Below are 58,874 nucleotides of genomic sequence, written 5' to 3' on the forward strand. Positions count from 1 at the left end.
CCTGGCAAACCCAATCTTCAAAGGACCCAAATACAGGCCAGTAAAGGTGGTCTCCTCAAATCTGTTTACCACCCCAAACTTCAACACAATAATGTATCATTTTTACTTTATTCCTTCCCCGCCTAAAAGGGGAATCCTCCCAATTTTTAATCATTAATCCCGGGGTAACCTAACATCAGACGTTACCCCGCCCATGGGACCAGAAGGCTTACTCTTCTTCTGTCCCATCTTCTGGAGCGCCTTCACACACACACACAAATCGCTTCCCCCTTTTCGTGGCCCAGTCCCTCGCGGGATGTGGGAACCGCACTACTGAGGGGTCCACACTTGCTTCGTCCGCAATTGGACGTCTCACAGCGACACGCTCCAGGATACCCAACCCCAACCGAACGGATCACCGGCCTATACTTACTCACTCCTGAGTCTTCGTTCGGTCTTCGTGCACAAAGATTACTAGGGGTTGCCGGCTTTATTTGCTTGCTGCCGAATTTAGGGTTCGTCGGTGAAGGATTTGAATGAAAGCAGTCCTAGCGAAGGCCGCTGAAATCAGTGGGGCGCCCCCTCCGAAGGTCTTTCAATCAGATTGCCTTCATCCGAGTCACGGCACCAAATTTGTTACAAGTTGCCCCCTTAATTAATTTTCAGAGAGCATTGCATTAATAATAGAAAGGAATTTATTGAGTAAGCAACAGCAAGCAAAACAGCGCTGGGCGGCCGGGGAGTCTCGGCTCCACCAACGGCACCCACCTCACCACCGCCAGGGTCCCTTTTTATATCTTGGTAATTCTGGGATTACGCAGCACATCCTGGTATATTCTGCGACTGCGCGCACTGTTGCTAGGGGGTCGTCTCTGTCCCTCTGGTGGTCGTGAAGATGAAGGCCGTAGTCTTCCTCAGCGTTGTGGTTCAACTTCTTTTTTTATTTGGTCATGTTGGCCCAGCGTGAGACAGGAATGCAGGATGTTGATACACTAGTTTAGCAACTTATCGGGAGATGGTTACATGAACTTTGCAGCAGTGTCTTTGAACAAAAGAGGCAACTGAGATGCAGAAGGAGAGAAGGGGAGGGGGTTCTCTTTTTTGTTACATTAAGCAAAAGAATTTTCATAGTGTCTAGCCAAGTATTATACATCTTACTTCAGCAGGGAGCTTTTGCAACTCCTGCTCCTCAAACGGAACTCCTTGTTTTATAATACAAAAGACAATGAACAAACATTTATTGTGTATTACAATTCCCAGCCTGTACTGGTGCTGCGGGTTATTCCTCCCTAGGAAGGAGACAGGACCCTGCACTTGCCCTTGTTGAACTTCATGGGGTTTCTCTCAGCCTATCTCTCCAGCCTGTCAGGGTCCCTCTGAATGGCAGCACAGCCCTCTGGGGTATCAGCCACTCCTCCCAGCTTTGTGTCATCAGCAAAGTTGCTGAAGGTGCACTCTGTTACATCATCCACTTCATTGATGAATAATTTGAAATACAGAGAGGAACTTTGGCATGTCCTGTAGCCCTGCACACCCAGGTAGGGCTGTTACTGCTTCAGGAATCAGTCAGCAAAGTGTTTAGAGAGGGCCAGTCAGTGTTTGCTTTGTCTGCTTCCAAGTGTGTTCCCCAGGAGAGACCCTGCTGCCTTCCAGGAGCTGTGAGCCCTTGACACCCAGAGCCATGTGCAGGGAGCCTGGTGGGGGGCAGAGCAAGGGAGGCCTTGGGCTGGGCCTCTGCTGCTGAGCTGGGCCGGGCTCCTGGGCCCAAGGGGAGCTCCTGGCAAGCGGACAGCGCTGCAGAGAGACAGCTCTGCCCAGGAGCAGCTCCTCTGCACAGCGCAGCAGGGCTGGGGGCACTGCCTGCAGAGACACAGTGCTTAAAGGCAGGCAGAAGTGGCAGGATGCCCAGAGCTCACTGCGGGAGAAGACTTTCCAGCCCTGCAGCCGGTAAGTCTCTGGCTGGAGGGCAATGCAGCCGCAGTTCCTGGAGGCAGGAGAAGCCGTGGGTGCAGACAAGGGTGTCCAGGGCTGTGGTGCAGAGCAGGGTCCCTGCTGTGCCCCAGGGGCTGTGTGCCGGGGCAGGGTCTCTGCCGCCTGCCAGGCTCAGCACTCAGCCTGCCCGGGGAGCTGCCCAGGGCACTGCGGGGAGAAGCTGCGGGTGGAAGGAGCCCCCCTGGCAGGGCAGGGTCCTGCTGCTGGTGGGAGGCTGCTGCCTGGGGCAGCCTGCTCACAGCTCTGCAGCACACCAAGAGAATTTCAAGGGGAACTTCACTCTCATCTTTCCTTAGCCTCTGCTTTCAGTTTTCTCTTCTTTTGGCTCACTGGGAATAGAAATAGAAGCTGTTATTTCCAGGAAGAGCCTAAGACTCATACGCCATCAGAAGGAGGTTTAGAAGAATCCCCAGAAACACCCTTTCCTGCCTCTCAGCCCATAGAATGCTCCACCACTACATGGGCAGTGTCAGCAGTGTCTGCGTGACCTGGTCTCTAGGACGTGTCCACAGTGAGCTGCCCCTGGGCAGAGCCCTGCTGCCAGGAGGTGTCTGCAGGGCAGAGCTGAGCACCCAGCAGGTGGGATGGGGGCTGTGAGCTGCAGGCAGGAGGCGTGGGGACAGAGACCCAGCTGCAGGCAGGGACAGCTGCAGGCAGTAGAGCCATGGGCAGGGAGTGAGAGGGAGCTGCTCCCAGCAGCAAGATGGGAGGGGGGATTTGGGCACTTGCCCTGTCAACACCTTCTTCATACAAACTCCTTAGTTTCTTTTCTCATCTAATAATAATATCATGAGATTCTTTTGACTAACTAGTCTTCTGGGTATGAGAATTTGTGTGCGGCTCAAAAACTGGTGATGATGTTCCTATCTCTCAGATATGCTATGAATAAAAGGCATCCATGTGCCCTCCTAACTGTTGAGTCTCGGGAAAATGCTGTGTGTGGGGAAGGAGCTGACTCTCCCTTCAGGACACCACATCTAAGGAAATTTGACTCTTTACATGGGGCTTCTGCTGGGCTGCATATATCCTTGCAGAAGGCACAGCTCTGCCCTAGCAACCCTGTGTTATTTAGCAGCCCCATGGAGAAGACACGTCAGTCCTAAGGCTGTAGAAATGTTGCTGAATGGTTGTATATGGGCAGCTGCTATGACCCCTCTGTGTCCGTGATGAAAGGCAGAGAGCTAAGATCCTCCTCAGATATGATGATATGGGTGAGGGGTTAAGAGGTCTGCTCTTTGAAAGTGGATTCCTGTGCTCTAAGCAGCATTAAGGCTCTATTCAGGAGAACAACTGAGTGTGACCTTTGCCTTTTGGGACCTCCAAGATTTCCATGGGTGGGCAGGACAAACACCAATGATATATACCTAAAAGGACCCCTTAGATGAGTTGCAGAAACTTTAAAAAACACACTGGAGTCTGGATGGTGGGTTTTCACAAGAACAGAGAGTTCACAGAATCACAGAATCACAGCATTTCTAGGTTGGAAGAGACCTCAAGATCATCGAGTCCAACCTCTGACCTAACGCTAACAGTCCCCACTAAACCATATCCCTAAGCTCTACATCTAAACGTCTTTTAAAGACTTCCAGGGATGGTGACTCCACCACTTCCCTGGGCAGCCTGTTCCAATGTCTAACAACCCTTTCGGTAAAGAAGTTCTTCCTAACATCCAACTCCCCTGGTGCAACTTAAGCCTATTCCCCCTCGTCCTGTCACCAGGCACGTGGGAGAATAGACTAACCCCCACCTCACTACAGCCTCCTTTAAGGTACCTGTAAAGAGCAATAAGGTCGCCCCTGAGCCTCCTTTTCTCCAGGCTGAACAAGCCCAGCTCCCTCAGCCGCTCCTTGTAGGACTTGTTCTCCAGGCCCATCACCAGCTTTGTCGCCCTTCTCTGCACCCGCTCAAGCACCTCGATGTCCTTCTTGTAGCGAGGGGCCCAAAACTGAACACAGTACTTGAGGTGCGGCCTCACCAGAGCCGAGTACAGGGGGACGATCACCTCCCTAGCCCTGCTGGCCACATTGTTTCTTATGCAAGAGTTATTGTGAATTTGCAGCAAGCATGCTGAAAATAGTTTGATATCTCATCTGTATTTAATCCAAGAACAGCCCAAGTTCTCATTTACCTAACTGTGGAGGGCAGGACTGCCTCCTCGAGAGCCCTTCTCATCCCAGTGGCGCCATCAACCAGCACCAACCACAGCTCATGAAAGGGACCTGCAAAGGTGTTCCTGAAAGGGGAGAGGCAGTCTGGGAGGTTTGTACAAGAAATGGAGTGGGTTTGATCACAGTGTTCTGTCCTAATGTTTTCCTGTTTTTTCCTCCTCATACAGCTCTCCATACCCAGATTACTTCGCTCACTCTGATCTCAAGGACAGAGTCATTGCCTCACAGGACCCACAAGATTTCACCTGGAGTGCAGAAGTAATGCCAAGGACTTCCAGAGTCCCCTGCTCCCAGCAGCACCCTCTGGCAGCACCAGCTAGAACTAGCAAGGCATCTGCGATATAGATTTTCCTGAAAGGGTAGCAGCAGTTTTGAGGTGTAACAAGAATTAGAGTACATTTTGCTCACATGGTCTAGCCTAACATTTTGCTTTATTTTCCTCCTCAGACTGGTCCCCAGGCCCAGAAGAGTCAAATGTCCAACAGCAGCTCCATCACCGACTTCCTCTTCCTGCCATTCGCAGACACTCAGGAGCTGCAGCTCCTGCACTTTGCGCTCTTCCTGGGCATCTACCTGGCTGCCCTCCTGGGCAATGGCCTCATCCTCACCGCCATAGCCTGTGACCACCGCCTCCACACCCCCATGTACTTCTTCCTCCTCAACCTCGCCCTCCTCGACCTGGGCTGCATCTCCACCACTGTCCCCAAAGCCATGGCCAATTCCCTCTGGGACTCCAGGGCCATTTCCTACTCAGGATGTGCTGCACAGGTCTTTTTCTTCTTCTTTTTCTTTTCAGCAGAGTATTATCTTCTCACTGTCATGTCCTATGACCGCTATGTTGCCATCTGCAAGCCCCTGCACTATGGGACCCTTCTGGGCAGCAGAGCTTGTGCCCAGATGGCAGCAGCTGCCTGGGGCAGTGGATTTCTCCATGCTGCGCTGCACACTGCTAATGTGTTTTCTCTGACACTTTGCCAAGGCAATGCTGTGGACCAGTTCTTCTGTGAAATCCCCGAGATCATCAAGCTCTCCTGCTCAAACTCCTACCTCAGGAAAGTTTGGATTATTATGGTTGGATTCTGTTTAGCGTCTGGGTGTTTTGTTTTCATTGTGCTGTCCTATGTGCAGATTTTCAGGGCTGTACTGAGGATGCCCTCTGAGCAGGGACAGTACGAAGCCTTTTCCACGTGTCTCCCTCACCTGGCAGTGGTCTCCCTGTTTCTCAGCATGACCATATTTGCCTACCTGAAGTCCCCCTCCATCTCACCGTCTCTGGACCTGGTGGTGGCAGTTCTGTACTCTGTTGTGCCACCAGCATTGAACCCCCTCATCTACAGCATGAGAAACAAGGAGCTTAAGAGTGCTGTTTGGAAAGTGTTTTCATGGATATTTCTGATTGGTGATAAATTTTCCCTGTATCTACACAAATGACTTCCCTTGCAGGCCTGCTCTTTGTTTATCATTATCGAAATTGTTATCCTCAGTATCATTTGCATTTACTATTTTATTAGAAATATGTTTCTTTATTCATTGGCTATCTACTGAGGAATGAAACCGTTCTGTTTACTACTGAGGCTTTATAATATGTGTATAACAGCAGGCCAGAACAAACTCTGTGATAGGATCTGCCTAATAAAATTGTATCTCCCACTTCTTGAAGACGTGGTTCTTCTTTCAAAGCTGGTGCCAAGACCAGGGCTGAGCACCTGCTCCCTGAAAAGCCTGTTGCTCTATGGATAAGGGAAAGAAAGAGCTCATTTTGTGAGCTGTGAGGGACCAAGGGTAGGATTTAGGAGTAACCTCTTGGTGTCTGATGTCAGCAGAAATGGTTAACAGTCACTGAGGTATATAGCCATGACTGTCCCACAAGTGTCAGGGCAGAGGACATCCTCCAGGAAATTCATGGGGAGCTGCCTGAAGAGCCTAGGTGTTCTCCCTGAGTATCATGTGTCTGGGGTGGTCAGTGACTGGAGCCCCACAAAGTGAGAGATCACTTCACCCAAGATGAAGTCACCATAGGGAGAATGCCAAATATAGATGTCCATGTGCACACAAGGACACTGCAATGCCTGGGGGATTCAGTGGGGGACCATCTGTCGTGGTTTAACCTGGCCGGCAGCTAAACACCACACACCCATTTGCTCACCCTCCCCCCTCTCTCTCTGGGATGGGGGAGAGAAACGGGAAAGTAAAGCCCGTGAGTTGAGATAAAGACAGTTTAATAAGACAGGAAAATAATAATAATATCAATAATAATAACAATGATGATAATAGTACTACTAATAATAATGTGTACAAAGAAGTGATGCACAATGCAATTGCTCACCACCCGCTGACTGATGCCTAGCCTAACCCCGAGCAGTCCGGATCCCCTCCCCCGGCTAGCTACCCCTATATATTGTTTAGCATGACATCAGATGGTATGGAATACCCCTTTGGCTAGTTTGGGTCAGCTGTCCTGGGTCTGTCCCCTCCCAGCTCTTACTGCACCCCCAGCCTGCCCGCTGGCAGGAGAGAGCAAGAAGATGAGACGTCCTTGGCTTGGTGTGAGCACTGCTCTGAAACAATTAAAACATTGGGGTGTTATCAGCATTCTTCTCATCCTAAGCCAAAACATAGCATTCTACCAGCTACTAGGAAGAAAATTAACTCTGTCCTAACTGAAACCAGGACACCATCACACACAAGGTGGGGAGTATGGAGAGGAATTGCTGTCATCTCTCAGGAATTACTATTGGGTGGATCTAGGAAGACAGCTTGAAAACTCTAGTGTCCTTGAAATGTTCCCTAGTCTTTCCGAGCACCTGCTACAACCATTGAACCCAGTGAGAGAGTTTGGCAACAGTGATCCCAACCCAGCTGGGTCTACTTCCCACCCTGTGCAGTGGCGTCTGTTTGCTTCTGTCCTTCAGTTCCTATGGCCAGCATACATCCTTGAGACAGTTCCCCCAAGCTATATGTTGGTCCTTACCTCAAAAGTCACCACTGGACAAGGCTTCTCAGCTCATGTACACTGGAAGGACTGGAGTGAAGCTATGATCACAGAAAGAGCAACCCCTTGTCGTGGTTCCACTCGAGTGGGCAGACAAGCTCCACCACAGCCGCTCTCTCACTCCCCCTCCTCAAAGTGGACCAGGGAGAAAATACGATGAAAAGGGCTCCAAGGTTGAGATAAGGACAAGAAGATCACGCAGTAATTATTCTAACGGGAAAAACAGACTCGGCATAGGGAGATAGTAAGATTTATTTAAGATTTATTGCTTATTACTAACAAGCTAGAGAAATGAGAAACAAAGGAAAGAAAGCAAAAGCACCTTCCCCCCCATCCACCCTCTTCCACCTCCTCTCCCCGAGCGGAGCAGGGGAACGGGGGAATGGGGGTTATGGTCAGTCTACAGCACTTCTTCTCCTTCTTGGTCACTCTTGTCCCTGTGCTGTGGGGTCCCACCCACGGGATACAGTCCTTGATGAACTGATCCGGCATGGGCTTCCCACAGGCAGCAGCTCTTCCAGAACTGCTCCAGATATGGGTCCGTACCACGGGGTCCATCCCTCAAGAGCAAACTGCTCCAACCTGGCTCCCCCATGGGCAGCAGCTCCTGCCAGGTCACCTGCTCCTGTGTGGTCTCCTCTCCACGGGCTACAGGTCTGGCCCGGAATCTGCTCCGGCAGGAGTCTTCCACAGGCGGCAGCCTCCGTCGGTTCAGGGCCACCTGCTCCACCGTGGTCTCCTCCACGGGCTGCAGCGTGGAACCCTGCTCCACCGTGGTACTCCACGGGCTGCAGGGGGACATCCTGCTTTACCATGGTCCTCACCACAGGCCACAGGGGACTTCTGCTCCAGCGCCTGGAGCACCTCTCCCCCTCCTTCTGCACTGACCTGTAAGGCCGTTCCTCACTCCTCTCACTCTCCCAGCTGCTGTGTGGCTCAGCGTTTTTTTTCCCTGTCTTAAATATGTTCTCACAGATGTGCAAAACAACATCTCTTATTGGCTCGTCTCTGGTCAGCAGTGGGGCCCTTACCAAACATGGGGCAGCTTCTAGATCCTTCTCACAGAAACCATCCCTATGGCCCCCTGCTACATACCTTGCCACATAAACCCACTACACCCCTCTCCTTGGATCTCTGCATGGCTGGAAGCCTTTGCAAGCCCCATGGGAAAGGACAGCATACTGGGAACATCCTGATGCTCCATATACCATCTCCTTGCTCTTCAGGCCATCAAAAAATGTCCCTCAGTCCTAAGCTACAGCCCAGCTTCTTGTTGCATCAGCAACCAGGAGAAATTGCCCCAGAGTACCCAACTCTCTTTCACTAACAAGCAAATACACCCTTGTGTGTACATAAACACACAGTCTTGTACACACACACAAATGTGCACACATGGATGCAGCTGAACACACACAAAACAGTTCACCTGGGAACAGCATTTGCCCACGGTAGACAGTGACTGGAGCCTCACAAAGTGAGAGATCAGTCAAGCTGGAGTCACCCACAGGGACAATACCAAATGAAGATGTCCACAGGCAAAAGATGACTCTGAAGCTCCTGTGAGATTCAGTGGGAGATATCATGCACAAGGAAGGGAAGACACAGAGGGTCTGATATTGTATAACCTGCCAGGCACCTAAGCACCGCACAGCCATTTTTTCCCCTCTCCATTCACAGCAGGATAAATGACAGAATTGAAAAAGGTAAATGTTGAGGGATTTTTGAAACATCGAGGAGGCCATGACTTGCTTCAGCTGAGCAAACCAAGCTACCAGGATGACTACAGGGAGTTCCCATGACGGTGTTCCCTTATCGTCTGATTGAGGAATTAAAAATATTGTTGCCAGCTGCTGGCTTCAAAAGGACAAGATCTACGTGACTGCTAATCACAAGGGGGTTGTTTTCTTGCAGGTGGGGTTGTATTCTTGCAGTTTGTCTGAGTGCTTTCGACCAATAATCTTGTGTGAGACACTATCTGCCCCTGCTAAATTTGCTATAAAAGTCAAGCTATTCGGGTAATAAAGAGAAAGCATGATCTGACCATATTGGTGTGTGTTATGACTTTGGCCATTCTTCCTGCAACAGCTTGCAACCAAGGAAGTATTCTAGCATGACAGTTAGGTCAATTTAGGAAAACAGTTGCATTTGCCTGTTACAAATGATTGACACTACATGATACTGGACATTCTTTGTGAGCTAGCAAGAAAAAAAAAAAAGCATGTTAACAAGAATCAAAATTCGAGTGAGTGACAAACACAGGAAGCTATGCACTGCCTTTTGTTAAGCTTTCCAAGGAAATGTATTCCTGAACAGGATGAGAAATGCGATTTAGGAGCTCAGGATAAAAAGATAAACAGCTTAAACTGCTAAGGTGGTGGAAAGCACCAGTCTTTTTGCATATTCACTCCCCCAGTCAGAGCTTTTAGTACCATTTGGAGTAAAAACCCAAGTCCAAAACAGCTGTTTGTAAGCAGTGTCCATTCAAAAACCAGAAGGCAATGCAGAAACTGGAGTAGGAGACATGCATTTCAGCATCTCCCTGTTACCTCACGTCTTCTGCAGAAGATGCTTCCTCCACTCTTAAAGGATATCTGGAGCACAACCATCTCAACTAGACATGAAGTTAGAATTAGAGAGTAAGACTGTATGTTACTTTAGACCACACGATTCTTTGGAAGAAAGCCATTTCAGTTCAATTAAAATTACAACTACGTTACTTCCCTGGATGAAATACTCTACTTAAAGAACAAGGGCAAAACAAAGGACTATTTGCTTCTGGGTTGCTGCACACCTCAACATCTTCCAAATTCAAGATTTGGCATCTATGGATCTTCTCCATTTCATCCAGTTTTGGCAACACAACTTCCGCAGTACGAAGATAAAAAGTTGACATAGAAGAGCAAAGTTAGGCACGGATGAAAAAAAGTAAAACAGTACACATCATCAATAGGACATTTTGATATAGTATACACAAAGCAAAAGTCATGGATGCTTAGCCAACATTTTTGACATTACCAAAAAATTAGGTCAAATCTTTCCTTTTGAGAGAGACTTAAGAACAAATGTTTAGGATTTGAAAATATACGGTGTTTTAAGGTTTGTTTTCCATCTTACTGAGCGCATTAAAAAATACATACATTTAAATGCAGGAGGAAAATAAGGATTCTGAATAACATAATAAGACATTAGAAAGGATTGATGTCAGCTTTTAATACTACTTAAGTTGCTCTGCACAGGAGCATTAAGTGATTTTTTGTTAACCGAGGAAAGGCTGTTTGTTCTTCTCTTAATGGTAATCGAAGTTTCATGGCGTAGAAAATAATGAAAGGAAATGCAATTCTGAAGCAGAAATAAACCAGAGATAGAAACAGAATCGCTAGGACTACTTCATTTTGACTATATCAGTGTCCTCAATTTCTTAACCAAGCCTCACATTCCCGATTGTAAGGATGGAAGAAAGAGTTCATTGAAAATGAAGGCACTTCTGATACTAAGAAAATTGCTGAATGGGGAAAGTTAAATCTAACAGAAGTCACAGGTAAAGAAATCGTTTTGGTTCAGAAAACAACCCAGAAACCCACCAGGCCCACATAGAAAAGATGCTCAGGAGGAAGATCTCTCATCAAACGGCAATCCCAAAACTACAACCTCAGTGGTAAATTAAACCAATTGGGCCCAAATCCTTTAGATATGAAGCACCTGCCAAGTTCATCCTCTCCCACACCCTCTCAGTCCAGGCAGACTTAACATGCCATGACTACCCAATCCCCCAAAAGTCAGGTTAAACAGCCTGGCAACAAGCTTCAAACGACCATGACTTCAGGGAATCGATCTATGAACAAGGAGAGCAGGACATACCGGTGTAGGCCAAGGAAAGAGCTGACCGTTAGTAGAGCAACGAAGAGAGAGCACCACCTACGTTCACCAACCACGAAAACTGCTCAGCAGTGGAATGCTCAGACCAAACACTCCCAAAGCCTCTGACACCTGACCAGTAAATGTCACTGGTGGCCAGTAGTTACCAGTAGCAATGCATCGCATGCACGGGGGCACGTAAGGAAGTCTCAGCCTACCCCCAATACACTGAACTCTCAATGCCAGGAGTGACAATACCTCTCTGTTGTCAAAAGAAAGAGTGAGTTGAGGCCAATATCGTGCCATAGCACAAAGGCTTGCTCAGAAAGATCATTTGAGGAGGTTTGCAAGAAAAGATGACTTACTTTGTTATACGTTTGTCAAACAGAAGGGATGGATTGGTAGCAGGGTAACAACTTCGTCGAAGTCTGTAGTTTTGGTGGACCTCCAAATCCCCATTTTCTCCATGAACTCATTTGCAGCTTTTGCATCTGCTCTGGTCCTCAGCGTTCTGGTGACTGAAATCCAGAAACATATACAATATTTTGAGATAGTAAAGATGGGATTCTCTTGATTTCACCATTGCTCTTGTAAAATTATAAACAAACAAACAGAGACACACTGAAGCGGTTGGATTTTTCTTTAAATACTAAATTAGAAGTCCTCGTCATGAGTACTGCATTCCATTTTTTTATCATTCTGCATGTTTAAATATCTACTTAAAAGCATGACTTGTAGAGAAACTTTTCCATTTAGCTGAAAGCTAGTCTGACAAAAACAAATGTGCAACTTTTGTTCCTCACAGGAGGGAAGTTTACCCCAGTTCCTTCTTTTCTAGAAAAGTGAAAACAATCAACACCTTTCTCTAAGCTGTTTTCACTCTGTTCATGTAAAACTATCTTACAGTGTTCACGGAAACTATTACATTGTAAGTCTCTTTCTAAGGTGTATATGTTTTATTACCTTGTTTAAGCATGCAGCACTTTCATTTCCTGCATTATGATCTAACAACTCAAGGAGGTAAGAACGGTTTCAAGAGAAATACCCAAACACCAGGTAACTCCAACTCTTGCTTTTTAGAGAAACCTCTGCCCGTTGTTCACCATACAGCATCCTTTGGCACAGATTTCTTGCTTGCACTCTCATTAAAATAGCCAAGAGGACAAGGGGAAGGTAAGAGCTACACCACTGTGGTAGCAGGAGCACAGCTAAGATTTCATTTGGTGAATGCCAACTATAAAGCTAGGTTTAAGCTTACTGACAATTTACTTTGCACAATGAGAACTTGAATTACTGCACCTGAAATGCTGTATTTCACGCCCCTTGCCCCTGTTTGGCCCACAGCTGCTAGGACACTGCCTGCAACTAAGAGATGTTTCCAGGCATCAGCAAGTGGCCTCACTACACCAAGCGTGCCTGTTAACTCAGCACTGCACTTTGGTTTCAAGTCAAACTGCTCAACTTCAGTGAAAGCTTCCAAACATCGGTGGCTTTGTGCATCCCCTCACTGAATTACTCATTAACATACACATACTGTAATTGATAACACTGTAGTAGTCCCTCCTATTTGAAAGAACCAATTTCAATTATCATGTGTCCTGCAAGCTCCAGAAAACCCACATCATAGACAAACCTGAGGTAAGCAACACATTCCTTTGTGCCTACGAACAAGCTGGAATTCACACTGCTCTCTCCCCAAGCATTCAAGGAATTCATAAAATTATTTGCACCTCTTATTTGCACCTACCTGCCTTCACAGAGAAGTCACTGATGAATGAATGAGCTGACGAGGTCAGAACGTTTGGAGGCCAAATGAAATAGATGGAGTGACCAAGTGCCATCCACTTCCGTAACCAGCATAAACAGGTATCCTAGAGAGTTACAGCCACTTACCTGCAGTAGGTTCTCTTTTTCAGCCTGATTTCAGCTTTGTCAACTGTCTACATGAGAGAAGGCAGAAAAGAATTCTTTGATTAGACCCATCAAGAATGGGAAAATTCACCATGTTTATAAGCCAGTGCTCCATGATATGCAAAGAAAAGCCTGTGGACCACACGCAGGGTCCAAATCCCCCAAGTCTGTTGCGTACCATATGCACACAGGTCTGGATGAACACACATTTCCCAACTTGCTCATCCTGAATGCTCAAAAGCATGAGCAAGAGCTCAGTGACCAAAGTCGAAAAGATACATCAAAGGGGTTGGGAAAAAAAATGCATGGTTTTTAGAAAAGCAGAAGACTTTCACCGAGAAGAGTGATTCTAGTTTTAAGGTACTGCTACCAACATCAACGTGCTCATAGCGCTCTGCTGATTTTAGCAGGAGGTTTATCAGGACACGACTCATGGACATGCTTTCATTCTAGCTTTTCAATCCATCCATTGAACAGGGATTGAATATAGGGAAATACAATAACTTGAAAAGTATCCTCTATTCATGTAAAACAAAACAAAACAAACAAAACAAACCACCAGCTTTCAAAACCAACAGTTTCCTTGTGGATAACTTAAGCTTAATATCCTTTGCAAAAAGATATTCCAGCAAAACCTTTCACATAAACTTAGCGTTTCATGAATAAATAAAACACAATAAAACATACAAAATACAGTACCAGCAAGCCACACTTTAAATTCAGTTGGTCAGAGGAATTGTCAAGCTTGACATTATTCATCCTAGAATTAAAATCTAATTACAGTTTTTCTCCCATCTCGATAACTTGCTAAATATGTTTATGATGAGCTCCCTCCAGAAAAGAGCAAGGCTCATTACATCAAAGCTTAGAACCCTTCTTATTGCTGTTGACCTTCGTCATATTGCTGCTCCTACAAGGATCGTTTTTATTATAGGAGGGAAGTTGTAATATTCCTCGTTCTGCTTACAAAATGAAGTTTCATTAAGAGTACATCAAATTAAATTTCACCCTAAAGTCAGAACATAGACAAGATTCTTCTACTCCTGGAATACCTGGAGATAAACGGCTTGCTGATAGCAGGGAAACTGCAAAAACTGCTACCGCCAAGTCCTTGTGCTTCACAAAGTTAGGGAAGAGACATTAGGACTTGAACACGCAGCTAGGAGCAGGATCTTTATCATCTAGGGCACTTCTACACGTCTCCGCAATTGGAGTGCTTCAGCAAAGCCTGGCGGTCCTCCAGATGAACCAAGAATGACTCTGTGCCTCGAAGCATGGGAAAGTTCTGCAAGGAGGGGAAAAGCACAACGAAAGAAACACAAACAAACAGAAAGTTACAACCCCTTTCATAATAAGGATTCTGCTTGCACTTTGGGGAAAAATTGACATTTAACTTCCTCGTTCCTGTTCCCACAACAAAAGCGGGCCAGCCTTTTCCTCTGCCTGTGTATAGCCTCCCCTCATGTGCCACAGGCAGCTCAAGTCCTTGCAGGCTTTGACAACCAGTTCTCGGGTGCACTGCAAAAGCCATGTCGAGATCTTTAAGCAGCCTCCAGTGCCTCTTTGCAAAGAGAAGCCCCCCAAGGACTTCCTTCTTAGTGCAGGCGTCTTGAAAAGAGGAGGGGAAGAGAAAAGCGAAGCAATCAAAACCAAGCCACAACCTGAATCCAAACAACCAACAACCCTGAGCTCAGCTGCACAGAGACGCAGGGCACAAAAGCACCCCTTGAAGGCAGGACTCACCCCAAGACCTGTAAGCCGGATTCTCTCTGCCTTGGCTTGCCATGGCAATGCAGGACGGCCCGCTGCGCGCAGCCTGCCTTCGGAAGCACAGAGCTTTAGCTCCAGAGCTGCACTTAAAGCAGACAACTCCTGCAAGTGATGCTGATCGGGGATGGAAGCAGCAAGACAGAGCTGGGAATGGTGTGGAACAATAGATGGCCTCTGCAGCCACACAAGTTGCCCCTTAGAGCAAAGCAGGGTTTTCCTGAAAACCATCGAAGCCTTAAGGAAAGCTGTAACCATTGGAAGCCCCACAAGGAAGCATTTGGACTTAAGCACCGATTCTTCACCCTGGTGTAGTGGGTTTACGTGGCAAGGTTTTGGTAGCAGGGGGCCATAGGGGTGGTTTCTGTGAGAAGGATCTAGAAGCTGCCCCATGTTTGGGAAGGGCCACTGCTGACCAGAGACGAGCCAATAAGCGATGTTGTTTTGCGCCTCTGTGAGATCATATTTAAGACAGGGAAAAAAACGCTGAGCCACACAGCAGCTGGGAGAGTGAGAGGAGTGAGAAAAAAACAGCCTTGCAGGTGCCAAGGTCAGTGAAGAAGGAGGGGGAGACGCGCTCCAGGCGCTGGAGCAGAAGTCCCCTGCAACCTGTGGTGAGGACCATGGTAAAGCAGGATGTCCCCCTGCAGCCCATGGTGTACCACGGTGGAGCAGGGTTCCACGCTGCAGCCCGTGGAGGAGACCACGGTGGAGCAGGTGGCCCTGCACCGACGGAGGCTGCCGCCTGTGGAAGACTCCTGCCGGAGCAGATTCCGGGCCAGACCTGTAGCCCGTGGAGAGGAGACCACGCAGGAGCAGGTGACCCGGCAGGAGCTGCTGCCCGTAGGGGAGCCAGGTTGGAGCAGTTTTCTCCTGAGGGATGGACCCCGTGGTACGAACCCATATCTAGAGCAGTTCTGGAAGAGCTGCTGCCTGTGGGAAGCCCACGCCGGATCAGTTCATCAAGGACTGTATCCTGTGGGTGGGACCCCACAGCACAGGGGACGAGAGTGACCGAGAAGGAGTGGCAGAGAAGAAGTGCTGTAGACTGACCATAACCCCCATTCCCCCGTTCCCCGGCACCGCTTGGGGGGAGGAGGTGGAAGAGGGTGGATGGGGGGGGAAGGTGCTTTTGGTTTGCTTTTTCCTTTGTTTTCTCACTTCTCTCGCTTGTTAGTAATAGGCAATAAATCTTACTATCTCCTTATGCTGAGTCTGTTTTGCCCGTTACAATAATTATTGGGTGATTTTCTCGTCCTTATCTCAACCCTTGAGCCCTTTTCACATATTTTCTCCCCATTCCTCTTTGAGGAGGGGGAGTGAAAGAGCGGCTGTAGTGGAGCTTGGCTGCCCACTCAAGCGGAACCACGACAAAGGCACCCTCAGCACAGCCCTGAAGATCTGAACATAGGAGAGCATGATGAATACAAAACACTCCAAAAAAAAAAAAAAACAAAAATACTAAGCATGAGGAGCCTGATTTCCCTTATGTAGGAGCCACAGCAAGAGAGCTTGAGGATGTGGGGGATTTCACAGAAGAACTGGTCCACAGCATTGCCTTGGCAGAGGGGCAGGGAAAATGTATTGGCAGTGTGCAGAAGAGCATAGAGAACCCCACTGCCCCACTGAGGCCGTTGCCCAGGAGGGCAGCCAGGTAGATGCCCAGGAAGAGCGCGAAGTGCAGGAGCTGCAGCTCCCGTGTGTCTGCAAATGCCAGCAGGAGGAAGTCGGTGATGGAGCTGCTGTTGGACATTTGATGTCTCTTGACCTTGAGGCCGGTCTAAAAGGAAATAAAAACAACATTTGTGTAGACATAATATATAAAGGAACTTTTCATCATTGTTGCAGAAATTCACTGAAGTGCAGGGCTTGGTGCATAATATTTTGTGTATTTTTTTGTACTTGTCCTACACACCTGAGAAGTCCTTTAAGGTAGAAATCCTTGGTGTACTGCCCACCAAGTGAAATCTTGGGGGTCCTGCAAGGCAAAGGGACTGTCCCTCAGGGCAGAGTGAGGACAGAAGGTGTATCAATCAGTCCTGGTCTCAGCTGCCCCGTGCAGGCACCTCGGGAGGTTGGTCACACTTAGGTGTTCCTCTGAATAGACCCTTAATGCTACTGAGAGCAGAGGAATCCAGGTTCAAAGTGCACATCTCCAAACCCCTCACCCAACTCATCATATCTGAGGAGGATCTCAGCACTCTGCTTTTCCCCAGGGACACACAGGGATCACAGCAGCTGCCCATATACAACCATTCAGCAGCATTTCTATGGCCTCAGGACTGACGTGTCTTCTCCATGGCGCTGCTAGATAACACAGAGCTGCTAGGGCAGAGTTTTGCCCTTCTGCATGGCAGCCTGCAGCCCAGCAGAAGCCCCACATAAAGAGTCAAACGTCGTCAGATGTGATGTACTGAACAGAGAGTCAGCTCATTCCCAGCCACACAAACACTTGCCAGAGGCCCAAAATTTTAGAAGAAACATCGATGCTTTTTTCATGGACATACCTGAGCGACAGGAACATTGTCAGTGTTTGAGCTGCACCTGAATTCTCATCCCCAAAACTGCAGTGAGTACAAAGCAGCTAATAAAATTTCAATGACATTATGGCTGGAGATCTATGCTTGATGAGAAAGGAGACCAGGGGATTGCTAAGGGGAAGGTGTCTGCACTGCAGGGATGGCAGGGAGGTGACCAAATCCCCCCTCCCATCTTGCTGCTGGGAGCAGTTCCCTCTCACCCTCTGCCCACGGCTCTGCTGCCTGCAGCTGTCCCTGCCTGCAGCTGGTTCCCTGTCCCCACGCCTCCTGCCTGAAGCTCACATCCCCCATCCCACCCGCTGGGTGCTCAGCTCTGCCCTGCAGACACCTCCTGGCAGCAGGGCTCTGCCCAGGGGCAGCTCACTGGGGACACGTCCTAGAGCCCAGGTCACACAGATCCTGCTGACACTGCACCTGTGATGGTGGAGCTTTCTAGGGGCTGAGGGGCAGGACAGGGACTTGCTAGGGTTGCTTGTAACCTTCCATGGGATGGATTAGGAGTGTCAGACTCATCTTGGAAATAACGGTATTTATTTCTATTTCCACTGAGCCAGATAAGACAAAATTGAAAGGTCAGGAGTCTCAGGAAAGCTGAGAGTGACGCTGAAATCCCTTCCCTTAACACAGCTCTTGCTAAGTCCCCTTTTATACACCCAGTTGTGCTGTGTAGCTGTGAGCAGGCTGCCCCAGGCAGCAGCCTCCTGCCAGCAGCAGAACCCTGCCCTGCCAGGGGGGCTCCTTCCACCCACAGCTTCTCTTTGCAGTGCCCTGGGCAGCTCCCCAGGCAGGCTGAGTGCTGAGCCTGGCAGGCGGCAGAGGCCCTGCCCCGCCACACAGCCCCTGGGGCACAGCAGGGACCCTGCTCTGCACCACGGCCCTGGACACCCCTGCCTGCACCCCCGGCTTCTCCTTCCTCCAGGAACTGGCTGCATTGCCCTCCAGCCAGAGACTTACCGGGTGCAGGGCTGGGAAGTCTTCTCCGGCAGCGAGCTCTGGGCATCCTGCCACTTCTGCCTGCCTTTAAGCACTGTGTCTCTGCAGGCAGTGCCCCCAGCCCTGCTGCGCTGTGCAGAGGAGCTGCTCCTGGGCAGAGCTGTCTCTCTGCAGCGCTGCCCGCTTGCCACAAGCTCCTCTTGGGCCCAGGAGCCCGGCCCAGCTCAGCAGCAGAGGCCCAGCCCAAGGCCTCCCTTGCTCTGCCCCTCACCAGGCTCCCTGCAAATGGCCCTGGGCTCCAGGGCTCACGGCTCCTGGAAGGCAGCAGGGTCTCTCCTGGGGAACACACTTGGAAGTAGACCACACAAAACACTGACTGGCCCTCTCTGAACACTGTGCTGACTGATTCCTGAGGCAGCAATTGCCCTACTTGGGTGTGCAGAGCTACGGGACGTGCCAAATTTCCTCTTTCCTGTTCAAATTATTCATCAATGAAGTGGATGATGTGCTCCCTCATCAACTCTGCTGATGACACAAAGCTGGGAGGAGTGGCTGATACTCCAGAGGGCTGTGCTGCCATTCAGAGGGACCTTGGCAGGGTGGAGAGATGAGGCTGGGCATGGACCAGCAGGAGAACAGCTCTGCAGAGAGAGACTTGGGTGTCCTGGGGGACAGCAGGCTGAGCATGAGCCAGCAGTGTGCCCTTGTGGCCAAGAAGGTTAATGGGATCCTGGGTGCATTCAGAAAAGTGTTGCCGGGAGGCCAAGAGAGGTGATCCTCCCCCTCTACTCAGCCTACACAGGTGCTTGGGGTTATTCCTCAATATCCCTAGGAAGGAGACACCACCTTTTCTTTGTGATGTCAAATGCATGAGAAGCCCAACAGGGTCAGAAAAGTGGCCATTTAGTTGCAGAAGAAGCAATAAGGATGGATTCTCCAGAAATGATACTTGGTGCTTGACAGAGCGGCACACTGCCACAATCATGGTGACAGCCTGGCAGCCTTGTGCCTGGGTATTCCTGTGAGATCAGCCAAATGGGATGAAGGCTTTGTTCCCTGTCCCTTCTCTTGACAGAGGGATTTTGCCTCAGCAAAGCATATCACTGTTGCCTGGGCTCCTTCTGTGAGTGGCATCTGCCGTTGGGGCCCAGAGATGTGCAAAGTCTTGGTTCTCTTGCTTTCCAATATCGTCTGGCATTCAGTCAACGTTAAGCAACCCAAGGTCTTCACCACAGCTGGTCATCATGGAAAGGCGCTTCTGGGACTCCTTGAAACTGGCTTCAGTAATTCTACCATTGCTTATTTGAATCATGATTGCCTACATTATTTCGGACTCTTCTAGAGGTGAATTTGGAGTATGGGAATGCTTTATACAAACACAAAAGAGCTTTGACCTGTTAGCTTGTGCTCAGTGACTTTGGTCCTAGAGCATGGCAGGTTATTGAATCAAAGCCTGGAATATCCTAGAGCCACTCACACACTGGCCTATACTGACTTGGTTAGTGAAAATAGTCTGGTGGGGGACTTCAGCTTCCCAGATGTCTCCTGGAAAGACAACACAGCAGAGAGGAAACAGTCTAGGAGGTCTCTGGAGTGGGTGGAAGATAACTTCCTGATTGAGCTGGTGAGTGAGGCAACCAGGGACGGTGCCCTGCTGGACCTTTTGCTTGTGAACAGAGAAGGACTTGGGGAGCATGTGGATGTTGGAAGGCAAATCTTGGGCACAGTGATCACGAATTAGTAGAGGTTTTGATAGGTAAGGAGCAGGGTTAGCAGTATTGCCTCCCTGTATTTCTGGAGTGTTGAATTTGGCTTGTTAAGGAGACTGATTTGCAGAGACCCTCGGGAGGCAGTCCAGAAGGGTAAAGGAGTCCAGAAGGGTAAAGGAGTCCAGGAAGGCTGGACACACTTCAAGAACAAAATCCTAAAGGCACAGGAAAAGGTCATCCCCATGTGCTGAAAGATGAGCCAGCGGAGAAGATCGGCCTGGCTGAACAAAGAGCTTTGGCTAGAGCTGAGGAAGAAAAAGAGAGTTTATGACCTTTGTAAGAAGGAGCAGGACATTCAGGAGGACTACAAAGATGTTGTGAGGTTGTGTGGGCAGAAAATTAGAAGGTTCAAAGCTCAGCTGGAACTCAGTCTGGCTACAGCCATAATGGAGAATAAAAAAATGTTTTTATAAATGCCTTAGCAAGAAAAGGAGGACTAAGGAGAATCTCCATCCTTAATTGTATGCGGGGGGAAACATAGTGACAAGAGATGAAAAGGCAGAGGTACTTAATGCCTTCTTTGCCTCAGTCCAGGAAGTAGGAAGTCCAGTTAAATCCAACTGGCAGCAGGTCACAAGTGGTGTCCCCCATGGCTCAGTACAGGGGCCAGCAAAAGTACAAGAGGAAATGGCCTCAAGTTGAACCAGGGGAGGTTGAGGCTGGATATTGGGGAGAATGTTTTCCCTGAAAGGGTTGTGATGCATTGGAACAGGCTGCCCAGGGATGTGGTGGAATGGTCATCCCTGGAGGTATTCCCAAGACATGTAGATGTGGTGCCTAGGGACGTGGTTTAGTGGTAGATGTGGCAGTGTAAGGTTAATGGACTTGATGATTTGTGAGGTCTTTTCCAATCTACATTGGTCTATGCTTCTATGCTTCTATGAGTCTAACAAAAGTCACAATCTTTGGAAGGCAGCAAGTGCATTCTTGGAACTCGAGACTGTGGCCTGGACAAGACCATTGTTTCTGCAAGGGATTCCTGTGTGCTGGCACCACACATCCTGGAAGACTTGGCAGTGGATTGCTGGAGTTCACTACACTTGAAATGGCCATTGAAACCTGAAGATATTCGTGTTGGGTCACGTGTGATAAACTCAGGTGGAAAGACTCAAGAGCAGGTGACTTTGAGTGGCTGTGGCAGAGCTCAGCAGCTTGCGCCAGTCTGGGAATATGTCCCCTTCAATCTTGGGAAATTAAAAGGGATTAATATGACCGGACTCATCAGGTCCATCTGCACAGTAAAGGAAAGTAATAGTTACTGTGCTGTAGGTGCAGCAGGCAATAGGCCTTGGACTGAGTCTCAGCAGACCCAAGCAGATCTAATCCAGTTCATCCATGAACTAAGACAAACACTGTGAGCAGAGTGAAGGACACTTCGAGCAGAGGAGTTGGGCGACCGGCATGGCTTATCAAGAACCTGCTGCTTAAACTGAGGGAAAAGAAGGAAATGTACAGAAGCGGAAGCAGGGTTGTATAGCCTGGGAGGAATACAGGGGTGTCATCTGGAGGTGTAGAGATGGTGTCAGGAAAGCCAAGGTACAGATGGAGCTGAACTTGGCAAGGGACATGAAGAATAACAAGAAGGGGTTCTACGGATACCAGATACCAGATACGGATACCATTTGGATAGCCAAATGAGAGTGTTCCCTCTCTGATAAACGAGATGGGAGAACTGGCTTCCTCAGACATGGAAAAAGCTCAGGTACTCAGTAAGTGCTTTGCCTCAGTCTTCGCTCATGGTCAAGTTTCCTGTGTCTGTCAGGACCCTGAACCTTGAGGAGAGGGTGAGAGGAGCGGATTCTGTCCCACTGTGAGTGTGGAACAAGTCCGGGACTGCCTAATGAAACTGGATGTGTACAAGTCCATGGGGCCAGAGGGTATACATCCCAGGGTGCTGAGAGAGATGGCTGATGTGGTTGCTGAGCCATTCTCCATCATAATTTGAAAAATCATGGCTGTTGGGTGAAGCCCCCAGTGACTGGATAAAGGGAAACATGATTCCCATTTTTAAGAAAGGGAGAACAGAAGAGCTGGGGAACTACAGGCTGGTGATCCTCACCTCTGTGCCTGAGATAATCATGGAGCAGTCCCTCCTGGAACACATCTGAAGGCATGCATGAGATAAAGAGGTGATTCAAAACAGCCAGCATGGCTTTACCAAAGGCAGATCTTGCCTAGCCAATCTGGTGGTCTTCTGTGATGGAGTGATGGCATCAGTGGACAAAGGAAGGGCTACGAATATAATCTACCTGGACTTGAGCAAAGCCTTTGATATGGTCCCTCACCACATTCGCCTCTCTAAATTGGAGAGGAATGGATTTGAAGGACGGAATGTTAGGTGGATCAAGAATTGGTTGGCTGGTCGAAGCCAAAGTGTTGTGGTCAATGGTTCTATGTCTGTGTGGAGGCTGGTCAGAAGTGGTGTCCCTCAGGGGTCAGTATTTGGACGGGTACTCTTCAATATCCTTATCAATGACATTGATGATGGAAAGGGAAAGTTCTTCTTTTTTCATCAAAAAGAAGAACTTGAGAGCAGCCCTGTGGAGAAGGACTTGGGGGTCCTGCTGGATGAGAAGCTGCACATGAGCCAGCAGCATGCGCTTGTTGCCTGGAAGGCCAACTGTGTCCTGGGCTGCGTTAAAAAGGAGTGGCCAGGAGGGAGAGGGAGGTGACTATCCCCCTCTACTCTGTTATTGTGTGACCCCACCTGGAATACTGCGTACAGGCCTGAGGCCCCCAGCACAAGAAGGATGTGGAGCTCTTGGAACAGATCCAGAGGAGGGCCACTCAGATGATCAGAGGGCTGGAGCATCTCCCCTATGCAGAAAGGTTGAAAGAAGTGGTCTTGTTTAGCTTGGAGAAGAGAAGGCTCTAAGACCTCGTTGTAGCCTTCCAGTACTTGAAGGGAGTGTATAAACAGGAGGGGGAAATGCCTGTTCATATGTGTTGGCAGTGATAGAAAAGGGGGAATGGTTTTAAAGTAAGACAGGGGAGGTTTAGACTAGAAATTAGGAGATCTTTTTTCACTCAGAGGGTGGTGAGGCACTGGAGCATGTTGCCCAGAGAGGTTGTGGATGCCCCATAGGTCCTTTTCAACCCAGGACATTCCATGATTCTATGATTCTATGTCTTTCCTCCCAGAGACAGATCCCAAAGAGGCACCACCTCCCAGGGAAACCTGGTCCTGGATTGTCCCCCATAGCAAGGAGGCATGCCTGGAGAAGGCCTAGGGATAAGGGCATCCCTAGTGTCAGGACCCAGGACTCCTGGCTGCCACATTGTCCACTGAGCTCAGAGGGGCACTCAGGCAGGGCTCTCACAGCAGCCAACAGCCTTGTCCAGCCTCCCCCCAAAGGCCAGGACTTGCAGATTTGGACAGCTGACAGCTCTTGAGACACATCTTGGAAAGGGGGTCCTGACACCCTCACCTTTGGAGTAGAGCTGCAGGAGCACTGGGAACAGGGAAGTCAGGTCTGAGGCGATGGTCACCCTCCAGCAGCCCTCCATCTCGCTTGCTGCTGGCCCTCAGCTCAGGACAAGGGATGCCCGCCCTGGCTCCTCAACCACAGCTCCTCTGCAAGGTGCCCCTGCTCCTCCGCCCGTCAGTAAGTGTCGAAGCGCTGGGGAGCACCAAAGCTCTGGGGTGCTCCCCAGCAGCTTGGGGACAGCGTTGGGGAGCACCCAAGCAGTGCCCAGCAGGGACCAGGCCTTGCAGGGAAGTGCCGGCACTGCTGCTGCTCCAGACACTATATCCCAGTGATGCAGGACATCCCCCCTGTGACATCAGCACATGTCATTTGAAGGCCTGTGAGGTCAGCAGCAAGGACATGGCACAGCTCAAGAGAGATGAGAGATTTCCCTTGTTGTCCTGAAAAACAGCCATTTCCCTTCTGCCCAGTTCTTTTTGGGATCAGGAACAGATCAGGGACATCTCTAAATGGTGGCAAAGGCCATGGAGTAAAGGAAGTGGAGCCCTGGAGATACCACTACGGTCCCCTTGTAACAACATGCTTCTGCTGTTGGGAGCCCTCCCACGATGCTTGGGTTTGAGGCTTGTCCTGGGGCTTGGATTTTTCAAAAGATGGGAGCAAAGGCACCTGGGATGGAACAGCCCCTCGGAGTGACTGAACTCTTCACTGCATAGAACTCACTTCTGAAAGAAGGATGGGTTTTACAGAGTGAATTGGAGTACATGCCAGGGCCTCAGCACAATCCCCCAGTCTGCCATGCAGGAGCCAGAGGTGGTATATGAGGGAAGGGCAGACGTACCCTCACCATGTCATGATGAGAGAGAGGAGTAGGGCAGTGCTGCAGACAAAAAGGGGAGTGGGGAGAATGGTCTAGGATGGATGCCATGCTCTCCTGTAGGCTGCCACAGCCTCCCCATGGCCCACGGCTTTGGGCCTTCAGAGGAGGTGGAGACCACAGAAGAGGCTGAGGTGGAGGGGCAGCCTGCCCCTTGCAGCTGGACTGCCAGATCTGCCTGCAGGAGACCACTTGTGTCTTGGTGTCCACAGTGGAGGAGGAACCCATCCTGATTTAGGATTTAAGCTCTCTCATTTCAGGAGACCTGTGGCATGCTGAAGGCAGGACTACAACCCCTGACTGTACTGCACACAGATGTGTCTGGTCCCGTGTCAGCTGGACCATGTCAAGTGGGCTGCAGGGAAAGACAACAGTGAACATGTACAGTGCTGGGTATAGGTCTGTCTGTGAAAGCTCATCTCCTTCCATGTGCTGAAATGCAACTGGATTATGACATACATTTTGCAGCAGGAGTGTCAAGACGCAGGTTTTCCTGTTTGCAAGTGCCAGATCCTGGAGAACATAACCTAGGTTGGTCCATCTGGCTGCTGTGCACAGAAGCTGTCTCCAAGAACCCACAGAAAACATGGGGAATGTTTCCTCTGAGCACTGTAACTGTCCTGTGACTCTCAGTGATTAAAGGCCCCCACTGTGACACGGAGTCATTGAACACAACTTACTCCAATGGCTTCCATAAGACTTTGCCCACTTCTTCAGCCTGGCTGCAGACATATACCTCCTGCCATGCTGTCACCCTGACTGGCTTTAGTCCCTAAACCATAAGGGCTCCCCCAGTCTGCTGCCCAGTCCATAGAAGAGATCCATGCATCCAGACAGATTCTTCACGTGGAGGGCAACCTCTCATTGATCATCCCCAATTGTCTCTTCTGAAGAATCTGCAACCATTCAGCACGATCACGCTGTGCCCCTGACTGTCTCTCCTCTGACCTTCTCCCAAAAGGGCTTCCACAGCCTGCTGCCAATTCCGTGGACAGGACAAAGGAAGGTGAATCTTATACAGATTTTATTAACTTTATTTTTATTTTAGGAGAAGTGATTCTGCTGTCAAGAAGTGTGTGTGCCAGATGAGGGAGGGAAGCCTAGGGATTCCTTCAGGCTGTTTGCCAGCAGGTTCCCCTGCAGCCCCAGGGCCATGTGCAGGGAGCCTTGTGGGGGGCAGTGCAAGGGCCTTGGGCTGGGCCTCTGCTGCTGAGCTGGGCTGGGCTCCTGGGCCCAAGGGGAGCTCCTGGCAAGCAGGCAGCGCTGCAGAGAGACAGCTCTGCCCAGGAGCAGCTCCTCTGCACAGCGCAGCAGGGCTGGGGGCACTGCCTGCAGCTGTCACTGGGAGGGGAGAGAAGGGACAGTTGTTAAAGACTGTGTGGAGTGTTAGAAATCTGAGAGTATATGGAAAAGCAATGCTTGCAACCCTTAACACGGTAAGTCTGAGTGCATTGCAATGCACTGGAGTATCCTGGATGTGCCCTAGACCTGGATTGTTCCAGAGCAGATGAGGCTGTACGCAGAGCGTGTCTATTTCTTGTAGAGAAGGACATGCTCCAGCGCAGCGGTTCCCTGCCATACGGTCATTGTCCAGGCCCCAAGGGCTCCCCTGTCGTGGGCCAGCTGCACGCTGTGAAGCTGGGGGTGCAGGCAGGGGTGTCCACGGCTGTGGTGCAGAGCAGGGTCCCTGCTGTGCCCCAGGGGCTGTGTGGTGGGGCAGGGCCTCTGCCGCCTGCCAGGCTCAGCACTCAGCCTGCCCGGGGAGCTGCTCAGGGCGCTGTGGGGAGAAGCTGCGGGTGGAAGGAGCCCCCCCGGCAGGGCAGGGTCGGGTCCTGCTGCTGGTGGGAGGCTGCTGCCTGGGGCAGCCTGCTCACAGCTCCACATCAAATCAAGGAAATTTCAAAGGGAACTTCACTCTCATCTTTCCTTAGCCTCTGCTTTCAGTTTTCTCTTCTTTTGGCTCACTGGGAATAGAAATAGAATTTGTTATTTCCAAGAAGAGACTGAGACTTACTCGACATAAGAAGGAAGTTTACAAGGACCCCCAGCAAGTCCCTTTCCTGCCCCTCAGCCCATAGCAAGCTCCACCACCACGGGTGCAGTGTCAGCAGGGTCGCTGTGAGCTGGGCTCTAGGATCTGCACAGAGTCAGCTGCCCCTGGGCAGAGCCCTGCTGCCAGGAGGTGTCTGCAGGGCAGAGCTGAGCAGCCAGTGTGTGGGATGGGGGCTGTGAGCTGCAGGCAGGAGGTGTGGGGACTGAGACCCAGCTGCAGGCAGGGACAGCTGCAGGCAGCAGAGCCATGGGCAGGGGATGGCAGGACAGTGCTAACAGAATAATCTGGCACCTTTTTGTCTGCCCTCTAGCCCACAGGATTCTGGATGTGACTCATAACCTCAGTAGCAGGACCTCACTCACAGCAGGCCCTTCTGAGTTCCTGTTTGTCCCTCACCTTGCCTCCCCTGGCATAAGCACTGTGCTATTCCTCTCTCTTCTTGGAGCTGCAGCTGCTGTTCTTGCTTTATGGCTTCCTGCAATTTGGGAGATGGGGCTTTCAGCTGCAGCTCAAGCACTGACCCTCTGGGTCCCACCACGCAGATGTGTCCATAGGAGGAAGGTGCCCAGAGTTCCCCTTCTAACCTGTGGAGCTCTGGGCATTGCGGTCTGTGGGGTACGGACAAAGCTGTATCTCATTCCGGGGACTTTCTGAGGCCACAATCATTGATCAGTTCAAAGTGGGTAACTAGACTGAGCCCTAGAGGAGTCTGGCTGAGACCAGGGTAGATGGACAGACTGGCTATCCTCACTGCACTAAGGACATTAACTTTGCCTTCCAGGACTCACAAGAGCTCACCTGGTATTTCTTACAACTGCCAGGGTTTTCTACCCTCTAAAAATGCTCATGAGTGTGATGCAGATAGAACAAAGTAAATCACAAGTACATCAGTAAAGAGTGTTGAGAGTGGTAATGCTGTGAAGTCCAATACATCAGAGGTAGATTTAATCAGAGATCACTCCTGGTTTCTTTTCATGTAGAGCTGTAGGACAGGTCTGAATCCTCCAGCACACACAGCAGAGACCGCTGCTCCCAGGGCCACATTCCTCTAGCACCAACCAGACCTCAGGCAAGGGAGCAAAAGAAACGCCTCAGAAAGGGAAAAGTCACTGTAGGGGTGTTTGGACGGGAAGAGAATTAGGTTTTATCTCTTAATGATCACTGTCTTTTCTTCCTTGGGTATTCCCCTTTGTCCAGGAAGATCAGATGTCCAACAGCAGCTCCATCACTGAGTTCCTCCTGCTGGCATTTGCAGACACACGGGAGCTGCAGCTCCTGCACTTCGTGCTTTTCCTGGGCATCTACCTGGCTGCCCTCCTGGGCAATGGCCTCATCCTCACCGCCGTAGCCTGCGACCAGCACCTCCACACCCCCATGTACTTCTTCCTCCTCAACCTTTCCGTGATTGACCTGGGCTGCATCACCACCACTCTCCCCAAAGCCATGGCCAATTCCCTCTGGGATACCAGGGCCATCTCCTACACAGGTTGTGCTGCCCAGGTCTTTCTGTTTGTCTTCTTGATATCAGCAGAGTATTATCTTCTCACTGTCATGTCCTATGACCGCTACATTGCCATCTGCAAGCCCCTGCACTACGGGACCCTTCTGAGCAGCAGAGCTTGTGCCCAGATGGCAGCAGCTGCCTGGGGCAGTGGGGTTCTCTATGCTCTGCTTCACACTGCCAATACATTTTCCCTGCCCCTCTGCCAAGGCAATACTGTGGACCAGTTCTTCTGTGAAATCCCCCAGATCCTCAAGCTCTCCTGCTCACACTCCTACCTCAGGGAAATTGGGCTTCTCACAGTTAGTTGTTTTCTGTTCTGGGGGTGTTTTGCTTTCATTCTTTTCTCCTATGTACAGATTTTCACGGCTGTGCTGAGGATGCCCTCTGAGCAGGGATGGCACAAACTCTTCTCCACATGCCTCCCTCACCTGGCTGTGGTCTTTCTGTTTCTCAGCACGGCCATGTTTGCCTATCTGAAGCCCCTTTCCATCTCCTCCCCATCCCTGAACCTGGTGATGGCTTTCCTGTACTCGGTGATGCCCCCAGCAATGAACCCCCTCATCTACAGCATTAGGAACCAGGAGCTCAAGAATGCCATTAGGAAAGTGATGTCATGGATGTTTTTCAGGATATGCTGAGGAAACTCATTGTGCCTTTCCGCAGCTATAAACTGCTTCTTTCCTTCTTCAGATGAATTACAGTTTATGTAAAGACATGGAAAGCCTGTCTTAATTTCTGGAGGGATTTGTTTGGTTTTGTTTTTCTATTTCCCCATGTGATAATGTTTTCCACAAAGAAATGCTGTTCTTCATCCTGTTGTACTCAATTACCAACATGTAAGAGAATCATGAAAAGGACCCTAAAGGTCATGTAATTTCAGCCCCTCTGTTCTGGGCAGGGTTGCCAAGCACTAAAGCAGGCTGCGCGGAGCCGCATGCGGAGCCGCATCCAGCCTGATGGATATTTTGTGTGACCCTGAGGCTTTGCATAAATAAGGAGCCAGAGTCTTTGTGTATTTAAACAAAATAAATGAAACCAAAACAACTTCTTTGTCTGAGACCCACTCTCAGCTGATCAGGAAGTAATGGGAACAGCAAACACCTTTCTGGCTGCAGCAGCTCGGGGCAGGCTGCCCTGGCCCTGGGGCAGTAGGAGATGCTTGAGGACCTCCAGGGATGGCACGGAGGGGCGGCAAGCCTCTGAGGATCTTCTGCAGAAGAGAGCAGGGGGCACAGCAGGGGACATTGACCTCTGTACACTTGTGCCATGGTTGTCCGCATCTGTGGGGCCGAGCCCTCTGTGCCTCAGGAGCTGCTGTGGCTTTCAGAGGGGCTGGGGCTGTGGTGGCAGTGCCCAGAGCCCTGCAGCAACTTACAGTGGGCACTGCAGTGGGGCTAGTGCCGCTGGACTGAGCAAAAGGCAGGGAGGTGAGCAGAGGGCAGGGAGGTCAAGAGCTGGCACTCAGGACCTGTGTCAGGGGAATGGCCAACTGCGCCGGTCTCTGTCCTGGCCCACAGCCCTGCAGACCTGGAGCAGGGCTGTTTGCAGAGGCCCCCATGGAATGTGGCTGGGTCAGGGCAGGTGCCGTGGGCTGGAGGAGGTTGCAAAGGCAGGAGGGCCATGGTGGGAAGGGACCATGAGGGTGCCATTGGGATTGTAATGGGGGAGTTCCTCCCAGCAGCCCTGAATGTGCACTGCCGTGTGCGGTGCCCTGGCAGCACAGCTGTGGGACTCTGTGTGGGGCAGTGGGGCTGGGAAGCTGCAGGGACAAGGCTCTGAGAGGGGCCACAAAGGAGCTGGCAGGGGGTGACAGCAAGGACAGGTTCCAAAACAGGAATTTATGGTGGAGACGGAGATATGGATTTAGCAAGGGCAGAGCTCACCTGGAAGTGGTGTTACCAAGAAAAGTCAAGAGCAAAGAGAAGAGCTTCTGCTGGAGCTAAGGCTCAGATTTCTCACCCAGCTCACCCAGGGATCGTCCTGAGCAAGGCAGCCACGAGCCCTGCCTGCCCTCCTGGCTGCCCCGCGCCGGCAGGTGGCTGTAGCAGAGGGGACCCCCAGCCAGCCCCTCGATGGGGCTCTGCCAGCCCCTCGCCCTCCCCTCTGCAGTGACGGCATTGCTGCCCAGGGGGCTCTCTGATGCGCAGGACAATTTCAGGGAGGACATCTGCCCATGTGCCAAAAGGACCTACTACCACCAAGATGCATTTGGTGTTTCAAACTGTCACTGGCAGAGGTCTTGCAAAGTCTTTCTGCAGTTGTGCCCAGGGACCTTCACTCCATTGGTCCTGGGCTGGGCCTTTCACTTCAGCTGAACCTCTGTCGGCCGTGGCACAAGCAAGATGCCTCTTACAGCTGTGCTCTGCATCCTCCTTCATCGGAGGGCACCACTCCGTGTCCTTCGCTCTGCTCACAGTGTTTGTCTTAGCTCACGGACGAACGAGATTTGATCTGCTTGAGTCTTCTGAGGCCCAATCCGAGGCCTATTGCCTGCTGCACCTATAGCGCAATAACTATTACTTTCCCTTACTACACTGATTGACCTGATGAGTCTGTTCATATTAATTGCTTTTAATTTCCCTAGTTGGAAGGGGACATATTCCCAGACTGGGACAAGCTGCTGAGCTCTGCCACAGCCCCTCACAGTCACCTGCTATTGAGTCTTTCAGCCTCAGGTTGTCACACGTGACTCAACACGAGTTTCTCAGGGTCTCAATGGCCATTTCAAGTGTAGTGAACTCCAGCAATCCACTGGCAAGTGTGCCAGGATGCATGGTGCATTTCCACAGGAATCCCTCGCAGAACCTATGGTTTTATCTAGGCCACAGTCTCAAGTTCCCAGACTGCAGTGGCTGCCTTCCAATGATTGTGACTTATGTTAGACTCATAGAACCATAGAACCATAGTGCCATGTAGAGTGGGAAAGACCTCCCACATCATTTGGGTCAGGCCAAAGACGACAAGCTAACAAACTCTGACCTGTATACAGCTCTTCCTGATAAATTCGGCAGTGGCCCTGTGTTCCTTTTGTTTCCTCTTTAACTGTAACTTTATCAGGAATAGTTCATCTTGGTACCATGGCACAAGCATACAGAGGTCAGTGTCCCCTGCTGTGTCCCGTTCTCCTCTGCAGCAGACCCTCAGAGGCCTTCAGCCCCTCCGTACCATTCCTGGGGGTCTTCAGGCATCTCCTGCCACCCCAGGGCCAGGGCAGCCTGCCCTGATATGCTGCAGAGAGGAAAAGGTTTACTATTCCTGTTTATTAATCCACTGAAAATAGGTCTCAGAGAAAGAAATTGCTACAGCCTCATTTATTTTGATTAAATACACAGAGAGCCTGGAGCTTTTTTTTCAGTGAAACCATAGGTCACACAGACAAGGGAATACTCAGGTAGAAGGAAGTGAAGGGCTTTTCTGTGTAGGCAACATTACAAGGACACAAAGGAAAAACAACCAAATAAATCAACAAACACCAAACAGAAAGGCAAGAGTGCCTGTCGTGACATACGCTGGGAGTCATTTGCAGAAAAAGGCAGACAGTCTGTGGCCACAGATAAAAACCCAATCAACAGTTTCCATATTGAATCCCTGAGATCCTGGTTCCTCATGCTGTAGATGAAGGGGTTCAATACTGGAGGCAGCACTGAATACAGAACTGCCACAACGAGGTTCAGGTTTGGGGAGGAGATGGAGGGGGGCTTCAGGTAGGCAAATATGACAGTGCTGAAAAAGAGTGAGACAACGGAGAGGTGAGGGAGGCACGTGGAAAAGGCTTTGTGCCGGCCCTGCTCAGAGGGGATCCTCAGCACTGCCCTGAAGATCTGCACATAGGAGAGCACAATGAAAACAAAGCATCCAAAACCCAAAAAGGAAGTGAACGTGAGAAGCCCAATTTCCCTGAGGTAGGAGTGTGAGCAGGAGAGTTTGAGGATCTGGGGGATTTCACAGAAGAACTGGTCCACAGCATTGCCTTGGCAGAGGGGCAGGGAAAATGTATTGGCAGTGTGCAGCAAAGCATAGAGAACCCCACTGCCCCAGGCAGCTGCTGCCATCTGGGCACAAGCTCTGCTGCCCAGGAGGCTCCCATAGTGCAGGGGCTTGCAGATGGCAATGTAGCGGTCATAGGACATGACAGTGAGAAGAAAATACTCTGCTGATAACAAGAAGATAAATGAAAAGACCTGGGCAACACATCCTTCATAGGAAATGGCCCTGGTATCCCAGAGGGAATTGGCCATGGCTTTGGGGACAGTGGTGGAGATGCAGCACAGGTCGAGGAGGGCGAGGTTGAGGAGGAAGAAGTACATGGGGGTGTGGAGGCGGTGGTCGCAGGCTATGGCGCTGAGGATGAGGCCGTTGCCCAGGAGGGCAGCCAGGTAGATGCCCAGGAAGAGCGCGAAGTGCAGGAGCTGCAGCTCCTGTGTGTCTGCGAATGGCAGGAGGAGGAACTCGGTGATGGAGCTGCTGTTGGACATCTGAGACATCCTAGACAAAGGGATGATCCAAGGAAGGAAAGACAGTGTTAATTAGGAGAGGGATCTCTGAGAAAAACTTAATCCATCTCTCACTGAAACCCCCTACAGTGACTTTCCCATTTCTGGGACTTTTCTCCTGCTCTGTTGCTTGAGCTTTGGATGGTGCTACAGTCAAGTGCCACTGGGAGTAGGGACACTGGTGTGCACTGTGGAGGAGTCACGACGGTCCTACAGGTCTAAACATAAAGAAATCAGGAGTGATCTCTGATTAAATGTACCTCTGATGTATGTGGACTTCCCAGCATTACCACTCTCAACACTCTTGACTGCCAAACGGCATTTGTGGTTTAATTTGTTCCAACTGCATCTGTGACACTCTTCTGAGTCTTTTGAGGGTAGAAAACCCTGGCATTTTTCCTACATTCCAGGTGAGATTTTGTGAATGTCCTTAGTGTAGTGAGGATAGCCAGTCTGTCCATCTACCCTGGTCTCAGCCAGACTCCTCTAGGGCTCAGTCGAGTTGCCCACATTGAACTGCTCAATGATTGTGGTCTCCAGAATGTCTGGGAAAATGATTCAGCTTTTTCTTTCCCTCCAGACTGCATTGCCTCAAGCCCCAGAGTTTAGAAGGGGGTTTGGGAAGCTGTCTCCTAAGGACAGATCTGCGTGGTGGGACCAAATAGGTCAGAGCTTGAGCTACAGCTGAAAGCCAGATCTGCAGGGAGCCATAAAGCAACAACAGCAACACTAGGTGTAGGAGCAGAAACAGCACAGGGCTTCTGCCACGGGAGGCAAGGCCAGGGAGAGATTGACAAGAACTCAGGAGACTCTGCTCTGTTGGAGGTTCTGCTGCTGAGGTTATGAGTCACGTCCTGAATCCTGTGAGCCAGGGGACAGACAGAGAGGTGCCAGACTACTCTGTTAACACTGTCCTACAATTCCCTGCCCATGGCTGTGCTGCCTGCAGCTGTCCCTGCCTGCAGCTGGGGCTCTGTCCCCACGCCTCCTGCCTGCAGCTCACAGCCCCCATCCCACCCGCTGTGTGCTCAGCTCTGCCCTGCAGACACCTCCTGGCAGCAGGGCTCTGCCCAGGGGCAGCTCACTGGGGGCACGTCCTAGAGCCCAGCTCACAGCGACCCTGCTGACACTGCAGCTGTGGTGGTGGAGCTTTCTAGGGGCTGAGGGGCAGGACAGAGACTTGCTGAGGGTCCTTGTAAACTTCCTTCTTATGGTGTATAAGTCTCAGTCTCTTCTTGGAAATAACAGCTTCTATTTCTATTCCCAGTGAGCTAAAAGAAGAGAAAACTGAATGCAGAGGCTCAGGAAAGATGAAAGTGAAGTTCCCTTTGAAATACCCTTGGTGTGCTGTGTGTCTGTAAGCAGCATGCCGAAGGGAGCAGCCTCCCGCCAGCAGCAGGACCCTGCCCTGCCGGGGGGGCTCCTTCCACCCACCGCTTCTCCCCACTGCACCCTGGTCAGCTCCTCGGGCAGGCTGAGTGCTGAGCCTGGTAGGCAGCAGAAGCCCTGCCCCGCCACACAGCCCCTGGGGCACAGCAGGGACCCTGCTCTGCACCACAGCTCTGGACACCCCTGCCTGCACCCCCAGCTTCTCCTTCTTCCAGCCAGAGACTTACTGGGTGCAGGGCTGGGAAGTCTTCTCCCCCAGTGAGCTCTGGGCATCCTGCCACTTCTGCCTGCCTTTAAGCACTGTGTCTCTGCAGGCAGTGCCCCCAGCCCTGCTGCGCTGTGCAGAGGAGCTGCTCCTGGGCAGAGCTGTCTCTCTGCAGCGCTGCCCACTTGCCAGGAGCTCCCCTTGGGCCCAGGAGCCTGGCCCAGCTCAGCAGCAGAGGCCCAGCCCAAGGTCTCCCTTGCTCTGCCCCCCACCAGGCTCCCTGCATATGGCCCTGGGACTGCAGGGGAACCTGCTGGGAAACAGCCTGAAGGGATCCCTGGGCTGCCCTCCCTCCCCTGGCACACACACTTCTCACCAGCAGTGTCGTTTCTCCTATTGGAAATAAGTGTGCAGAAGGAGAGAATCACCTCTCCATGTCCCATCATTAGGCAGGACACCAAGAGATGGAGGGGAGGGGGAGAACTGAGGTCCTCTATCCCTTCAGAAGGAAGCCATTCAGATGAGCGTTTTCATACGCAGGCTCTTGGGCACAAGATCTGGGACAAGTCTGAGTTTGGCCCTTGTGCCACAGCTGAGGTGCTGCAGCCCAGATGTGCCCCAATGCCCTCAGCCTGGGGCACAGGCAGGAGGAGCTGGATCCGCGCCTGCTGTCACAGGGCTGGGACATTGATGGAAGAGCTGCTGAGGTGTGGGGGGACAGGTCCCTCAGCTTGGGGTGCTGTGCTGGATGGGGGTAGATTCTTCAGAAGAGACAAGCAGGGATGATCAACAGCGAACACGTTTGCCTTTCCGTCGTGTACCACCTCTGCCTCCTGCATGGCAGTCCGGGGGATGGTGCTGAGGCCTTCTGAAATCTCAGAGCCCCGTGTGATATCTGGGAAGGAAGGCCCTGGCATGCACTGGAATTCCCTGCATATAACACATCCTACTTCTCCAAGTGAGCGACATGCAGTGAGGAGGAATTCAGGCACACTGAGGGACTGCTGCATCCCAGGTGCCTTCGCTCCACTTCCTATATTCCATGGCCTTTGTCAGCATTTGGAGATGTTCCTGGTGGATTTGTCAGGATCCTGTGGAAAAGAACTGGGCAGAAGGGAGGTGAGAATTTCTCAGGACAAGAAGAGAAATCTCTCATCAGTCTTGCAAGCTGTCCTGTCTCCTTGCTGCTGAACTAATAGGACTTTAAATGACGCGGGCTGATGTCACAGGGGGTGCACTGCATCACTAGGATATCATCAGTGGAGCAGCAGCAGTGCCGGCACTTCCCTGCAAGGCCTGGTCCCTGCTGGGCACTGCTTGGGTGCTCCCCAGCACTGTCCTTCTGTGGCCAGGAGTGGGGTCAGCAGGCAGCAAGCTTGCACTGGGCGACCCTCGCTGACGGGCGGAGGAGCAGGGGCACCTTGCAGAGGAGCTGTGGTTGAGGAGCTAGGGCGGGCATCCTTTGTCCTGAGCTGAGGGCCAGCAGCAAGTGAGAATGGAGGGCTGCAGGAGGGTGACCATCACCTCTGACATGACTTCCCTGTTCCCAGTGCTCCTGCAGCTCTCCTCCAAAGGTGAGGGTGTCAGGACCCCTTTTCCAAGATGTGTCACAGGGGCTGTCAGCTGTCCAAAGCTGCAAGTCCTGGGCTTTGGGGGGAGGCTGGAGAAGGCTGTTGGCTGCTGCAAGAGCCCTTCCTGAGTGTCCCTCTGAGCTCAGGGGACAATGTGGCAGCCAGGACTCCTGCGTCCTGATGCTAGGGATGCCCTTATCCCTAGGGCTTCTCCAGGCATGCCTCCTTGCTATGGGGGACCGTCTAGGGCCAGGTTTCCCTGGGAGCTTGGTGCCTCTTTGGGATCTGGCTCTGGGAGGAAAGACAGAGAATCATAGAATCATGGAATGGCCTGGGTTGAAAAGGATCTTAAAGATCACCTAGTTTCAACCCCCCTGCTCTGGGCAGGGTTGCCAACCACTAGAGCAGGATGCCCAGAGCCACATCCAGGTGGCCTTGAATGCCTCCAGGGATGGGTCATCCACAACCTCTCTGGACAACATGATCCACTGCCTCACCATCGTCTGAGTGAAAAAAGGTCTCCTAATTTCTAGTCTAAACCTCCCCTGTCTTACTTTAAAACCTGGGGGCTTCAGTCCTATACTCAGTATTCCAGGTGGGGTCTCACAAGAGCAGAATAGAATGGGACAGTCACCTCCCTCTCCCTCCTAGCCACTCCTTTTTAATGCAGCCCAGGACATAGTTGACCTTCTGGGCTGCAAGCACGCACTGCTGGCTCATGTGCAGCTTCCCGTGCAGCAGGACCTCCAGGTCCTTCTCCACAGGGCTGCTCTCAAGTTCTTCTTTACCCAGTCTATATAAATACCCGGGATTGCCCAAGCCAAGAGCAACGTCTTGCACTTGGTCTTGTTAAACCTCATTAGGTTCTCATGGGCCCAGTACTCCAGCCTGTCCAGGTCCCTCTGGATGGCATCTCTTCCCTCTACTGTATTGAGTGCACTGCTGAGTTTGGTGACATCTGCAAACTTGCTGAGGATGCACTCGGTTCCATCATCAATGTCATTGATAAAGATGTTGAAGAGCACCAGCTCCAAGACCAACCCCTGAGGGACACCACTTGTGACCAGCCTCCACCCAGACAAAAAAACATTGATCACAATACTTTGGCTGAGACCAGCCAACCAATTCTTGATCCACCTAACAGTCCATCCTTCAAATCCATACCTCTCCAATTTAGAGAGATGAACGTGGTGAGGGACCATATCTAAGGCTTTGCTCAAGTCCAGGTAGATTATATTCGTAGCCCTTCCTTTGTCCACCAATGCCATCACTCCATCATAGAAGGCCACCAGATTGGTTAGGCAAGATCTGCCTTTGGTGAAGCCATGCTGGCTGTTTTGAATCACCTCTTTATCTCATGCATGCCTTCAGATGTGTTCCAGGAGGGACTGCTCCGTGATCTTCCCAGGCACAGAGGTGAGGCTCACCAGCCTATAGTTCCCCGGCTCTTCTGTTCTCCCTTTCTTAAAAATGGGAGTCATGTTTTCCTTTTTCCAGTCCCTGGAGGCTTCACCCAACAGCCATGATTTTTCGAATATGATGGAGAATGGCTCAGCAACCACATCAGCCATCTCTCTCAGCACCCTGGGATGTATACCCTATGGCCCCATGGACTTGCACACATCCAGTTTCATTAGGCAGTCCCGGACTTGTTCCACACTCACAGTGGGACAGAATCCGCTCCTCTCACCCTCTCCTCAAGGTTCAGGGTCCTGACAGACACAGGAAACTTGACTATGAGTGAAGACTGAGGCAAAGCACTTATTGAGTACCTGAGCTTTTTCCATGTCTGAGGAAGCCAGTTCTCCCATCTCGTTTATCAGAGAGGGAACACTCTCCTTGGCCTGTCTCCTCCTGCCTATGTATCCGTAGAACCCCTTCTTGTTATTCTTCATGTCCCTTGCCAAGTTCAGCTCCATCTGTACCTTGGCTTTCCTGACACCATCTCTACACCCCCGGATGACACCCCTGTATTCCTCCCAGGCTATACAACCCTGCTTCCACTCCCTGTACATTTTCCTATTTTTCCCTCAGTTTAAGCAGCAGGTTCTTGCTCAGCCATGCCGGTCGCCCACCTCCTCTGCTTGAAGTGTCCTTCACTCTGCTCACAGTGTTTGTCTTAGCTTATGGATGAACTGCATTAGATGTCTTTGAGTCTTCTGAGCCCAAATCCAGGGTGTATCACCTGCTGCACCTACAGCACAATGCCTATTACTTCCCCTTACTATGCTGACCGACCTTATGGGTCTGTTCATATTAATTCCTTATAATTTCCCTAGTTGGAAGGGCACATATTCCCCAGACTGGAGTAGCTGCTGGGCTGTGCCACAGCCACTCAAATTTACCTACTCTTGAGTCTTTCCACCTGAGTTTATCACACATGACCCAACACAAATTTCTCGGGGGTCTCAATGGCCATTTCAAGCGTAGTTAACTCCAGGAATCCAGTATGTGGATGGGTGTGCTAGAATGCATGGTGCATTGCCACAGGAATCCCTTGCAGAACCTATGGTATTATCCAGGCCATAGTCTCGAGTTCCCAGACTGAAGTGGCTGCCTTCCAATGACTGTGACTTATATTAGACTCATAGAAACATAGAACCATAGAGCCATGTAGATTGGAAAAGACTTCTCAGATCATCAAGTCCAACTGTTAACCTAACACTGCCATGTCTGCCACTAAACCATGTCCCTAAGCACCACATTTACATGACTTGGAAATACCTCCAGGGATGACCACTCCACCATATCCCTGGGCAGCCTGTTCCAGTGCATCACAACCCTTTCAGGGATGACATTTTCCCCAATATTCAACCTAAACCTCCCCTGGTGCAACTTCAGGCCATTTCCTCTTGTCCTATTGCTGGCCCCAGTACTGTGCCCTGGGGGACTCCACTTGTGACCTGCTGCCAATTGGATTTAACTCTGGGAAACAGAGTTGAAAACTTTACTAAACCTTAGGCAGACAACATCCACTGCCTTTCTCTCATCCATTAAGTGCATCACCTTTTCATAGGAGAACAGGTTCATCAAGCAGGATCTGCCTTTCATTAATCCAGGCTGACTGATCACCTGGTTATCCTGTATGTGCTGCATGATGGCAGTCAGGATAATCTGCATCATATCCTTCCATGGCACCAAAGTCAGACTGACAGGCCTGTAGTTCCCTGGGTCCTCCTTCTGGCCTTTGCTGTAGATGGGCATCACATTTGCTAGGGGAGAGTTGACTGGGACCTCCCCTGACTGCCAGGACTGCTGATAAATGTTGCAAAGTTACTTGGTAAGTACTTCTGCCATCTCTTTCAATACGCTTGGGTGGATCCCATCTGGCCCCATTGTGTATGTGTAAGTGGAGTAGCAAGTCGCTAAACATCTCCTCTTGGATTAGGAGGGCTTTATTCTGCTCCTCACCCATGTCTACTAGCTCTGGGGGCTGGACACCCAGAGAACAACTGGACTTCCTACTAAAGACAGAGGCAAAGAAGGCATTAAGCACCTCTGCCTTTTCATCATCTCTTCTCAACTGTGTTTCCCCCCATATATTATTAAGGATGGAGATTCTCCTTAGTCCTCCTTTTGTTGCTAAGGTATTTATAAAATCATTTTTCATTCTCCTTTATGGCAGTAGCCAGACTGAGTTCCAGTTGGGCTTTGGCACATCTAATTTTCTCCCTGCACAACCTCACAACATCTTTGTAGTTAATCCTCCTGAGTGTCCTTCTCCTCCTTACAAAGATTATAAACTCTCTTTTTCTTACTGAGCTTCAGCCAAAGCTCTCTGTTCAGCCAGGCCGATCTTCTCCGCTGGCTCATCTTTCATCACACGGGGATGACCTTTTCCTGTGCCTTTAGGATTTCGTTCTTGAAGTGTGTCCAGCCTTCCTGGACTCCTTTGCCCTTCTGGACTGCCTCCCAAGGGACTCTCCCAATCAGTCTCCTTAACAAGCCAAATTCAACCCTCCAGAAATACAGGGAGGCAATACTGCTAACCCTGCTCCTTACCTCTCCACGACTCAAAAGCTCTATTAATTTGTGATTGCTATGCCCAAGATTTGCCTTCCAACCTTCATATCCCCCCCAAGTCCTTCTCTGTTCACAAGCAAAAAGTCCAGCAGGGCACCTTCCCTGGTTGCCTCACTCACCAGCTGCATCAGGAAGTTATTTTCCACCCACTCCAGAGACCTCCTAGACTGTTTCCTCTCTGCTGTGTTGTCTTTCCAGCAGACATCTGGGAAGTTGAAGTCCCCCACCAGACTGTATTTTCAGTAACCCAGTCAGTGTCAGCCAGTGTGTGAGTGGCTCTAGGACAAGGATGCACTCCAGATATTCCAGGCTTTCATTCAATAACCTGCCATGCTCTAGGACAGAAGTGACTGAGCACAAGCTAAAATATCAAAGCTCTTTTGTGTTTGTATAGAGCATTCCCATAGTCCAAATTCACCTCTAGAAGAGTCCAAAACACTCCAGGTACTCACAATTGACATAAGCTATAGCAGAATTATTGCAGCCTGTTGCAAGGAGTCCTGGAAGTGCTTTTCCCTGATGACCAGCTCTGGTGAAGGCCTTGGGTTGCTTGGCTTGGAATGAATGCCAGTGGATATTGGAAAGCAAGAGAACCAAGTCTTTGCACAAGTTTGAGCCCCAAGGCTGCATGCCACTCACAGAGGTTGCCCAGGTGAAATGTGGCAGCAATAGGTTCTGCTGAGAGGCAAAACCCCTCTCTCAATGGAAGGGACGAGCAAGAAAGCCTTCGTCCCATTTGGCTGATCTCACAGTAATAAGCAGGCACAAAGCTGCCAGGCTGTCACCATGACTATAGCAGTGTGCCACTCTGTCAAGCAACAAGCAGCGTTTCGGGAGAATTCAGCCCTATTACTTACTCTACAAGTAAATGGCCACTTTTCTGACCCTGTCAGGATTCTCATGCATTTGACATCACAAACAAAAGCTGGTGTCTCCTTCCTAGCAAGAAATAACACCAAGCACTAGTAAAGGCTGAGTAGAGGGGGAGGATCACCTCCCTTGGCCTGCTGGAAACACTTTTCTGAATGCACCCCAGGATCCCATGCACCCCAACGGCACACTGCTGACTCGTGCACAGCCTGATGTCCCCCAGGACTCCCAGGTCTTTCTCTGCAGAGCTGCTCTCCAGCAGGTCATTCCCAGCCTGTACTGGTGCTGGGGGTTTTTCCTCCCTAGGAAGGAGACAGGACCCTGCACTTGCCCTTGTTGAACTTCATGGGGTTTCTCTCAACGTATCTCTCCAGCCTGTCAGGGTCCCTCTGAATGGCAGCACAGCCCTCTGGGGTATCAGCCACTCCTCCCAGCTTTGTGTCATCAGCAAAGTTGCTGAAGGTGCACTCTGTTACATCATGCACTTCACTGATGAATAAGTTGAACAACAGAGAGGAACTTTGGCACGTCCCATAGCCCTGCACACAGGTAGGGCATTTCCTGCTGCAGGAATCAGTCAGCACAGTGTTTAGAGAGGGCCAGTCAGTGTTTGCTTTGTCTGCTTACAAGTGTGTTCCCCAGGAGAGACCCTGCTGCCTTCCAGGAGCCGTGAGCCCTGGAGCCCCAGGGCCATGTGCAGGGAGCCTGGTGGGGGGCAGAGCAAGGGAGACCTTGGGCTGGGCCTCTGCTGCTGAGCTGGGCCGGGCTCTTGGGCCCAAGGGGAGCTCCTGGCAAGCGGGCAGCGCTGCAGAGAGACAGCTCTGCCCAGGAGCAGCTCCTCTGCACAGTGCAGCAGGGCTGGGGGCACTGCCTGCAGCTGGCACTGGGAGGACATAGAAGGGAGAGTTGTTAAAGACTGTGTGGAGTGTTAGAAAGCTGAGAGTATATGGAAAAGCAATGCTTGCAACCCTTAACACGGTAAGTCTGAGTGCATTGCAATGCACTGGAGTATCCTGGATGTGCCCTAGACCTGGATTATTCTTGAGCAGATGAGGCTGTAGACAGAGCGTGTTTATTTCCTGGAGAGAAGGACATGCTCCAGCTCAGGGGTTCCCTGCCATAGGGTCATTGTCGAGGTCTGTAGGGTTCCCTTGTCTTGGGCCGGCTACAGGCTGTGAAGCCGGGGGTGCAGGCAGGGGTGTCCAGGGCTGTGGTTCAGAGCAGGGTCCCTGCTGTGCCCCAGGGGCTGTGTGCTGGGCCAGGGCCTCTGCCGCCTGCCAGGCTCAGCACTCAGCCTGCCCGGGGAGCTGCCCAGGGCGCTGCGGGGAGAAGCTGCGGGTGGAAGGAGCCCCCCTGGCAGGGCAGGGTCCTGCTGCTGGTGGGAGGCTGCTGCCTGGGGCAGCCTGCTCACAGATCCATTGTACATCAAGGGCATTTCCCAAACAATTTTTCTAAGCAAGCAAGGTCAAAATAGGGATTTTCTGCCCTCTTTTCAGTTGCCTACTCTACTGGAAGGGAGAGGAAGCAGGAAGAAATCCAAGAGAAATATGAGCACATTGCTGAGACTCCTGAACTGGAACTTTGATGATCGGTATGTTTGTGAGCTGCTCCAAATGTACCTTCAGCCTCTCCTCTTCATATTGAAAGAAACAGCATCGACTTTGCTGACCGCATCTGGGCTTTCTGATAGGTCCTTTTCCACCTGATAAGATGCACAAGCAGCTAAGCATTCTCTTGCATATTGACAGGTTTCTGAAGGGCAAAGTTTACTGTGCACAGATTTGGATGAGGCTGTGAGCAGAAACAGGAACAGAGACAGGGAAACAGCTCCCAGAAAGAAAACCTTTAGGTATCAGGGATATGATCAGGGAATGAGAGGACGATTAATAAGAAGTCTTGTCCGAGGGAGAATTCATCAGAATACTCCATATTTTTTTCCATTCAGTGCAGACCTCTGAGCATGCCCCCTTGCCTCCTCTCCCACCCAGAAAAGCCTCTGCCCTCACGGCCATGAGTCCAAGGCATGGATAATGTCTTCTGCAGCCAGAGCTCCAGCAGAGCAGAGGTGCATCTCTCCAGCCACTTGCCCATTTCCACCTGTGCTCCAACTGCAGAGGGGGTCAGCTGCCTGGGGGTTGTGGGCAATGCAATATGTGAGGCTGGGGAGAGAGTTGACTTTCCCTTCATGAAGGACCATCACCAGGTCATTTGGATATCTCCTTGGGTGTCCTTTCAATCTGTGAGCTGTCCTGCAGGCTGCAAATCTTTTCCATAGCATCTCTGTGTTTTGTGAAACCCGGGGAAGAAGCAGAGAGATGCTACATGCAACTGTTGGGTTGGTGAAATGAATGATTGGTGTCCTTGACTAGAGGTGCGGTGCTGAGACTTTTTTCAGGTACCTTGAGAAAGGCTGGGCATTGACAGATTGGTCGTGGATTCATCTGGTCTCAGCAGCATTTGGCTTCTTTTCAGGGTAACATAAATGTGATTGCCCTCCATCTACAAAAGCTCAGGTAGTTGGGGACAAGTCCAGCCAGCTCCCTCGCTCTGCTCTGAGCCACAGGGAATCCCTTTGCCTCTCAGGTCTCACAGCCATTCACTGTGAGTGCATCAGAAATGCTCAGGATTTCTGACTTCTGAGAACACTGTTTGGGCATGAAGAGTGGGAAGAGAATGTGTATTAAACATTGTCCCTAAAACTCCTTTCTGCCAACTGCATTATGTAGCACCGGAATGCAAATGTTAACATGCTGACATGAAGATGATCAGCATACCTCTCCTTCGAAGAACGGCTGAGAGAGCTGGGGCTGAGCAGGGTGACCTCACTGCAGCTTTTCCGTACTTAAAGGGGTCTTATAAAAAAGATGGAGAGCTACTTTTTGATCAATCAGATAATGACAGGTTCAGGGGAATGGCTTTAAACTAAAAGAGGGGAGATTCGGAGGGAATTTTTCACTCAGAGGGAGGCGAGGTACTGAAACATATTGCCCAGATAGGCTGTGAATGTCCTGTTCCTAGAGGTGTTCAGGACCAGGTTGGATGAGGTCCTGGGCATCGTGATCTAGTGGGTAGCATCCCTGCCCATGGCAAGGTGTCTGGAACTAGATTATCTGTAAGGTCTCTTCCAACCCGAGCCATTCTGTGATACTATTCCTTTTTGTGTAAGAAGGGATTTCATATGACAAAATCTGAAAATAAAACCTTGCCCTCCTGCCATGTTCCTGTGCACTCCCTGCACTGGTCAGGACTGATTCCCTTGCGAGACCAGAACCAGAGCCCCCTGTTCCTCATTTGAGACTGAACCTTAAAAATGAAGCTCATGTCATGGAGCTAAACCAAAGATTCCAGCAGAGAAGCAAAAAGCATTTGAGTATGGCAGGGGAGGTCTAAAAGGAATGGCATAGGCTTCACTCAGAGAAACCTGTCCTAACATGTCATTGTCTTTTACTACCTGTACAGATCTCCATACCCAACAGGCAGCACATGTCCAACAACAGCTCCATCACCGAGTTCCTCCTCCTGCCATTTGCAGTCACGCGGGAGCTGCAGCTCCTGCACTTCGCGCTCTTCCTGGGCATCTACCTGGCTGCCCTCCTGGGCAACGGCCTCATCCTCACTGCTGTAGCCTGCGACCACCGCCTCCACACCCCCATGTACTTCTTCCTCCTCAACCTCGCCCTCCTCGACCTGGGCTGCATCTCCACCACTGTCCCCAAAGCCATGTCCAATTCCCTCTGGGACACCAGGGCCATTTCCTATGCAGGATGTGTTGCACAGGAATTTCTGTTTGTCTTTTTGATGTCATCGGACTGTTCCCTTCTTACCATCATGGCCTATGACCGCTACGTTGCCATCTGCAAGCCCCTGCACTACGGGACCCTCCTGGACAGGAGAGCTTGTGCCCAGATGGCAGCAGCTGCCTGGGGCAGTGGCTTTCTCAATGCTGTACTGTACACTGCCAATACATTTTCACTGCCCCTCTGCGGAGAAAATGCTGTGGACCAGTTCTTTTGTGAAATCCCCAAGATCCTCAAGCTCTCCTGCTCACATTCGTACCATAGGGATCTTGGACTTCTCACATTTAGTAGTCTTCTGTTCTTGGGTTGTTTTGTTTTCATTGTTCTCTCCTATGTTCAGATCTTCAGGACTGTGCAGAGGATGCCCTCTGAGCAGGGACGGCACAAAGCCTTTTCCACATGTGTCCCTCATTTGGTCGTGATCTCTTTGTTAATCACCACTGGTGTGTTTGCCTACCTGAAGCCCCCTTCTATCTTTTCTCCAGCCCTGGACCTGGTGGTGGCAGTTCTTTACTCTGTGGTTCCCCCAGCACTGAATCCCCTCATCTACAGCATGAGGATGCAAGCACTAAAGGATGCTATTGTGAAAGTGCTTTTATGGACATTTTTCAGGAATCATAAATGTCCCATATCTCTCCAAAGGTGACCCCCTGTATCCATTCAAACCTTGTGTTGCCTTCTTTTGCATTATTATGTTTTGTCTTGTTTTCATATTTCATTATTTTTAACTGCTGATGCTTCTGCTTTTCATCCCTCCCCACCCTCCCCCCAAATCCTTTCACTCCTACCACTGATACTGAGGAATGAACATGCATTGTGTCAGATGAAGCCCATCCAAGCCTGTTTAAAAGTGTGTATCAATGTGGACTTTCTTGTAGCAAAGTAATAGCTGTATATAAATTAAATGGGACTTTTTCACTTCCTGATGGCTGAGCTTGTTGTTTAAAGCTCAGTATTGGTGGCATCAACCAAAGGGAAAGTACAAAATCCTGGGTGGGAGCTGGTCTTGAAGATGTCTGGCTCCTTCCTCCTGTTGGGGTCTGTGGCTTTGAGTGGGGCAGTGGTGCTGGGCCAGCCCAGAGACAGGCCTGTGGACAGGAGCCACAGCACTGCGGCAAGTTCCCAGAAGGCCACCACCCCAAAACTACTGCCAGGCCCCAGCCAGGCCGGCCTCTCCCCTCAGTCACAGCAATGATCCCAGGGACCAAGAGACACCTGGGGCAGGATGTGAGGGTGCACCAGCCCCAGCGCTCCTGGCATCCCTGGGCAGCACCAGCCCCAGCGCTCCTGGGCACCATGGGCACCAGGACTCAGACCGATTTAAGGTACCACAGAAAAGTTCTCAGAAATACTGACAGATATCACATAACTACAGAATGTTTGAGGTTGGAAGGGAGCTCTGGAGGTTTCCTAGGCCAACCCCAAGCAGGATCAGCCTGAGCAGGTTGTCCAACTCCATGTCCAAATGGGATCTGACTGCCTCTAGGGATGAAGCTTCCACAGCTTCTCTGAGCAACCCATGCCACTCATCACCCAAAGTCACAGTACAGAAGTGCTTTCCTGTGTTCAGATGGTTTTACCAATGTTTCATTTGGTGCCCACTGTCTCACTGGGTGCCAGAGAAAAGACTTGGGCTGCCTTGTCTTTATCTAATATGGATAAGACCCCTCTCACGGATCTCATGGACTTGCCACTCCAGAAGGCAAGGTTGGAAAGAGTGAGGCAAAGAGGGCAGTGAGCAGTGCCTCAGCTCTCCCTATGGCCTTTGCCACCAGGGCCCTCCCTTCATTTAGCAGTGGGTGTGCCTTTTCCCTAGCCTTCCTTTCACTGCTGATGTACTGATTCACTTCTTGTAGAAGTCTTTCTTGTTTTTCTTCATGTCCGTTGCCAGATTCAACTCCAGGAGGGCTTTGGCTGGCCTAAGAATAACAGTGCTCATAAATTTAACATTGATGACCTAGAGAAACCCGTTACGTGGCTTGTTCCCTGCTGTGTTGGTATTCTAGCAGAAATCTGGTTGTTTCAACTTCCTCTGTGAGGAATGGCACTTGCAAACATGAGGCATTTTTCACTTTTCTGAGAAAGGCCATAGCTGCTGCTTCTTCCTTACAGGAGGTCTCTAGGTGATAGCAACTACAAGGTCACCCATGTTGGTGTGCCTGCTCATTCAAAGCCATGAACTCTCATCAGCAACACCAGGGCAGAGTTCCTTGCATTGCCTCTGCTCTCCTTTAGAAATGTCTGCTCCCCTTCCGTGCCTTACAAGCCTGTCCACTCCTGGCTGCGCTCCTGTTATGGGCTGTCACACCATCTCTGCTATCCAAAATGAGACCTCTGTAACCCCACACAGAACTCTGGTTACTCCTTCTCTTCTACACACTGTACACATCAGTGCCCTGGCACTTCAGGGAGATGCCCAGCAATTCTGATTTGCCAGAAAGGATATCACAGGATCACAAAATTACAAAATGTTTGAAGTCTGGAAGGATGCAATATTGACCCCACATTGCTCTGCTCGTGACTGACTGTAGTGGGTTTACGTGGCAAGATTTTGGCAGCAGGGGGCCATAGGGGTGGTTTCTGTGAGAAGGATCTAGAAGCTGCCCCATGTTTGGTAAGGGCCCCATAGTTTTCCAGAGCTGAGCCAATAAGCGATATTGTTTTGCGCTTCTGTGAGAGCATATTTAAGACAGGGAAAAAAAACGCTGTGGAGACAAAAAACAGCAGCTGGGAGAGTGAAAGGAATGAGGAATGGCCTTGCAGGCGCCAAGGTCAGTGCAGACGGAGGGGGAGAGGTGCTTCAGGCACCGGAGCAGAAGTCCCCTGCAGCCCGTTGAGGAGACCACAGTGGAGCAGGTGGCCCTGCACCGACGGAGGCTGCTGTCTGTGGAAGATCCCTGCTGGAGCAGATTCCGGGCCGGACCTGTAGCCCGTGGAGAGGAACCCACGCAGGAGCAGGTGACCTGGCAAGAGCTGCTGACCATAGGGGAGCCAGGTTGGAGCAGTTTTCTCCTGAGGGATGGACCCCGTGGTACGGACCCATATCTGGAGCAGCTCTGGAAGAGCTGCTGCCTGTGGGAAGCCCACGCCGGATCAGTTCATCAAGGACTGCATCCCGTGGGTGGGACCCCACAGCACAGGGGATGAGAGTGACCGAGAAGGAGCGGCAGAGAAGAAGTGCTGTAGACTGACCATAACCCCCATTCCCCCGTTCCCCTGCTCCGCTCAGGGGGAGGAGGTGGAAGAGGGTGAATGGGAGGGGAAGGTGCTTTTGGTTTCTTTCCTTTGTTTCTCACTTCTCTGGCTTGTTAGTAATGAGCAATAAATCTTACTATCTTCTTATGCTGAGTCTGTTTTGCCCGTTACAATAATTACTGCGTGATTTTCTTGTCCTTATCTCAACCCTGGAGCCCTTTTCACATATTTTCTCCCCGTTCCTCTTTGAGGAGGGGGAGTGAGAGAGCGGCTGTGGTGGAGCTTGGCTGCCCACTCGAGAGGAACCACGACACTGACCTCCACCTAGACTGTGTGTCACAGGGCTGTGAGCCCAGCTGTCCAGGCACTTTTCAGTTCACCTCACTGCCTCCTCATTCTACTCAGATGTCATCAGCTTCTCTATCAGGATCTTATGAGAGACATCTCAAGAGCCTTTCTGAAGACAAGGCAGACAATATCCCCTTCTCTCCCCTCACTTACCAAGGCAGTCTTTTCATTGGAGAAGGCTATCAAGTTGGTAAGTCATAAGAAACCCGTGGTGAATCCATGTTGACCACTCCTGATCACTTTCTTGTCCTCCATGTACTTGGAAATGTTTTCCAGGATTAGCTGCTCCATCACCTTCCCAGGAACTGAGGAGAGGCTGTCTGGCCTCTAGTTACCCATGTCCTCCTTCTTGCCTTCCTTGAAGACATGGGTCATATTTGCCTTCCTCAGCTCTGCTCTGGGCTTAAAAAGGAGGTTCAGGGGAGACCTTATCATACTCTACAATCACTGTAAATGGGGCTATAATGAAGTTGGGGTGGGTCTGTTTTCCCAAGTACCAAGTGATAAGACAAAAGTGATAAGACTTAAGTTCTGCCAGAGGAGGTTTAGGTTGGATATTAGGAACAATTTCTTCTCTGAAAGAGTTGTGAAGTATTGGAACAGGCTGCCAAGGGAAGTAGTTGAGTCGTCATCCTTGGAGGTCTTTAAAAAACATGAAGATGTAGGGCTACATGACATGTTTTAATGGTGGACTGGGCAGTGCTAGGTTAAAGGTTGGACTGGATAATCCTAGAGGTCATTTCCAACCTAAATGATTCTATGAGTCACAGATAAGTCTGTGCTCTGGGCTTTTGGGTATTGGTTGGAGTCTGCCACTTGTGCCATAAAGATTTGGCTGGCTCATAAACAGGAAGGATGTGTGAGGGAAGTCCTAGCACAGGACTGGCCATTGCTTGACAGCAAAGAGATAAAAGCAGGATGTATCCAACTTCTCTAACCTTGCTCTCTGCTCTGCTTAGCCCTGAGATGTAAAGGTGAAATGTGCCAATATGTGCATGTCCTGGGAACATAATCTCCCTTCCAAGTGCTGGGAAGAAATATATTTTTGGAAAGAGTTGCATTTTTTTTTCTTTACATAAAGGGGGATGTCATCATCTTGTTGGTCCATGTACATGACCTATTTAAAAAAAAAACAACGTGAGAACTTGTGGACAAGCATAAAAAACTCTGAAACTGAGGTCTTCTTACAAATTTATTACATTAAATTAAGGAATTTTCCACATACATTCAATTTGGCCTACAATGTCCTTCAGGGCTTGATTCAGTTGCCCACAGAGATGTTGCTGCTGCCTCAAGGATGTCCTGGAACAGCTGAAGCACTCATTTGGGACTATGAGATATGACACAGGACCTTCTGTCTTTAAAAAAACATGTTCAAAGTCCCTTAGAAGACATTCAGAATTAATATCAGTTGGAGGTTGCTGGTATTTTATCTGTAGGTAGACAACTAAAAAAAAACACACAGCAGAAAGAGGAGATTCTTAGATTCTTTCCTAGAAGGGTTATTATTATTATTATTATTATTATTATTATTATTGAAGTCAGTTCCTTTAAGGAGATTCCTGGCATCTCCCTAATGAACCCCATAGGAATTGAAGACTTCAGGAGAATTATGCCCAAAGCCTTGGCTTGTGAGGGAGTTTTGCATGTTGATTTGCCCTCTGCTGCCAAGTTCCTGAACTGCAGATCCTGAAGCAGGTCTGAAGAAGTAAAGGACAGAAGCAAGACCCCAAATGTTTGAGGGTGTTGGCCAACCCTGATGAGGGTTATCCCAGAAGAGGCCACGAGAGAAATAACCAGACAAGGTGCCCATCCCTGGAGATGGTGGAGGAGGAAATCAGAGGCACTGGTTACAGGTGGAAAATCAAATGGAGAAGTTGCTCTGAAAGCCCTTGATGTGTTTCACCAAGGGGGATGGCCAAGGCCTGAGCACATCCCCTGGGAAGGGGGATCCTGCACTTCCTGGGCTGCTCGGGGCTCTGGCAAGGGCAGTGTGATGTGGAAGTGTGCAATTCCAAGTGTAGGACACTGGTAGGACACTTGCCAGGCTCTGTGGGGTTGAGGAGGTAACATGGCCTCGGGGCTGTAAGGGGCCAGTGTCCTCTGATGGGCCTCAGTGGAAGAGGCTGCAGCTGTAGTCCTAAGGACATCAGTTCCACTGGGGGCTCCAGCCCCACAGTGGCCCTCTGCCATCCCCCTCCACAGCCTGTCCCAGATTTTCCTCTAACTGTGCTTGCATCCCTGCATGCTATTATCACACACTCACTTTCCCAGCTCACTCTGACCCCATGATTGCCAAAGCTGTCCTAATTTCTCTCCATCCTTTCTGGCTTTATCTTGAAATAGAACCCTTTATTTTTCTGAGGATTTACCAATACCTGTGGTTTCCTCATCAGGCTTCTTCCAATGCCTGATCCTAATGGTCCTCTATCAGCCAATACATGTATGTCCCAGACCCACATTTGCTTGAATTGTTTTTGTATTGAATCTCTACATTGCAGGCCAGAACTCCACATCATGCTTCTGGAATGGAAAAGGCCACACTAAATCAGGTATGCCTGTGAAGTGAATGTGGCCCATGGATAAGTGTACACCTCTGAAGGCACACCTGCAAGCATCCGTGGCTGCTGGTAATTCCATGACACAGTAGGTAAAGCTCTGAAGGGACTGTGGCTCATGAATAAGGCTGTGTTGGAGCAGATACACCTCTAAAGGACTGTGGCCGGTGGACAAGCCCAGGCTGGAGCAGGGGTGAGGGGAGGAGCTCATTGCAATGAGTCAGATTCTGCAGCCTGGTTTGTGCTGTGGTTTAACCCAGCAGGCAGATAAGCACCACGCAGCCATGTTCCACAGCAGGAAACACTCGAACCAATAGCAGAGGAGCCTCACAAGGAGCAGTGCAAGTGCAGCAGTGACCTAACCTGAGCTGGCATTGGTGCCCTGTCACTCCATGTAACATATGTCTTCTCCTGTCCTTTGGGGCCACAACAAGAGATAGAACCCAATTCATGGACTAAATGGACTCCTTGAACATTTTATGAAGATTTCAGAGAGGTGGCCCATAGACTAAGGGAATGATATCTGTGTTTTAATTGCGGGGTGCTGATTAATGAAGACTTATTGGAAAGTCTGGGGCCTGTCATGATACAAATGGTACAGAACAAGGGCTGGATATTGTCCTGGTTACTTCTTGGGTGACTTTTTTGGCTCTCAACCCAGCTCAGAGAGGTTGTTTTGTTCCTCCACAGAAGGACACAGAATGGATCAGTCAGAACTCCACCTGCATGCCTTGCACAGATGAGGCTTCAGTGTGTACATTTTGTGTGTGTACTTAGGTAAACCTGAGTGAGCACAAATGCCCTCAGCCTGTGTCCATTCCTCATGCTGTGGGGCATCTCAGATGAGTGCAGAGCAGGGCAATGCACTGCAGGGCTGGGGTGCCTCCCAGAATCTGGGAGAGGCAGCAGGAACCAGAGGGACACCACAACCACTGCAATGCCCTGCCTTTGGGTGTGCAAGGGAAAATCTTGTGTGTTCTTGCCTGTCTGCTGCATCACCTTCCCTTTCTTTCCTGAACTATGTCAGCAAATGTGCCAGAGGGACCAGAGAGCTTTCTGGAGACTTGGAATGACATCAAACCTGTCTTCCAGAAGAGGAGAAAAGAGGGTGGAAAGAATTATGGTTGGTCAGCCTCATCTTAGTCCCTCAGAAGGTGATGGTGCAAGTTTTTCCACAGCCACCTCCAGGCACTTGAAGGACAAAAACAGGATTGCTGAACCCATAGGGGAGGGGAAAGAAAGGGACGCTGTCTACCTGCACCTTGGCCTGTCACTTTGTCTCCCAGAGACTTCTCATAGCCTGATTGATGCTATGTGGACTTAACAAATGGATGAGGCTGTGGGTGAGAATTTGGCTGGACAATCAGGCCCAGGTGTCATCTGTGCTGCAAAGTTCTCCTGTCAGGCAGTTCCTAGCAGCATCCCTCAATGATCAGCACTTGGGCCAACACTGTTGAATGTCGTCATTAACTCTTGGAATTACAGGATGGAGCACACTTTCAGATCCTTTCTGGGTGGTGCCAAGCACAGAGGAGCCCTTGACCAACCGCATCTAGTTTAGGCTCCCTTGAGCAGGAAATCTGAAGAGGATGCCATTCAGGGGTCTCTTCCAACATGAGTTATTTTGTGATTCAATGGCTCTCTCTACTGGAGAGCTCTCTGAAATCCTGAAAGGTAGAGTAAGAAGAAAAGAGAGGCAAAGGGAGAGAAACATCGTGTATTACTATGAACACAGTAGATCCTGTGAAGATGGTTTCCATATTTGAAGCAATGGTATGGTAGAAAATTTATTGATAAAATCCATTAAATTTTTTCCTTTTAATTGGGTCAAGTCCTGGCCCACAACCAGGTTGCGATGTGGGTATATTATTTGGAGGTCTGTTGTGCCTCAGAAACTTCAAATCCATTAAAACCATCTGGTCACCTCTGACTCTGGAGCACACAGGCCAGTGGCAATAACATGGCTGGGGACAGGGCCTTTGAGGTGGCTTCTTCGTGAAGTAGCTGATTTGTCAGCCCTTGCCTCCTGGCTGACATCTGTGCTTTTCAACTTACACCTGCCAGCATCCCTGATAAGGCAGCAGAAGGCACCTGCTTGGCACACTGATTGTGAGATGCCCTCTGTCTGAGAGCCTGACAGGCCCCATGCAGGAAGAGGCCTTGGGTGTGGGTTTTATATCTACCTGAGAAGCTAAAAGGCCAGCAGCAGTTATATGGCTTAGAAGATCCTGGTGAGGTTTCTTCTGTCTGGTCAGGCCATAGGGCTCCAGAAGGCTGACGGCTTTGGACACCTACTAAAAAAGGGGGTTGTGAATTACAGAGCTTTCTCTGGTGATGAGAAACAGCAGAAGAATGTCAAAACTGCTACAAAGTGCTGTTTGGATGGTGAAGAGCGGGCATGAAGAGCGGGGAGGAGGAAATGTCACTGAAAGGGTAGTGCCGTGGTGCTAGAGGTCACGCAGAAGTCTGTGGTCAGCTCATGCCATTGTGTTTCAAAGATGTGCCAGTGAGGGTGGGCAGACAACAGTGAAAATACGGAAATGCCAGGGTGAGAGCAAAGTGGAGAAGCAAGGCGGGTGCCTACAGCCTGCAGGGAAAAGTGGGAAGGGATAGGACAGTGCAAAGCAGCAACCCAATGGGGAGGCCAGCAGGTGTCATAGCATTGTCCTTCACACAGCATCACACACCCCACATCCCACTGCCCCAGGAAGAGCCCTGAGCCATGGGTGGGGGACAGGACTTCCCTGCCCAGGGGCTGAGGGCCAGGGCTTGGCCTTTCTGCTTCACCAAACAAACCAAGGCCTTTACTCAGCATCAGAGTCTCCTGCCCAGTGCCTTTGTCTACCTGCAATCATGGCCTCCAATTGTCTGTTCTAACAAGCCCATGGGGAGGCCTTGTCAGTAATGACCCTCACTGGGGCCTATTAATACTCCCAGACATTTCAAAGTTTCCTACTGACTTTAACTTCTCCTGCAGTTGCATCATTCTCTTCTTACTACCTGAGGTTTATGGACTCAGCACCAAATGCACCATGGGGCTCATTACAATTCAGCCATTTTCATCCAGTCTTCCAGACTTGTACAGTTAATTAGTGAGGTTTCAAGAATGCAGTTTAAAGAGGAAGTTTTCAATAACCACTGTACAAAACAACATTTTCATATGTAAGCTTATTTAATTTAGCAGCATTCACCAGTTGACATGGATCCAAAGTGTCTCCTAAGGAGGTCTGGATGGATAGGAAACGCATTCCCCTGAAGTCCTAGACTGTATGGACAACCTTGCTGCTCAGCTCTCCATCCCCACCACTTCTCTCATCAGCCACCATGACTTGCATCACTTTTAATTACACCAGACTTCTCCACTGCAGGTGGATGTTACAGCTTCTTTGCACCAGCTGCTGCCTCCTTACCAGAGAAAAGTAGATGCAAACAGTTTTTTCTTGTTATTTACATGTGCGTCTTTGTTATTAATACTTAACAAAAAATACAGCAAAGAAACACACGTTAAAAAAAAAAGTAAAAAATAAGTCCACAGCAATGAGCCATATCCAAGGTGAACCATGCACAGAGGATAAGTGTACAAAAAAACATCTGACTCAAATAGATGGGAAATGGTATATGAGAAATACAGCTACAGAGTTGTCTACATGGATGACGAGAGAGGCTACCAAAAGACAGGCAAGTTGAATTCCTCTTAAGTCCCAAGAAGCAACTCGATGTATGAGAAGTATCTGAATGACCAAAGAGCAAGTGGAGGGAAACTCTGCAGAACAGCAGAAACTGCACATGTCCAGATAGTCTTCTGGAAAGGTGACTTCTGATATGGTCTCTTTAATCAGGCCAGCTGGAAATACCTGAAAGTCCTGCCTGACCAGAGTCATCTCCTTCTATGACCAGTGACCTGCCTGGGGGATGAGGGAAAGCCCATTGATGTAGTCTGCCTAGCCTTCAGCAAGGCCTTTGACACAATCTCCCACAGTATTCTCCTGGAGAAGCTGGCAGCCCATGGCTTGGACAGGTACACTCTATGCTGGGTTAAAAGCTGGCTGGACGGATAGGCCCAGAGAGTAGTGGTGAATGAAGTGAAATCCAGCTGATGAGCAATCACCAGTGGTGTTCCCCAAGGGTTGGTGTTGGGACCCATCATCTTTAATATCTTTATTGATGATTTGGATGTGGGAATTGAGTGCACCCTCAGTAAGTTTGGAGATGACACCAAGTTGGGGGGAAGTGTCAAACTGCTGGAGTGTAGGAAGGCCCTGCAGGGGGACCTGGACAGGTTGGATTGATGGGCAGAGGCCAGTGGGATGAGGTTCACTATGGCAAAGTGCCGGGTCCTGCCCTTTGCTCACAATAACCCCAATGCAAGGCTACAGGCTTGGGGCAGAGTGGCTCAAAAGCTGTGCAGAGGAAAGGGATCTGGGGGTGTGGTCAAAGCTTGCCTGAACATGAGGCAGCAACGTGCCAAGGTGGCCAAGAAGGCCAACAGCATCCTGGCTTGTATCAGGAGTAGCGTAACCAGCAGGACCAGGGAGGTGATCATCCCCCTGTACTCTGCTCTGGTGAGGCCGTACCTCGTGTACTCTGTTTAGTTTTGGGCCCCTCACTTCCAGAAGGACATCGAGGTGCTGGAGCATATCCAGAGAAGGGCTACAAACCTGGCGAAGGGCCTGGAAAACAAGTGCTATGAGGAGCAACTGAGGGAACTGGGGTTGTTTAGTCTGGTGAAGAGGAGGCTCAGAGGAGACCTTGTTGCTCTCTACAGCTACCTGAAAGGAAGTGGTGGGGAGCTGAGTGGTGGCCTCTTCTCACAGGAAACTAGTGATAGGACTAGAGGGAAGGGCCTCAAATTTTACTGGGGGTGGGATTAGGTTAGAAATTAGGAGACATTTCTTCTCAGAAAGAGTAGTCAGGCATTGGGACGGGTTGCCCAGGGAAGTGGTGGAGTCACTGTCCCTGGGAGTGTTTAAGGAAAAGCTGGACATGGTGCTTAGGAACACGGTTTAGTGGGTGACATTGGCAGTAGGACAACGGTTGGACGACCTGATCTTGGAGGCATTTTCCAACGTTGACTTATGATTCTATGATTCTCTGATGGGGAAGATGAAATGCAGTGCTCAAGAGACAGAGTTCTGGCAATGCGACTACAGGGGAAGATCAGTATTTTTTCTCCTGCTGTAATAATCATCATATGATCATTTTGGTTTCATGGGACACCTCAAATATTGTATTAGATGTGTTCAATCATTTCAGCTGATTGCAGTGTGCTGATTGAAGTGAAATTTTTGAAATTCTTAAAAAAAAAAAATGTAGGCAATCTTCAGGCTTACACCAATAAAATGACAATATTCTGTTGTGCATGGAGCCCTGATGTGACAAAACCTTCGCTGCCCAACCCTCGCTGATGGGCAGAGGAGCAGGGGCACCTTACAGAGGAGTTGTGCTTGAGGAGCCAGGACGGGCATCCCTTGTCCTGAGATGAGGGCCAGCAGCATGAAGGGTTCCTGGAGAATGACCATTACTTCCACCCTTACTGCCATGTTCTCAGGGCTCCTGCAGCTCTCCTCGAAAGGTAAGGTTGTCAGGAGCTCCTTCTCAAGGGGTGACACAGGGGCTGTCAACTGTCCAAAGGTGCAAGTCCTGAGCTGTGGGGGAGGCTGGACAGGGCTTGTGGCTGCTGTGGGAGCTTGTGACTCTTGGGTCCTCATGCTAGGGCTGCCCTGAGCCGTAGGGCTCGTCTGGGCATGGCTCAATGTGTCCTCATGATGGGGGACAAATCAGGGCCAGGTTTCCCTGGGAGCTGGTGCCTCTTTGGGATCTGGATCTTGGTGGAAAGTAGTCTAGTGTCTCAGAGACTGGTGTGGCCTGCAGCTCCCACAGGCCTCTCAGGAGTGTGCCAGAAACCCTTCCCCTTGTACTGCTCTCCTTCAGGGGAACTGTGTTCCTTGGGTGATGAGACACTGGAGAGCAGCCCTGCGCAGAGGGATCTGGGGGTTTTGGTCGATAGCAAGCTGAATATGAGCCAGTAGTGTGCCCTGGCAGCCAGGAGGGCCAACCGTATCCTGGGGTGCATCAAGCACGGCATTGTTAGTCAGTTGAGGGAGATGATTGTCCCGCTCTACCTTGCACGGTTGGGGTCTCACCTTGAGTGTGCAGTTCTGGGCACCACAGTACAGAAAGGATATGAAACTATTGGAGAGTGTCCAGAGAAGGGTCACAAAGATGGTGAAGGACCTAGAGGGGACGATGTATGAGGAGCAGCTGAGGTCACTTGGCCTGTTCAGCCTGGAAAAGGGGAGGCTGAGGGGAGACCTCGTCATGGTCTACAGCTCCCTCACGAGGGGGAGTGGAGCGGCAGGCACCCCTCTATTCTCTTTAGTGACCAGTGATAGGACCAGAGGGAATGGTGTCAAGCTGCGACAGGTGAGGTTCAGGCTGGATATCAGGAAGAGGTTCTTCACTGAGAGATAGTTACACACTGGAACAGGCTCCCCAGATACAGAGTCACGGCACCAAGCCTGTCAGAGTTTAAGAAACAATTGGACTGTGCACTTAGTCACATGGTCTAAAATTTTGGGCAGACCTGTGTGGTGCCAGGAGCTGGACTCTATGATCCGGCTGAGGGAGCTGGGCTTGTTCAGCCTGGAGAAAAGGAGGCTCAGAGGAGACCTTATTGCTCTTTACAGATACCTCAAAGGGGGCTGTAGCGAGGTGGGGGTTGGTCTGTTCTCCCACGTGCCTGGTGACAGGACGAGGGGGAATGGGCTAAAGTTGCGCCAGGGGAGTTTTAGGTTGGATCTTAGGAAGAACTTCTTTACCGAAAGGGTTGTTAGACATTGGAACAGGCTGCCCAGGGAAGTGGTGGAGTCACCACCCCTGGAAGTCTTTAAAAGACGTTTAGATGTAGAGCTTAGGGATATGGTTTAGTGGGGACTGTTAGCGTTAGGTCAGAGGTTGGACTCGATGATCTTGAGGTCTCTTCCAACCTAGAAATTCTGTGGTTCCTCAGACGTCTGGCTGCACATAGTTTTTTGTTGTTATTTTTGTGTGGGGGTGTCTTTTTTTAATATTTACAAAAAAGTATATTAAAAAGAAACAAACACCAACAAAAATAAAAGAAGCAACCAAACAAAAGCACAGTCCACAACTGTGAGTCAACTCTAACTTGCCTCCAATGAGGTGCACCATCCACAACAGATGACTGTACAAGAAATTTTTGACACAGATATTGGAAATGGTAAAAGAGAAATACAGAATTGGCTACAGGGATGATGAGAGGGACTACTGAAATACAGGCAAGTTCAACCTCCCCAAACTCCCTAGAAGCAACTGCGTATATGAGAAGTATCTGAATGACCAAAGAGCAAGAGCAAGTGGAGGGGAACTCTGCAGAAGAGTGGAAAATGCACATGTCCACACACTCTGCTGGAAAGGTGATTTCCAGCATGGGCTGTTTCGTAAGGCCAGATGGAAATACCTCAAACACTGAGGAGATGAAGTGCAATGCATAAGAGAAATTCTGGCAATGCAAGTACAGGGGAAGATATATATATACACATTTGTATTATCTGCCTTTCTTGATGGGAATATTCACATCTTTCTGTCTGTATAGTGAAATATATTTGTATAGCTACAGCTGTATTTGTGTAGCTACAGCTATTTGTGCAAGTAAAGGTAAATGTATTTGCAGATTTACACATGTACACATAGATAACTGGGAGAGAGACGGGCAAGTGGCTGGGAATCATGGATTTTACATCACCTGAACTATCAGGAAACCAACCCAGCAGTGCTGGGAGGTGGGGAGAGAGGAGACGTGGAGGAAGGTCCCAGTGACATGGCTGGGAGTTGGGTTGTGATGCCATTCCTACTGCAGTGACCTGACTGCCTGGTGGCAGGCAGGCAGACATGATGTCATCGAGTGCATCACAAACCCCATGGGACACAGGGGGCAGCTCAGGCAGGGGACAGCTCTGTCAAGCCACCATGGCTGGGCTGCTGCTGAGGTCACCTCCTCACAACAGTGTGATGGGCCAGGAGCAGGCAGGCCTCAGGAGGCCATCAAGAGCAGCAGCTGTGGAAGCTGCAGGCAGATGCCTGGGCCCTGGGGAGGGCTGCCCTGCAGTGATGCCAGCTGGACATGGGGTGGGAGCCTGTGGGACAAGGCATGGGAAAGTGTTAGGTATGACAGAGCACAGTGTGAGAAGGGAGAGAGTACAGGCAGGGCTGTGAGGGACAGCAGCCTCTCGTATGCCCTTGGTGGGCAGAGATATGAGCAATGGCCTAACAGCCATTCCAGCCTTTCCCATCTTCCCCCCAATTCTCCCAACTCCCTGCTCTCTGCCCACCTCCCTGCCCTCTGCCCAGCCCAGCCCAGCAGCCCAGGCTGGGGTGACCCCAAGACAGTGCCCACAGCAGGTTGCTGCAGGGCTCTGGGCACTGCCACCACAGCCCCAGCCCCTCTGAAGGCCACAGCAGCTCCTGGGGGCACAGAGGGCTCCGCCTCACAGAGGGGAACATCTGAGGCAGAAGCATACAGAGGTCAGTGTCCCCTGCTGTGTCCTCTGCTCTGTTCAGCAGCAGATCCTCAGAGGCCTGCAGCCCCTCCGTGCCATCCCTGGGGTTTCTCATGCAGCTCCTGCTATGCCAGGGCCAGG

General features: G+C 50.4%; 3 protein-coding genes across 3 annotated transcripts; 2 read left to right on the plus strand and 1 right to left on the minus strand.

Annotated features, from left to right (window-relative positions):
* Nucleotides 1-4,613: 4,613 nt before the first annotated feature.
* Nucleotides 4,614-28,406, plus strand: LOC311216547 (olfactory receptor 14C36-like; the record flags this gene model as incomplete). Its single annotated transcript, XM_084298073.1, has 2 exons — nt 4,614-5,554; nt 28,223-28,406. 2 exons carry the CDS (start codon nt 4,614-4,616, stop codon nt 28,404-28,406), a joined length of 1,125 nt encoding a protein of 374 aa, XP_084154199.1.
* Nucleotides 28,407-29,162: 756 nt separating this feature from the next.
* On the minus strand, nt 29,163-32,243 carry LOC311216548 (olfactory receptor 14A16-like; the record flags this gene model as incomplete). Its single annotated transcript, XM_084298074.1, has 2 exons — nt 29,163-29,176; nt 31,277-32,243. 2 exons carry the CDS (start codon nt 32,241-32,243, stop codon nt 29,163-29,165), a joined length of 981 nt encoding a protein of 326 aa, XP_084154200.1.
* An 11,559-nt stretch (nt 32,244-43,802) lies between these two features.
* LOC311216549 (olfactory receptor 14A16-like) lies at nt 43,803-44,762 on the plus strand (the record flags this gene model as incomplete). The annotated part of the gene is made up of 1 exon (XM_084298075.1): nt 43,803-44,762. One exon carries the CDS (start codon nt 43,803-43,805, stop codon nt 44,760-44,762), a length of 960 nt encoding a protein of 319 aa, XP_084154201.1.
* Between the last annotated feature and the right edge of the window lie 14,112 nt (nt 44,763-58,874).

Source organism: Netta rufina (assembly GCF_964035555.1).
Source record: "Netta rufina genome assembly, chromosome: 18".
Lineage (NCBI taxonomy): Eukaryota > Metazoa > Chordata > Aves > Anseriformes > Anatidae > Netta > Netta rufina.